Genomic DNA, 72,089 nt, shown 5'->3' with positions numbered 1-72,089 from the left:
ATCCCCCCCGCTTGGACAGGGTTCCTCCTCATTGATGAAACTAGGATCATTGCTTTGTTTCCCACAGTTGGGTCGTGTGGAGGGCGAATATCCATCGAGCACTTGTATAGGGCTAACGGGCAGATGAGAACATACCTCTTCTCGTGCCTCTCCGTGAAGAGAAAGATTTTTATTCCGTCTAGGTTTGAGAGTTCTAGGGTTGGACTTAAGTGAAGATTTAGGGGGACATCGTCCTCCTCCATCTTTGCCTTCATTGGCCCTAGTATGGGGTCTTCTTGTTGTTGCGGTGAGGGTATTGGTGGTGGAGGAAGGGTACTATCCCTTGGTTCCCTAGATTGACATCCCAAGGGAGAAATATGGGGTTTAGGTCGGTGTACATCTCCGTGGGAAAGAATCGGAGGTCCAGTGGTGCATTTAGAGGGTGCATGGGGTTGAATTGAGTAGGCATATTCCATTGTTCTCTCATTGTTTGGGACATTTAAGGGTTCAATGATGGAGCTATGGGATGAATGACATTGTTGAGCCATACTTGGTTGAGATAATTGTTCATTGCCAATCTCATTCCCTCCGTGATAAGTTGAGCTAGATATTGAGTATTGTGCAAGATCAAAATGGCTTCTTGGCCGTTGATCGGCACTGTGAACGAGAGTGCATGGCCCATGAGCCCTAACTCCATCCAAATCGTGGGGTGATAATCTTGTGCTTGGGGAGGTTGAGCGTAAATAATTTGGGGTTGTTCGTGGGGATGGAGGGGGAATGTTTTCCATTTGAAGAGGGTGTCGTTGTCTCAGGATTTCGATTAGTCTCGTTCTTCTCCTTAGGGTTGAAGGAACTCTTGGCATTTTGGTTAAAACAAGTTGAATTTATTGCAATGAAAGTTGGCATGGGATTTTGGGTAGGAGGAGAAGTTAGCCGATTGGGTGGGGAGGTGATGATTGCTTCGTTTTTGTCTATGGATTTTGATTGCCCTAGGTCATGTTTTATAGAATACTTAAAGGTTTTGTTTGGATTACCAATGGGAATGTCCATTTGGCTACTTTCTTCTATGGTCTTTGCCATTTGACCAACATGCATGGAGGGGGAGATCTTGTCATATCTTAAGAAGGGATTTTGGGTAGATTCTTTAGATAATGAAAGATTTTGAAGAGATTTCGGTTTAAGGAGGGGTTTGGGGCAGTAGGGGTAGGATTAGTGGTAGGGGTAGATTCGTTCATACTAGAGTCATTTTGCATGGCATTGGTTTTCACTAAGGAGTTGGCAATATAAGGTGTCACGGTGGAGTCTTGCATACAAGTATCTTGTGTGTCAAGATCCAATTTATTATTTAATTGATTAAAACTATTTTTACTAATAAAATTGACATTATCCATAGTGGTTTGTGTCAAAACCATTTGTCTCTCTTCTAAAAGGTGGTTTTTCATGTGAGAGGTAGTTTGATCAATAGTCGATTCTGGATGGGTAATGACAGGAGGAATTTGATTATTAGAAGGATTATTTTTTGTTTTATATTGGAGTGTTTGAGTAAACAAGAACTTACCTGTTTTTGCATTGAATAAATTAACCGGAATACCTGGACCTTGGTTGCCTTTTGCATGGATGGTGGGCATTTGGTTTGGAGTTTTTTTGCCTTGTTCTTCTTCTTATTGAAGGAGACAGTTTTCCATTCAGAGTCACAAGCATCTTTTGTAGCTACTTGTTGATGTTCTTGTCCTGCATGGTGAGGATCCAAGCTTTGCATTTTGATATAGGTGCATTGTCTTAGTGTGTGACCAAAACGGCCACAATTTTTGCAAAGAAAATCCTCCCTTTCATAGAGTATATCGTGTTTGTGGTTTCCAACAAATAGGAAGGATTGAACTGGAATTTCCAAAGGGATTTCGACACAAATCCTTGCATAACAACCTCTTAGGGTTGTTGAGGTGCATGAGTAAATTTCAGTAGGCGTCGTATTGCATTATCAAATTTTGCTAGGATATTACCATCGTAGAATTCAGTTGGTAATTGGGGCAGCCTTACCCAAACTGCTGAGGTAGTTAGTTTTTCATTTCTAGCCACAAAATTTGGTTTCCATTTGGAGATAGATAGGAAATGACCATTGATGAACCATGGCCCTAGGTGAATAGCTTTATCCATGTTTTCTTTCTTTGTGAATTTGATAATGTAATAGTCCTCACCAATATCAATTAAAGAGAAGTCCTCCGTTGGTTTCCATAGATCTTGGATCTTCCTCTTTAGGTAACGGTGTAGCATACGTTTCCCTACTAACTTGATTATAATAGAGTATTTCCATGGCTCATAGATACGTTGTCTATCTTCCAATTAAAGAGAGATTTGTATAGCTTCACCTAGAGTAGTCCCTGGATCATGCACTACTTTTGTGTCTTCCACTGCCTTTGTTGGTTCAAGCATATTATCATGATCTATGGAAGGAGTGAAAATTGTTAGGTTAGATTTCAATAGTTTATCCTTAAAAGATATTGGTCTTTCCAGATTGTTTGGTAAGGGAGGGTGTTGGATTAAATCTGGTGATTTTGGGGGAATAGTATCTTGTTTCTCAAGGGGCTGGGAATGCATTCTAGAGAGAAGTTGGAGTTTCTCACTCTATTCAGCTTATGGAAATTTCACCCATACCGGTTAGCTGTTGAAACTGAAGTTAAGAATTTGGACATACTCTTAGATATTTTGAGTGACAAAAGTTTATGGAAATACAATTGTGACAAATATTTTTACATCTTTTTTAAAGGGAAGAGTATCACGAAATTGTGATTAGGAAAATATAATCTTTTTTTATTAGTTGTAAATTCAAATGAAAATAACACTTTTATCCCCAGCAGAGTCGCCAGAGCTGTCGCACGTCCTTTTTACCGCGCCCGCGGGGGCGCGTGGGGAGTTTTCTCCAATTAAAGGACAGTCGAAACGGGATTTGTTTATTTGTTTCAGAGTCGCCACCTGGGAATTTTAAGGCGTCCCAAGTCACCAATTTTAATCCCTGAATCGAGGAGAATATGACTCTGTTTATTATTCTGCGAACCAGAAATCCTGAGTAAGGAATTCTGTTAATCCGGAAGAAGGTGTTAGGCATTTCCGAATTCCGTGGTTCTAGCACGGTCGCTTAACTGTTTTTATTATTGGCTTAATTATCTTGATTTTATTAAATACTTTTTGTTACATGATTTTACTACCGCTTATACTTATTGTGATTGAGGACCCTTCTTTGAATCGAATTACGCGTACGTATATTCGTGTTATAAATTTAAAAATGCGGAATTGTGTCACGCGTACGTGTACACGATAACTTTTGGTAATATATTTATTAAACAATCATTTTTCGAAATTGTGTCGAATCAAGAATATTTGTTTTTCTTAAATAATGAACCATACATCTCGGGTTTTTATGAAATTGATTTAACGCCTTTGGAAAAATTCTTTTATTAAATATTCACTCGAAATTGCGCGTACACATAATCCGAATTTTTTTAAAAAAAAATATAATCAGGGTACGCGAACGTATCCCTAATTGCGCAAAATATTTGTAATGATATTAGGGATTTTTCCACAAATTGTTTATTATATTATGAGAAATCTTCATTTAAGATACCCTTTAATTCTTGAAAAAGAATTCACAATTTATTGAATGTTGCCCGTTGATTATAATTTCCGCATATAACATGTTCATCCAAGACTATTCAAATTCAAAATAAAGAATAAGAACATGATTAATACTATTCTTCACAAATACAACATATATATCTACATGCCCAATAATGAATTGTATATGAAACTAAAAATGATTTATAAAGGGAAGAATATTTTTTTTTAAGAACTTTTATTATTTCTATTTAGTGCAAGTCCTATTTCTAATTGTCGTTGATAAAAAGTGTTGCAATTTGTATATCTCATCTTATTCTCATATACTTGCTTTTAATCTAATAGGCCTAATTATTTATTTAGGATGGTAAATAGGCATCAAATTGATAATAAAGGGAATTATTGTACAAATTAATTAACAACATTGCTTTACATGCCACCTATTTGTATGTCTTGAAACATTCGTAGCACTTTAACATCGTAATGAGCCATAACAACTCAACTCACTATCCACTAATGGTTCTATAAATACCTGTTATCATACCACATAAGAACGTACAACTTATATCATTCCATCCATAACTAAATCAAGTATAAGAATAAACTAGCAATATGGTTATGATATTTTCACTCTATTCTAAAAACGCCATAAGGCCTAATAAATAGTCAATCTTTATGTCATGTTTCTTGCCTTGACAGTTTAAATATGATTAAACTAATGAGATGAAGGACTAACATTATTACAAAGCTTTATACGAACTTTCAAAGTAAGACAATTAGCTCATAGCTATCAAATTGAATTCACTACTAATTAACTAACATGAAACGAAAAATGAAATTTAAACTGATGAACTTGGACAAATGGAAAAACAGAATTTCAATTCAAGCTTCATTGATGAGTCATGTTGAATCTCTTTCCAACTAAAAATTTAAAAGACATGTACCTGAAAATGAAGGTAGAGGGAGTATATTTCAGCAGTAGCAGCAGTAACAAAATCAGTAGAATATACCAATAACACAGCAAGTCTGAACAAGACCCGTTAACCCAGATGAACAGTGACAGAGACTTGAGAAAAATTTCAGATTTGGACTGAACAATATTCACAAGCAAACAACGGACAGATTTTAGAAAGATAACATTTCAGATTTCAGTTTCTTTCCTCTTCCTGTTTCAGATTCCTATTTCACATTTTCTTTCTTTATGTTTTTCACAAATGTATATGTATTTCTGTGTATATTTCCTAATGTTTTGGAAATCAGCCTCTCTTAAACAGATAACCTGAAGAAAAACAAAACTGCCTTTTCTAAATCAGATTGTTCCTCCTCTTAAAATCTACCCAAAATCTCAGTTTTCCTTGTTCTAATCTCTCTGAAAACTGAACTTTAAAATTTCTGTCTGAAAACTGATTTCTCTCTCTCTGAAAACTCTTAAAGTCTGTCTAAATTCTGTTATGAAATCTCTCCAAAAAAACTCTTAAACTCTTTTCAAGTTTTCTGAAAAAACTCCCCCTAAATCAGTCCCAATTCTTTACCTCTTATACAGGTCAGTCCCCCCTTTTTTAAGTGCTGCCTGGACCCTTTCTTTTTTTTAAAAAAAATCAGAAAAGTTCCATTAAGACTACTTTTGAATACTTTAAATCCTATTGAGTGCTTTTTATCCTGTTTTTCAGCAGCCCATTATCCCTTGTTCCCCATTAATATCATTAACTAATAGCCATTAACACTCCATTATCATCAAACTATCACATTATTTCAATCCCAATAGTACCCCCTTGAAATCCTGATGTTATTACTGAAAAATCAGAACCTATTACAAAACAGATTTACAACAGCTACAAACCAATCCTAAAGTTTGGACTGAATCCTGACTAAGAATGTAACCCCCTAACACAATTATATCCAATCAACATTTGTAAACTTGAATTCAAACTTGACATTACAACAATATTACACTGAGTTCAGCATAATAATTCAAACTGATCTTCAAATTGAACTAAGATCAAACATACACAGGAGCATTGTCAATATACTGACAATGCCCTGTTCAGAAAACAACATATACAGCATACATTTGAATTCACTGATTCACAAACAAACATGATTTAATTGACGAGTATTAATCAGTTGACTATTTACAACATTTGTCCATAATCAGTCTAAAACAATAGAAGCAGACTGTTTCAGTCAGCATTTTCAGAAATGAAAATTCGTAATATAACTAATCGACGAACTTAATCGAGTCGATTACACACATTGTAAACAATCACAACCAACAGAAATAATTCATGTTTGGATTAAGTAGACGGGTAGGAGACAAGGATGACAGAATTAATCAAAATAAAAACATGAAAAAATTAACAGGTTATTAAACAAACAAGAATATATGTAGAATACTCATAAGAAACAGAAAAAATACCTTTGAATCCTTCAATTTTATTCCGACTTGGATTCAACTCGGCTTCGGATTTTGTTTGAAATCAAACAGACTTTAGTCGAAGTATTTTCCACTGAAAATACTTCGACTAAGGTCGATTAAACCTCAATCTTTATTTAATCTGAACGGAATCCAAAAGTTTTGGTATTTTTAGGGTTCTTGAAAGTTCGATTTGGGATTTAACCATTTCTGGTCATATTCGAGGAGAACCAAACATGATACAAGGGTGAGGGTAGCCTAGGGGTCATTTGGTGTCAGATTAAAATAAATCTGAGTTTGTTCTTGTTTGGTCCGAATCTTCAAAAGAAAATTCGAGAAGCTCGGAACTGATTCGAGCCAAACAAACAATAGATCCATACTTAGGGTGGCTAAGGGAAACTATGGTGTCGATTTGGGACTGTTAGGTTTAGATCTAAACTCAACTTGAATCTTCAAATGAAGATTCGAGAACCCTCAGGAAGATTCGAGCCAAACGGCTAACATATTTGGATAGAGGAGGTTCAGGGGGTTCTAGGGTGTTATTTTGGTGACCGGCGGCATTGATGCCGCCGGGTTTCAGGCGGTGGGATCTTAGGGCGGCTAGGGTTAGGGGGAGGGTCTGAGGAAGATGATGAACAGTGAGAGGAGGGGGGGGGTATTCAGTTAGGGGCCGGGGTAGGGCTTGGGACTTATATAGGGGTGGGGTGGATTGATACTATCCGTCCGATCAAGTAAGATGAAGGGCCAGGATCAATCCACTTATCAAAACGACATCGTTTGATTTAAGTTGGGGAAAAGGTCAACCCGGGGTTGAAATGGATCGGGTTTGAGTGAGTATTTTAAGACCGTGGGATCAAAATGGATGAACGGTTCAGATCTAGTTGCCCTAAACGTCGTCGTTTTATTTATGCACGGGCTGAACTGGACCGTTTGATTGCAATGAATCAACAGCTCAGATTTGAAGTACCTCATGCGACGTCGTTTAGTCTGGTTCGAATTGGACCGGATAGGGGGATGTTGGATTGGGCTGGGGGGGGATTAATTCATTTGGGCCTGGATTTTAATCCAGGTCCGATTTTGCATATATATACATTTTTTTTTATTTTTTTTTAATTTAAATTTCTAATTTTAATTATAAAACAATTTTAACTTCACAAAAATATATTAATTACTCTATAACAATTATTTAACACATAGACAAGACATCAATCACACAGTGGAATATTTAAAATAGAACTATTGCATATTTTTTGTGATTTTATTTAAATTATCTTTTAAATGCATAATTAAATCCTATATGCATGCAACATGTATTTTATTTTATTTTTTCATTTTATTATGACAAAGTAAACACTTACGGACATAACACAAGTATTTAACACCACGCAAATTCAAAAAATTACACAGTAAAAGAAATTTATTTTATTTTTGATTTATTTTGGAGTAGTTTTCGTAAGGCAAAAATCACGTGCTCACAGCTGCCCCTCTTTGTGCGGAAACTCGAAGAGTTTTCGTGCAAAGATAAAGTGAGCGGATACGAGCGATTTTTGCCCGTTCAAATACTCCGTGGGAAGCATTTTTTGAAAGATTTGACCGAACCTCTGCTTCAAAGGTTTCCTACATATCCTTGGCTATAAAGGAATCAGGTCAATGTAGTTCGGGAAGTTTTTGGTAGCTGGGACTACCGTGGGACTGTGATGTTACTGCTGCTTCGTGCTGTTTTTACTGCTTGCTGAACTCCTTATTATACCTTACTTTAAAGGAAATACAAAAAGCTAAACTAGACTATGGTACATGAATTATAAAAATCTTATCTAGATCATGCCCTTGCGTTTCTTGTTGTCTTGATATCTTGGTGACTCTAGGGCATTTGGCTTATTCCGTATTCCTTTTGGAATTCTTGTTGTTTCTTGCTGGGGATTCTGTTGGACTCCTCTGCTTTATTGATTCTAAGTGTGCTCCTTTTTCATATGAGCGGGCTTTTGATTTCAATACTTCAATTTCATTCCCTCGTTCTTCAGGTGGGCGCCTTGACTGCTTCTTTTCTTTCTTCATCCTCATTCTCCAGGTGGACGCCTGACTCCTTTAATTCTCATCCTCATTCTCTACGTGGACGCCTGACTTCTTTAATTCTTCATCCTCGTTCTCCAGGTGGACGCCTGACTTCTTTTTTTTCTTATCCTCATTCTCCAGGTGGACGCCTGACTTCTTCTTTCTCATCCTCATTCTTCAGGTGGACGCCTGACTTCTTTTTAAATTCTCATCCTCATTCTCTAGGTGGACGCCTGACTTCTTTAATTCTCATCCTCATTCTCCAGGTGGACGCCTGACTTCTTTAATTCTCCATCATCATTCTCCAGGTGGACGCCTGACTTCTTTAATTCTCATCCTCATTCTCCAGGTGGACGCCTGACTTCTTTTTAAATTCTCATCCTCATTCTCCAGGTGGACGCCTGACTTCTTTAATTCTCATCCTCATTCTCCAGGTGGACGCCTGACTTCTTTTTAAATTCTCATCCTCATTCTCCAGGTGGACGCCTGACTTCTTTAATTCTTCATCCTCATTCTCCAGGTGGACGCCTGACTTCTTTAATTCTCATCCTCATTCTCCAGGTGGACGCCTGACTTCTTCAATTCTTCATCCTCATTCTCCAGGTGGACGCCTGACTTCTTTAATTCTCATCCTCATTCTCCAGGTGGACGCCTGACTTCTTCAATTCTCATCCTCATTCTCCAGGTGGACGCCTGACTTCTTCAATTCTCATCCTAATTCTCCAGGTGGACGCCTGACTTCTTCAATTCTTCATCCTCATTCTCCAGGTGGACGCCTGACTTCTTTAATTCTCATCCTCATTCTCCAGGTGGACGCCTGACTTCTTTAATTCTTCATCCTCATTCTCCAGGTGGACGCCTGACTTCTTCAATTCTCATCCTCATTCTCCAGGTGGACGCCTGACTTCTTTAATTCTCATCCTCATTCTCCAGGTGGACGCCTGACTTCTTTAATTCTTCATCCTCATTCTCCAGGTGGACGCCTAACTTCTTCAATTCTCATCCTCATTTTCCAGGTGGACGCCTGACTTCTTTAATTCTTCATCCTCATTCTCCAGGTGGACGCCTGACTTGTTAAATTCTCATCCTCATTTTCCAGGTGGACGCCTGACTTCTTCTTTTCTCATCCTCATTCTCCAGGTGGACGCCTGACTTCTTCAATTCTCATCCTCATTCTCCAGGTGGAAGCCTGACTTCTTTAATTCTTCATCCTCATTCTCCAGGTGGACGCCTGACTTCTTCTTTTCTCATCCTCATTCTCCAGGTGGACGCCTGACTTCTTTTATTCTTCATCCTTATTCTCCAGGTGGACGCCTGACTTCTTCAATTCTCATCCTCATTTTCCAGGTGGACGCCTGACTTCTTCTTTTCTCATCCTCATTCTCTAGGTGGACGCCTAACTTCTTTAATTCTCATCCTCATTCTCTAGGTGGATGCCTGACTTCTTCAATCCTCATCCTCATTCTCCAGGTGGATGCCTGACTTCTTCTTTTCTTCATCCTCATTCTCCAGGTGGACGCCTGACTTCTTCTATTCTCTACCGGGTATTTCCTGACACAAATATTATACTTGCCCCTATTTTAAATCAAAGAAAACTTCGTTAGTTTAAAGCAGGGTGGTTGGCTGTGGTATTCTTGCCGATGGTGATGCTTCTCTTCGTTTCTCTTTGTTGCCTTGGAATGGTTGAAAAGACTGTTTTGTCCTTGTAATTGATCCTTGACTATAGGATTCCCCTCTGTATGTTTTCCTTCAAAACCTTTTAACTGTAATCATATGTCCCTTATGACTTTGCTGATCCACTTTTGATTTTACCTTTCTTACACCCATATTTTATCTCCCACCTTTCGTGGCTGTATTTTGCATCCTTGAATCTTGGTAGTATACCTTGACATTCCTTCTTATTTGTTTTGAATAAAACTTATCTCAAAGCTTTTAGAAAGTAAGATTATTAGTAGCAAAATACGCTGATTTCGACAATTATAGAATGGAAAGAAAAATCCAATTTTTGGATGACTGTTGGAAAAGGAATAAAGGACCTATCTGATTGGAATTACTGGCACCAATGATCAGGGTATGCATTTCAGATTAATCAACCCAGTCTTTTAATCAATCTCCTTTCAATTGTCTCAAAGAGTTTTCATCGATAAATTTTCCTCATTTTTCACTTCTTCACTTCCTTTTCGCCTTATGGTGCCTACGAAGGTTTTCACCAATAAGACTCTCTCATTTTACTTTTCTCTCAACTTCCGTCGCCTTATGGTGCCCGTGTGGGTTTTCACCTATAAGACTCTCTTATTTTTACTTTCTTTTCTTGTTTGTACCAGAGTATTATGAACCATCTTCATTTGTTTGTCTCAGCATTCAACTAAGATTGATCGAAAGGTCTTTTGGTATGGGGTTAGAAATGGAAAAGGTATTAAAAGCTAAACAGTTTTTGGTATGGGTTAAAAATTACAACTCTTGGAATCTTTCTCTTATTTGCAATACAGTTTCTCTGCCCCAGTTTTTTGATTGGGGTCTCTTAATGTTTCTTTTCATGCACATTATGTATATTGTGCACCCTATGACCGAGCCGTGAGGCGCCTACGTATCCTTCTTTGAGGAATCAGGTCAAACGTAGTTCACTAAATAATAGTGATGTTTTTTTTATTGATTCCAAGAGAGGGTAGGAAAGAAACAAGTATGGCTCAAAGGGAAAGCAAATGGTATAGTGTTTGGACAGCAGAATAAATTGCCTTGTCGATATGCATTGTTTCTTCATCAGGAAAATAAGTTTTCAATGGCTCATATTCCTCATCGACCGGGTTTTCGGCTAAATGATCGGCCAGTGCTTGAGCCTTCATTGCAGTTCGAGTCACATAGATGATGTCGAATTCTGTGAGTAATATCTGCCACTTTGCCAGTCTTCCCGTTGGCATGGGCTTTTGAAAAATGTATTTCAATGGATCCAACCGAGAAATGAGGTAAGTAGTGTAGGATGACAAATAGTGTTTCAATTTTTGAGCTACCCATGTTAGGGCGCAACATGTCTTTTCCAGATGAGTATACTTAACCTCATAAGCTGTGAACTTCTTGCTAAGGTAGTAGATGGCCTGTTCTTTTCTGCCAGTGAGGTCATGCTGCCCCAATACACAACCAAATGAATTTTCCAAAACCGTCAAGTAAAGAATCAAAGGTCTTCCTGGCTCTGGCGGGACCAACACGGGTGGGTTTGATAAGTACCCTTTTATTTTATCGAACGCTTCCTGACACTCATCGGTCCATTTGACCGTAGCATCCTTTTTTAACAATTTGAAAATTGGCTCACAGGTTGTTGTGAGCTGAGCAATAAACCTGTTGATGTAATTTAACCTCCCCAACAAACTCATTACTTCAGTTTTGTTTCTTGGAGGTGGCAGTTCTTGGATGGCTTTATTCTTTGACGGATCTAGCTCGAGGCCTCGTCGACTGACTATGAATCCCAGCAACTTTCCAGATGGAACTCCAAATGCGCATTTGGCAGGGTTAAGCTTGAGGTTGTACCTGCGAAGTCTTAAGAAGAACTTCCTCAAATCCCCAACGTGGTTGGCCTGATGCTTTGATTTTATGATCACATCATCCACGTATACCTCAATTTCCTTGTGTATCATATCATGAAACACTGTGGTCATTGCTCTCATATAGGTTGCTCCGGCGTTCTTTAGACCGAATGGCATTACCCGGTAGCAATAAGTTCCCCATGGTGTGATGAATGCCGTCTTTTCTGCATCTTCTTCATCCATTAGAATTTGATGATACCCGGCATAACAATCCACGAAAGACCCTATATCATGCTTGGCACAATTGTCGATCAAAATATGGATATTGGGTAATGGGAAATTATCCTTTGGACTTGCTTTGTTGAGATTGCGATAGTCGACGCATACTCTAATTTTGCCATCTTTCTTTGGCACAGGAACGACATTAGCTAACCAAACAGGATATCGAGTGACTCGAATGACCTTTGCTTCCAATTGTTTGGTGATTTCTTCCTTAATTCTCACACTCATATCAGGCTTGAATTTTCTCAGCCTCTGCTTGACAGGAGGCACCGTTGGATCGGTGGGCAATTTGTGGACCACTAAATCAGTGCTCAAGCCCGGCATATCGTCATACGACCATGCAAAAACATCTTTGAATTCTATGAGTGCTTTAATTAACTCCTCTCGGATCTTTGGTTCGAGATGGACACTTATTTTAGTTTCCCGGACATTACTCGTGTCCCCTATATTGACGTCCTCGGTATCACTCAAGTTAGGTTTGATTTTTTCCTCAAAGTGAATTAACTCTTTACTAATCTCTTCAAAAACCTCATCTTCATCATATTCTGATTCATAATCACAATATATTTCTTGAATTAATATTTCGGAACCAGATTGATTTTTAAGACTGGGCTGAGGATTCCTCATGCATGCCATATCACTAGAGCCAGCGTAAAAGGAACTGTACAGGAAAGAAGAAAAAGAAAAGAAAACTATCAGGAATGATAATAAAAAGGAAACTGCTTTTTATTGGATGATGAAAGATAACAAGGTTTGCACACTTCAAACAAACTGTAAGATAAGCTTTGGGATTACAACCCTGAAGTAACCCAAACAAACTGAAAGAAAATCAAAATAAACTACCAAGACTCCTTTCGAATTGGGAGAGGAGTGGCTTTCCAATTATTGAGCTTTGTTTCTGGCCCAACGAATTGAACTTCTGCGTTGCTACACCCTTCTCCGCCTTCCAACATATTCACAACACTAAATAATTTCTCGAACCTTTCGATTAATTCCTCCTCAGGATTGACCCGGGATTTAGGAATTGTTGTTATCGGGCGATTTTTAGCACCGGTCTTGACAAAAGACTTTGACAGATGTGGTACTGGTTTTGGAAGAACCCATGCTTGGTGTTTCAACTTCCTGGCCCTTATCACGTCATTGGCGGTAGGTATGAACCCTAAACCGAATGTTCCCCAGTTCTCGGGGAGAGATACTGGTTGTACAAGTCCTTGCAAAGATAAGCCCAGACCTTTGCCGAGTATAAAGCCATTCTTTAGCATTTCATAAGCTACCATGATTGATGCAGAAGATATCTTTGGATTCGTAAGGTATTTCCCTTCTGTAATTTTCTCTACTGACACCGTGTCGGACACTTGGTATACCCATGGTCCTTGGTCAATTTCTGTTCCCTCGACCGGTACAATGGTACTGTTGTGAGCATTTAAACTTTCTTCTCCATGCACGACTATTTCTTGATGATCCCATTCAAACTTGACAGCCTGATGTAGTGTTGACGGGACTGCTTTAGCAGCATGGATCCATGGTCGACCCAACAACAAGTTGTAAGAAACAGTCATGTCCAACACTTGGAATTCCATTGTGAATTCAACTGGCCCTATAGTTAGTTCCAACACTATGTCGCCAAATGAATCTCTGCTTCCACCGTCAAATCCTCGTACGCAGATACTATTCTTCTGGATCCTCTCCTCTTTAATTTTTAATTTGTTTAAAGTGGAGAGAGGGCATATGTTTGCACTGGACCCATTGTCAACCAATACCGGGTTACTACGGAGTTTTCACATTTCACGGTAAGGTAAAGAGCTCTGTTATGCTCGGTACCTTCCACAGGTAATTCATCATCAGCAAACGTAATTCTGTTTGTCTCAAAGATTCTGTTGGCTATTTTTCCCAAATGATTTACAGAGATCTTTTCAGGAACATGAGCTTCATTCAGGATTTTCATCAACGCCAGACGGTGTTCCTCTGAATGGATCAGTAATGACAACAATGAAATTTGAGCGGGGGTCTTCTTTAATTGATCCACAACAGAATAATCATGGAGTTTCATTTTTCTTAAAAACTCCTCCGCCTCTTCTTCCGTCACAGCTCTCTTTGTTGGCATTGGATTGTTTTTAGTTTTTCTCAGCTCTTCGGGAGTAAAACATCTTCCCGAACGAGTCAAGCCTTGCACCTCACACACTTCTTCCTTGATTTCTTTGCCCTTGTACATTACGGTCATCCGTTCATAGTTCCATGGGATGGTTTTGTTGTTGATGATCGGCAGCTGGATTACAGGTGCAATAATAACCCGATCTGTACGTGCTCCTTCCACGAATACAACGGGTTTGTTAGCAACCCCTGGTACTATCACTTTTGGCCTTTCTTGTTTTGCGGAAACTTTGCTCGATGATCCCTCATCGACTATCATAGACGGTTCATCACCATTTTTGTTCTGCTTAGACACCGGCTTCTCCTCCATTAACTGCTTATCTGGCTTGGTTTCATGAGACTTGATCATCATGACAGTTTGTGACGGCTTCTTTGTCTCCCCATCAGCTTGTATGATTTCTATCATATTAGCCTCTTGATGGGCTGGCATTGGATTTCTATTGATATTTGGGGCTTCGGGGGTTTGAACCTCGATTTTATTAGTATCAATCAGCTCTTGTATTGCATTTTTCAAATGCCAGCATTTCTCCGTATCATGGCCTGGTGCACCGGAGCAATATTCACAGCTAATGGTGTAATCCAGATTCTTTGGAGGAGGATTGGGTAGTTTGGATTGTATTGGTCTCAGCATGTCTAGCTGTCTCAGCCTGTGGAACAGACTAGTGTAAGACTCTCCCAATGGAGTGTAAGTTTTCTTTTTCTGTTCCCTTTCTCCCCTGAATGCTGGCCTAGGCCTGAAACCTGGTCCGGGATAGGCTCGTGGGTAAGTATTTGGTGTGACAGGAGCACGCCAATTGGTGTGAACAGGTGGCTGATTGTATGCTTGAGCATGGTTAATGGAAAAATGAGGCTCTGAAGGGTGATAGTAGTGTTGGGATGAATCATGGTGGTAAGCTGATTGGCGAGGTCGTTGCTGATTATAGTAAAGCGGTGAACCTCTGGGTCCCGACCAAATTCCTGAATCAACTACTGTTGCTTCCTCCCTCTTCTTTCTTCCGATTCCTCCTACCCCGCCTTGAATAGCTTGAGTAGTTGCCTTAATTGCTGAATAGCTCATGATTTTATTTGTCTTGAGGCCTTCTTCCACCATACCTCCCATCTTCACTACTTCGTTGAATGATTTCCCAACCGCTGAAACCAAGTGGGCATAGTAAGTTGGTTCCAAGGCTTGGAGGAAGTAGTCTACCATTTCGCTCTCCTTCATAGGAGGATCCACTCTTGCTGCCTGTTCTCTCCACCGAAAACCATACTCTCTGAAACTTTCATTGTGTTTCTTCTCAAATTTTGTCAAAGATAATCGATCTGGGATGATTTCCAGATTGTATTGGAAATGGTATGCGAATGCCTGTGCCAGGTCATCCCAGGTGTACCATCTCCCATGGTCCTGGCGTGTATACCACTCCAAAGCTGATCCGCTTAAACTTTGACTGAAGTAAGCCATCAATAATTCATCCTTTCCCCCAGCTCCTCGCATCTTGCTACAGAAACCCCTTAAGTGGGCTACTGGGTCACCGTGCCCGTTGTATAAGTCAAATTTGGGCATCTTGAAGCCAACTGGTAATTGTACGTTTGGGAACAAGCACAAATCTTTGTAGGCTACACTGACTTGCCCACCTAATCCTCGCATGTCTCTGAACGATTGTTCTAGACTCTTGACCTTCCTGAACATCTCTTCTTTCTCAGCATTTTTGGCTGGCTTGTCAACTTCGGTTGGGAGATTAAAACGAGGAGTGGTTGAATGAATTTCGAAGGCTTTGAGGGTGGGCTTCGGGGGGTAATATTGGTTGTCCTGGGCCTGGAATGTAGGCTCACTAGGAGATTTGTGGAATGTAGCAGGGGGAGGTGCTACGAAAATAGGAGTCATAGGTGGAGGAAAATATGGAACAGGTTTCGGAGGTGGAGACTGTGGTGTCTGAGAGGTGGTGCCTCGGTAGTGCTGATAAATGGGGAAACTTGGGGATAATTCAGTGGTGATATTATCCTGAGTTTGGGTCATTGATGGAGCAGGGTTATTTGGGTAAGATGGGGGTAACTGTCCTGTAGACCAAGCTTGGTACATCTCAGCCATTTGCTGCTTGAGCTTAAACATCTCTTCTTTCATTTTCCCGACATCCATCTCTTCTATCTCCATACCTGTGTCAACATCTGGGATAGACATACTTTCGGGTATTGGTCCTTTTGATCTTGTGTGATAGTGATAATATGCCAGTATACTCTTTAGAGAAACTAACTGCTTGAATTCTGAAAATGAACAAACTTGTTAGTTTTGAGAGTTTAACACATATATAATCACACGTTGAGATGCAATGCTCCTAGACAAATAATCCCTTTCTATTATGCATTTGCTCGGCTGCTTGTGTCGTCCCAGCTTTCTTGAAATTGAAAATTGTCATTCACTTTTATTTACTATATATATCTTTTATCGTGGTGGTCGAATCTTAGAGATTGCCTACGTATCATGCCTTACATGAAATCAGACCTTGCGTAGTTCGGACTAAAGGCAATCACTTTTATTCATTACACAAAGATGGAATTACATTTGAAAACTTTAAGAAAATGGCTTGAAACACACACACTTAAGTCAAAACAAAAGATACAATTCTTAACATCTCACAACGTGCCCCACTTTCCACTTTTGTTGTCAAATATTGGATTATCTGCTCAATGTGGGGCTTGACCTGGATGGCCTCCCAGCGTACGATACATCCTTTCCAACTCCATTGCTAGATGACGAGCAAAAGTGGGCGCATGCTCAGTAAATCTTTCATAATCCATTCCTTGGCAGTTTACATAACTTTGAGATGTGAAGACTGCCAGGTCGTGGATTTGTGCCCTGAAACCTTGGAGACGTTGGTCTTGGTCTTGCAATTGCTGCTGACGAGTGGTGGCTATATCTCTGACACGGTTTTCACGATCTAGAGCTGATTCTAATAGAGCTCGGAGTCTGGCCTGCTCTAATCTTGCTTGCGATCTTTCCCTGTCGAGGTCTGCTTGTTGATATTCTCTGTTGCATCTTCTTGCCTCTTCTAGTTGTGCACGAAGCTGGTCTTCTGATCGCATCCAATAGTCCTTTTCCTTCTTGAATTGTGCCTTGTCTTTTTCGGATTGCCTATCCTGGCGTTCCTTGTTAGATCTGGCTTCTTCGTTTAATTGTTGGATCCTTTCTTTTGCCTTTCTCAATTCCCTTTCGTTTTCCGCAAGAATGGAATCATAATCTTGCATTCTTTCAAAGAGATTGGCGATGGTTTTTTGATCCTTCCAGCTCCTTTTTGGCGTTTCAGAAACTCTTTTCATTTTTTGGAATCGAGCATGAAGATTTTCATTCTCACAAGCTAGACTCTTCTTCTCGCCTTCGGCTTCTTGTGCTTGTAAATCTTTTTCCAAACTGAGGCTTCTCAGATTTTCTTTTAGGGCATGGATAGTTGCTTTGTACCCTTTTTCCTTTTCTCCCCAGATCAACCGTTCTTGGATTTTATCATTGAAGTTTTGAACATGGGGTCTTTTTGTTGGCCTTCTTAGCTCAGGCTCTGGTACATCATCCACGCGAGACCGTTTTTCAAACCACCTTGCATATCCAGGATTTATCTCACCCTTTGTAGCGTCTGGGACTTGAGTATCACTTTTCAAGTATCGGCACCCATTCCACATCTGCTGAAGTAGAGCCTCGGGAATAGTGGCTTCTGGGTGTAATTCGATTACTTGCACACTCAAATCTTCATCATCAGGAACTATTTGATATCTCCCTAATTGCCTTAGGACTCTCAGTGGTGCATACGGCTGAATGCTTCTCAATCCCAATAGTAGTAGATAACTATTTGAGGCTGACATGTGTATTACTTCCCTCATCGGGAGCCATCCCAGAGTCCATTCAATTTGATTTGCCGTTAAAGCCTTTAGATGAGATACCCATGCTTCTATCCCTTCTGGAGCCTGATAATTTTTTGTTCTTTCCTCATAGCTCTCGATGCAATTATCATTGTTTGACCCATACTGTATGATCTTGGGCTGTTGTTGGAGATGCTCCATCACCCACATTTGCAACAAAATTTTGCATCCTTCGAAGACTTTTGCTCCTGATTTGCATAAAGTCAAAGCCCGATAAATGTCTGATAGAATGATGGGGACAAAGGTGTGATTTTCTTTGGTGGTGAGGATTTGCACAATTTTTGCGGTGCGAATATCAATTGTTCGCTCTTTATTTGGGAAGACCATGACTCCTAGAAAAGCCACCATGAAAGCAAATCGACGGTGCATCTGCCAAGTGTCTTTGTTTTGCTTATTAGTAAGGCCTTTCTCATGAATTTCGAACCCATCTGACTTTCCGAACCTTGAATACAAAAAGTTGAAGGAACAACATCCATTGATGACATTGCTTTTCCTGATTTGACTGCTGATGTTCAGAAGACCGAAGAATCGATGTACCGAAGGAGCCTTTGTGAATATCAAGCTTTGATTTCTTAAACTTCCGTCAAAACCAACATAGCCAGCTATCTCCTCTAATGTAGGAGTAAGCTCGAAGTCAGAGAAACGAAAAACATTGTGAACAGGATCCCAGAAAGTTACTAACGCCGCAATCAGATCATCACGGGGTTTAACTTTCATAATGTCCGTGAGATTTCCCAAATGCTTGACGACCCATTTTTGACCGTCTTCGCCTAAATCATACCACCACATTTGAAGCTGACATAGAAATTCTTCCGTACTTGTGGATGAGGGGCTTTGTGTGGTGCTCATTTTGTATCTGAAATTTAATTTTGATAAAGTCAAAATTCATTTTGAAAATTTATACTAAAAAAAAAATCATTTTCGAAAAAAGAAAAAAAAATTTGTTTATTAAATACCTTTATTTCCAAATTTAAAACTATTTTTTTTTTCGAAATTTTTAAAACAACCCATTTTAATCCTTTCTTCTCACCATGATTTCATTTAAGCTGGTCAACAAGCATGTTCGAGGCAAATGAATGCACAAGTACCAAGTAGGATGCATCATGATGGTCTTTTTATTTTGGGTTCACCTGTCCTAGACAGACCCAACCCCTGTGTTGAGTCTCCAAGGCCAAATGCATATGATGCAAATATTCGTTCCTACTAGGGATCCGGTACATGGCTGAGTTATTCTAAGTGTAAAACCTTAGGTTGAATTGTTCTAAACCTGGCTTACCCAAACGGACAGTTTGAGCCGAAGCGGGGGCAACGTACCGGGAGCACGAAAGTCTGCCCGGCCTAGTTACTTGTCCCAACTCCGTCTTATTTGGTATGACTCTAACAGAAAGGTGGGTCACGCGCACGTGTACACCATAAACTCAGAAGACTCAGAAAGAAGGGGGTTTCGTAGCAGTTGTATATATTCACAATTCAAATAATATTAAAGCGGTAAAAAAAAAATATTTAGCATATTAGCATATAAACAGTTGAAAATCATATAGTAAATAAAGCCAATTAACACAGATATTTTAAGCTCGAATTCTTTAAACCCTGAACCAATGGTTCTGGGTTACAATAACATTGGTTTGATCCCCAGCAGAGTCGCCAGAGCTGTCGCACCTCCTTTTTACCGCGCCCGCGGGGCGCGTGGGGAGTTTTCTCCAATTAAAGGACAGTCGAAACGGGATTTGTTTATTTGTTTCAGAGTCGCCACCTGGGAATTTTAAGGCGTCCCAAGTCACCAATTTTAATCCCTGAATCGAGGAGAATATGACTCTGTTTATTATTCTGCGAACCAGAAATCCTGAGTAAGGAATTCTGTTAATCCGGAAGAAGGTGTTAGGCATTTCCGAATTCCGTGGTTCTAGCACGGTCGCTTAACTGTTTTTATTATTGGCTTAATTATCTTGATTTTATTAAATACTTTTTGTTACATGATTTTACTACCGCTTATACTTATTGTGATTGAGGACCCTTCTTTGAATCGAATTACGCGTACGTATATTCGTGTTATAAATTTAAAAATGCGGAATTGTGTCACGCGTACGTGTACACGATAACTTTTGGTAATATATTTATTAAACAATCATTTTTCGAAATTGTGTCGAATCAAGAATATTTGTTTTTCTTAAATAATGAACCATACATCTCGCGTTTTTATGAAATTGATTTAACGCCTTTGGAAAAATCCTTTTATTAAATATTCGCTCGAAATTGCGCGTACGCATAATCCGAATTTTAAAAAAAAAATATATAATCAGGGTACGCGAACGTATCCCTAATTGCGCAAAATATTTGTAATGATATTAGGGATTTTTCCACAAATTGTTTATTATATTATGAGAAATCTTCATTTAAGATACCCTTTAATTCTTGAAAAAGAATTCACAATTTATTGAATGTTGCCCGTTGATTATAATTTCCGCATATAACATGTTCATCCAAGACTATTCAAATTCAAAATAAAGAATAAGAACATGATTAATACTATTCTTCACAAATACAACATATATATCTACATGCCCAATAATGAATTGTATATGAAATTAAAAATCATTTATAAAGGGAAGAATAATTTTTTTTATTTCTATTTAGTGCAAGTCCTATTTCTAATTGTCGTTGATAAAAAGTGTTGCAATTTGTATATCTCATCTTATTCTCATATACTTGCTTTTAATCTAATAGGCCTAATTAATTATTTAGGATGGTAAATAGGCATCAAATTGATAATAAAGGGAATTATTGTACAAATTAATTAACAACATTGCTTTACATGCCACCTATTTGTATGTCTTGAAACCTTCGTAGCATTTTAACATCGTAATGAGCCATAACAACTCAACTCACTATCCACTAATGGTTCTATAAATACCTGTTATCATACCACATAAGAACGTACAACTTATATCATTCCATCCATAACTAAATCAAGTATAAGAATAAACTAGCAATATGGTTTTGATATTTTCACTCTATTCTAACAACGCCATAAGGCCTAATAAATAGTCAATCTTTATGTCATGTTTCTTGCCTTGACAGTTCAAATATGATTAAACCAATGAGATGAAGGACTAACATTATTACAAAGCTTTATACGAACTTTCAAAGTAAGACAATTAGCTCATAGCTATCAAATTGAATTCACTACTAATTAACTAACATGAAACGAAAAATGAAATTTAAACTGATGAACTTGCACAAATGGAAAAACAGAATTTCAATTCAAGCTTCATTGATGAGTCATGTTGAATCTCTTTCCAACTTAAAATTTAAAAGACATGTACCTGAAAATGAAGGTAGAAGGAGTAAATTTCAGCAGTAGCAGCAGTAACAAAATCAACAGAATATACCAATAACACAGCAAGTCTGAACAAGACCCGTTAACCCAGATGAACAGTGACAGAGACTTGAGAAAAATTTTAGATTTGGACTGAACAATATTCACAAGCAAACAACGGACAGATTTTAGGAAGATAACATTTCAGATTTCAGTTTCTTTCCTCTTCCTGCTTCAGATTCCTATTTCACATTTTCTTTCTTTCTGTTTTTCACAAATGTATATGTATTTCTGTGTATATTTCCTAATGTTTTGGAAATCAGCCTCTCTTAAACAGATAACCTGAAGAAAAACAAAACTGCCTTTTCTAAATCAGATTGTTCCTCCTCTTAAAATCTACCCAAAATCTCAGTTTTCCTTGTTCTAATCTCTCTGAAAACTGAACTTTAAAATTTCTGTCTGAAAACTGATTTCTCTCTCTTTGAAAACTCTTAAAGTCTGTCTAAATTCTGTTCTGAAATCTCTCCAAAAAAACTCTTAAACTCTTTTCAAGTTTTCTGAAAAAACTCCCCCTAAATCAGTCCCAATTCTTTACCTCTTATACAGGTCTGTCCCCCCTTTTTAAGTGCTGCCTGGACCCTTTTTTTTAAAAAAAAAAATCAGAAAAGTTCCATTAAGACTACTTTTAAATACTTTAAATCCTATTGAGTGCTTTTTATCCTGTTTTTCAGCAGCCCATTATCCCTTGTTCCCCAATAATATCATTAACTAATAGCCATTAACACTCCATTATCAGCACACTATCACATTATTTCAATCCCAATAGTACCCCCTGAAATCCTGATGTTATTACTGAAAAATCAGAACCTATTGCAAAACAGATTCTATAATCTGTATAAACTTAATTATCCTTTTGATTTACAGCTATAACCAATCCTATTAACCTCCTAACACAATTGTATTTGACCATCTTTTGTAAACTTGAATTCAAACTTGTCATTACAACAATATTACACTGAGTTCAGCATGATAATTCAAACTGAACTTCAAATTTGAACCAAAATCAAACAAACACAGGAGCATTGTCAATATACTGACAATGCCCTGAAACTCACTGATTTCAGAAATCAACATATACACAGCATTCATTTTGCTTCACTGATTTGCAAACAAACATGCTTTAATTGACGAGTATTAATCAGTTGACTATTTACAATATTTGTCCATAATCAGTCTAAAACAATAGAAGTAGACTGTTTCAGTCAGCATTTTCAGAAATGAAAATTCATAATATAACTAATCGACGAACTTAATCGAGTCGATTACACACATTGTAAACAATCACAACCAACAGAAATAATTCATGTTTGGATTAAGTAGACGGGTAGGAGACAAGGATGACAGAATTAATCAAAATAAAAACATGAAAAATTAACAGGTTATTAAACAAACAAGAATACATGTAGAATACTCATAAGAAACAGAAAAAATACCTTTGAATCCTTCAATTTTATTCCGACTTGGATTCAACTCGGCTTCGGATTTTGTTTGAAATCAAACAGACTTTAGTCGAAGTATTTTCCACTGAAAATACTTCGACTAAGGTCGATTAAACCTCAATCTTTATTCAATCTGAACGGAATCCAAAAGTTTTGGTATTTTTAGGGTTCTTGAAAGTTCGATTTGGGATTTAACCATTTCTGGTCAGATTCGAGGAGAACCAAACATGATACAAGGGTGAGGGTAGCCTAGGGGTCATTTGGTGTCAGCTTAAAATAAATCTGAGTTTGTTCTTGTTTGGTCCGAATCTTCAAAAGAAGATTCGAGAAGCTCGGAAATGATTCGAGCCAAACAAACAATAGATCCATACTCAGGGTGGCTAGGGGAAACTATGGTGTCGATTTGGGACTGTTAGGTTTAGATCTAAACTCAACTCGAATCTTCAAATGAAGATTCGAGAACCCTCAGGAAGATTCGAGCCAAACGGCTAACATATTTGGATAGAGGAGGTTTAGGGGGTTCTAGGGTGTTATTTTGGTGACCGGCGGCGTTGATGCCGCCGGGTTTAAGGCGGTGGGATCTTAGGGCGGCTAGGGTTAGGGGGAGGGTCTGAGGAAGATGATGAACAGTGAGAGGAGGGGGGGTGTTCAGTTAGGGGCCGTGGTAGGGCTTGGGACTTATATAGGGGTGGGGTGGATTGATACTATCCGTCCGATCAAGTAAGATGAAGGGCCAGGATCAATCCACTTATCAAAACGACATCGTTTGATTTAAGTTGGGGAAAAGGTCAACCCGGGGTTGAAATGGATCGGGTTTGAGTGAGTATTTTAAGACCGTGGGATCAAAATGGATGAACTGTTCAGATCTAGTTGCCCTAAACGTCATCGTTTTATTTATGCACGGGCTGAACTGGACCGTTTGATTGCAATGAATCAACGGCTCGGATTTGAAGTACCTCATGCGACGTCGTTTAGTCTGGTTCGAATTGGACCGGACAGGGGGATGTTGGATTGGGCTGGGGGGGAATTAATTCATTTGGGCCTGGATTTTAATCCAGGTCCGATTTTGCATATATATACATTTTTTTATTATTTTTTTTAATTTAAATTTCTAATTTTAATTATAAAACAATTTTAACTTCACAAAAATATATTAATTACTCTATAACAATTATTTAACACATAGACAAGACATCAATCACACAGTGGAATATTTAAAATAGAACTATTGCATATTTTTTGTGATTTTATTTAAATTATCTTTTAAATGCATAATTAAATCCTATATGCATGCAACATGTATTTTATTTTATTTTTTCATTTTATTATGACAAAGTAAACACTTACGGACATAACACAAGTATTTAACACCACGCAAATTCAAAAAATTACACATTAAAAGAAATTTATTTTATTTTTGATTTATTTTGGAGTAGTTTTCGTAAGGCAAAAATCACGTGCTCACAGCTGCCCCTCTTTGTGCGGAAACTCGAAAAATTTTCGTGCAAAGATAAAGTGAGAGGATACGAGCGATTTTTTTGCCCGTTCGAATACTCCGTGGGAAGCATTTTTAGAAAGATTTGACCGAACCTCTGCTTCAAAGGTTTCCTACATATCCTTGGCTATAAAGGAATCAGGTCAATGTAGTTCGGGAAGTTTTGGGTAGCTGGGACTACCGTGGGACTGTGATGTTACTGCTGCTTCGTGCTGTTTTTACTGCTTGCTGACCTCCTTATTACACCTTACTTTAAAGGAAATACAAAAAGCTAAACTAGACTATGGTACATGAATTATAAAAATCTTATCTAGATCATGCCCTTGCGTTTCTTGTTGTCTTGATATCTTGGTGACTTTAGGGCATTTGGCTTATTCCGTATTCCTTTTGGAATTCTTGTTGTTTCTTGCTGGGGATTCTGTTGGACTCCTCTGCTTTATTGATTCTAAGTGTGCTCCTTTTTCATATGAGCGGGCTTTTGATTTCAATACTTCAATTTCATTCCCTCGTTCTTCAGGTGGGCGCCTTGACTGCTTCTTTTCTTTCTTCATCCTCATTCTCCAGGTGGACGCCTGACTCCTTTAATTCTTCATCCTCATTCTCCAGGTGGACGCCTGACTTCTTTAATTCTTCATCCTCGTTCTCCAGGTGGACGCCTGACTTCTTTTTTTTCTTATCCTCATTCTCCAGGTGGACGCCTGACTTCTTCTTTCTCATCCTCATTCTTCAGGTGGACGCCTGACTTCTTTTTAAATTCTCATCCTCATTCTCTAGGTGGACGCCCGACTTCTTTAATTCTCATCCTCATTCTCCAGGTGGACGTCTGACTTCTTTAATTCTCCATCCTCATTCTCCAGGTGGACGCCTGACTTCTTTAATTCTCATCCTCATTCTCCAGGTGGACGCCTGACTTCTTTTTAAATTCTCATCCTCATTCTCCAGGTGGACGCCTGACTTCTTTAATTCTCATCCTCATTCTCCAGGTGGACGCCTGACTTCTTTAATTCTCATCCTCATTCTCCAGGTGGACGCCTGACTTCTTTAATTCTTCATCCTCATTCTCCAGGTGGACGCCTGACTTCTTTAATTCTCATCCTCATTCTCCAGGTGGATGCCTGACTTCTTCAATTCTTCATCCTCATTCTCCAGGTGGACGCCTGACTTCTTTAATTCTCATCCTCATTCTCCAGGTGGACGCCTGACTTCTTCAATTATCATCCTCATTCTCCAGGTGGACGCCTAACTTCTTCAATTCTCATCCTAATTCTGCAGGTGGACGCCTGACTTCTTCAATTCTTCATCCTCATTCTCCATGTGGACGCCTGACTTCTTTAATTCTCATCCTCATTCTCCAGGTGGACGCCTGACTTCTTTAATTCTTCATCCTCATTCTCCAGGTGGACGCCTGATTTCTTCAATTCTCATCCTCATTCTCCAGGTGGACGCCTGACTTCTTTAATTCTCATCCTCATTCTCCAGGTGGACGCCTGACTTCTTTAATTCTTCATCCTCATTCTCCAGGTGGACGCCTGACTTCTTCAATTCTCATCCTCATTTTCCAGGTGGACGCCTGACTTCTTTAATTCTTCATCCTCATTCTCCAGGTGGACGCCTGACTTCTTCAATTCTCATCCTCATTTTCCAGGTGGACGCCTGACTTCTTCTTTTCTCATCCTCATTCTCCAGGTGGACGCCTGACTTCTTCAATTATCATCCTAATTCTCCAGGTGGACGCCTGACTTCTTCAATTCTTCATCCTCATTCTCCAGGTGGACGCCTGACTTCTTTAATTCTCATCCTCATTCTCCAGGTGGACGCCTGACTTCTTTAATTCTTCATCCTCATTCTCCAGGTGGACGCCTGACTTCTTCTTTTCTCATCCTCATTCTCCAGGTGGACGCCTGACTTCTTTAATTCTCATCCTCATTCTCCAGGTGGACGCCTGACTTCTTTAATTCTTCATCCTCGTTCTCCAGGTGGACGCCTGACTTCTTTTTTTTTTCTTATCCTCATTCTCCAGGTGGACGCCTGACTTATTCTTTCTCATCCTCATTCTTCAGGTGGACGCCTGACTTCTTTTTAAATTCTCATCCTCATTCTCTAGGTGGACGCCCGACTTCTTTAATTCTCATCCTCATTCTCCAGGTGGACGCCTGACTTCTTTAATTCTCCATCCTCATTCTCCAGGTGGACGCCTGACTTCTTTAATTCTCATCCTCATTCTCCAGGTGGACGCCTGACTTCTTTTTAAATTCTCATCCTCATTCCCCAGGTGGACGCCTGACTTCTTTAATTCTCATCCTCATTCTCCAGGTAGACGCCTGACTTCTTTTTAAATTCTCATCCTCATTCTCCAGGTGGACGCCTGACTTCTTTAATTCTTCATCCTCATTCTCCAGGTAGACGCCTGACTTCTTTAATTCTCATCCTCATTCTCCAGGTGGATGCCTGACTTCTTCAATTCTTCATCCTCATTCTCCAGGTGGACGCCTGACTTCTTTAATTCTCATCCTCATTCTCCAGGTGGACGCCTGACTTCTTCAATTCTCATCCTCATTCTCCAGGTGGACGCCTGACTTCTTCAATTCTCATCCTAATTCTGCAGGTGGACGCCTGACTTCTTCAATTCTTCATCCTCATTCTCCATGTGGACGCCTGACTTCTTTAATTCTCATCCTCATTCTCCAGGTGGACGCCTGACTTCTTTAATTCTTCATCCTCATTCTCCAGGTGGACGCCTGATTTCTTCAATTCTCATCCTCATTCTCCAGGTGGACGCCTGACTTCTTTAATTCTCATCCTCATTCTCCAGGTGGACGCCTGACTTCTTTAATTCTTCATCCTCATTCTCCAGGTGGACGCCTGACTTCTTCAATTCTCATCCTCATTTTCCAGGTGGACGCCTGACTTCTTTAATTCTTCATCCTCATTCTCCAGGTGGACGCCTGACTTCTTCAATTCTCATCCTCATTTTCCAGGTGGACGCCTGACTTCTTCTTTTCTCATCCTCATTCTCCAGGTGGACGCCTGACTTCTTCAATTATCATCCTAATTCTCCAGGTGGACGCCTGACTTCTTCAATTCTTCATCCTCATTCTCCAGGTGGACGCCTGACTTCTTTAATTCTCATCCTCATTCTCCAGGTGGACGCCTGACTTCTTTAATTCTTCATCCTCATTCTCCAGGTGGACGCCTGACTTCTTCTTTTCTCATCCTCATTCTCCAGGTGGACGCCTGACTTCTTTAATTCTCATCCTCATTCTCCAGGTGGACGCCTGACTTCTTTAATTCTTCATCCTCGTTCTCCAGGTGGACGCCTGACTTCTTTTTTTCTTATCCTCATTCTCCAGGTGGACGCCTGACTTCTTCTTTCTCATCCTCATTCTTCAGGTGGACGCCTGACTTCTTTTTAAATTCTCATCCTCATTCTCTAGGTGGACGCCCGACTTCTTTAATTCTCATCCTCATTCTCCAGGTGGACGCCTGACTTCTTTAATTCTCCATCCTCATTCTCCAGGTGGACGCCTGACTTCTTTAATTCTCATCCTCATTCTCCAGGTGGACGTCTGACTTCTTTTTAAATTCTCATCCTCATTCCCCAGGTGGACGCCTGACTTCTTTAATTCTCATCCTCATTCTCCAGGTAGACGCCTGACTTCTTTTTAAATTCTCATCCTCATTCTCCAGGTGGACGCCTGACTTCTTTAATTCTTCATCCTCATTCTCCAGGTAGACGCCTGACTTCTTTAATTCTCATCCTCATTCTCCAGGTGGATGCCTGACTTCTTCAATTCTTCATCCTCATTCTCCAGGTGGACGCCTGACTTCTTTAATTCTCATCCTCATTCTCCAGGTGGACGCCTGACTTCTTCAATTCTCATCCTCATTCTCCAGGTGGACGCCTGACTTCTTCAATTCTCATCCTCATTCTCCAGGTGGATGCCTGACTTCTTCAATTCTTCATCCTCATTCTCCAGGTGGACGCCTGACTTCTTTAATTCTCATCCTCATTCTCCAGGTGGACGCCTGACTTCTTTAATTCTTCATCCTCATTCTCCAGGTGGACGCCTGATTTCTTCAATTCTCATCCTCATTCTCCAGGTGGACGCCTGACTTCTTTAATTCTCATCCTCATTCTCCACGTGGACGCCTGACTTCTTTAATTCTTCATCCTCATTCTCCAGGTGGACGCCTGACTTCTTCAATTCTCATCCTCATTTTCCAGGTGGACGCCTGACTTCTTTAATTCTTCATCCTCATTCTCCAGGTGGACGCCTGACTTCTTCAATTCTCATCCTCATTTTCCAGGTGGACGCCTGACTTCTTCTTTTCTCATCCTCATTCTCCAGGTGGACGCCTGACTTCTTCAATTCTCATCATAATTCTCCAGGTGGACGCCTGACTTCTTCAATTCTTCATCCTCATTCTTCAGGTGGACGCCTGACTTCTTTAATTCTCATCCTCATTCTCCAGGTGGACGCCTGACTTCTTTAATTCTTCATCCTCATTCTCCAGGTGGACGCCTGATTTCTTCAATTTTCATCCTCATTCTCCAGGTGGACGCCTGACTTCTTTAATTCTCATCCTCATTCTCCAGGTGGACGCCTGACTTCTTTAATTCTTCATCCTCATTCTCCAGGTGGACGCCTGACTTCTTCAATTCTCATCCTCATTCTCTAGGTAGACGCCTGACTTCTTTAATTCTCATCCTCATTCTCCAGGTGGACGCTTGACTTCTTCAATTTTCATCCTCATTCTCCAGGTGGACGCCTGACTTCTTTAATTCTTCATCCTCATTCTCCAGGTGGATGCTTGACTTCTTCAATTCTCATCCTCATTTTCCAGGTGGACGCCTGACTTCTTCTTTTCTCATCCTCATTCTCCAAGTGGACGCCTGACTTCTTTAATTCTCATCCTCATTCTCCAGGTGGACGCCTGACTTCTTCAATCCTCATCCTCATTCTCCAGGTGGACGTCTGACTTCTTCTTTTCTTCATCCTCATTCTCCAAGTGGACGCCTGACTTCTTCTATTCTCATCTTAATTCTGCAGGTGGATGCCTGACTTCTTCAATTCTTCATCCTCATTCTCCAGGTGGACGCCTGACTTCTTTAATTCTCATCCTCATTCTCCAAGTGGACGCCTGACTTCTTTAATTCTTCATCCTCATTCTCCAGGTGGACGCCTGATTTCTTCAATTCTCATCCTCATTCTCCAGGTGGACGCCTGACTTCTTTAATTCTCATCCTCATTCTCCAGGTGGACGCCTGACTTCTTTAATTCTCATCCTCATTCTCCACGTGGACGCCTGACTTCTTTAATTCTTCATCCTCATTCTCCAGGTGGACGCCTGACTTCTTCAATTCTCATCCTCATTTTCCAGGTGGACGCCTGACTTCTTTAATTCTTCATCCTCATTCTCCAGGTGGACGCCTGACTTCTTCAATTCTCATCCTCATTTTCCAGGTGGACGCCTGACTTCTTCTTTTCTCATCCTCATTCTCCAGGTGGACGCCTGACTTCTTCAATTCTCATCATAATTCTCCAGGTGGACGCCTGACTTCTTCAATTCTTCATCCTCATTCTTCAGGTGGACGCCTGACTTCTTTAATTCTCATCCTCATTCTCCAGGTGGACGCCTGACTTCTTTAATTCTTCATCCTCATTCTCCAGGTGGACGCCTGATTTCTTCAATTTTCATCCTCATTCTCCAGGTGGACGCCTGACTTCTTTAATTCTCATCCTCATTCTCCAGGTGGACGCCTGACTTCTTTAATTCTTCATCCTCATTCTCCAGGTGGACGCCTGACTTCTTCAATTCTCATCCTCATTCTCTAGGTAGACGCCTGACTTCTTTAATTCTCATCCTCATTCTCCAGGTGGACGCTTGACTTCTTCAATTTTCATCCTCATTCTCCAGGTGGACGCCTGACTTCTTTAATTCTTCATCCTCATTCTCCAGGTGGATGCTTGACTTCTTCAATTCTCATCCTCATTTTCCAGGTGGACGCCTGACTTCTTCTTTTCTCATCCTCATTCTCCAAGTGGACGCCTGACTTCTTTAATTCTCATCCTCATTCTCCAGGTGGACGCCTGACTTCTTCAATCCTCATCCTCATTCTCCAGGTGGACGTCTGACTTCTTCTTTTCTTCATCCTCATTCTCCAAGTGGACGCCTGACTTCTTCTATTCTCATCTTAATTCTGCAGGTGGATGCCTGACTTCTTCAATTCTTCATCCTCATTCTCCAGGTGGACGCCTGACTTCTTTAATTCTCATCCTCATTCTCCAAGTGGACGCCTGACTTCTTTAATTCTTCATCCTCATTCTCCAGGTGGACGCCTGATTTCTTCAATTCTCATCCTCATTCTCCAGGTGGACGCCTGACTTCTTTAATTCTCATCCTCATTCTCCAGGTGGACGCCTGACTTCTTTAATTCTTCATCCTCATTCTCCAGGTGGACGCCTGACTTCTTCAATTCTCATCCTCATTTTCCAGGTGGACGCCTGACTTCTTTAATTCTTCATCCTCATTCTCCAGGTGGACGCTTGACTTCTTCAATTCTCATCCTCATTTTCTAGGTGGACGCCTGACTTCTTCTTTTCTCATCCTCATTCTCCAGGTGGACGCCTGACTTCTTCAATTCTCATCATAATTCTCCAGGTGGACGCCTGACTTCTTCAATTCTTCATCCTCATTCTCCAGGTGGACGCCTGACTTCCTTAATTCTCATCCTCATTCTCCAGGTGGACGCCTGACTTCTTTAATTCTTCATCCTCATTCTCTAGGTGGACGCCTGATTTCTTCAATTTTCATCCTCATTCTCCAGGTGGACGCCTGCCTTCTTTAATTCTCATCCTCATTCTCCAGGTGGACGCCTGACTTCTTTAATTCTTCATCCTCATTCTCCAGGTGGACGCCTGACTTCTTCAATTCTCATCCTCATTCTCCAGGTAGACGCCTGACTTCTTTAATTCTCATCCTCATTCTCCAGGTGGACGCCTGACTTCTTCAATTTTCATCCTCATTCTCCAGGTGGACGCCTAACATCTTTAATTCTTCATCCTCATTCTCCAGGTGGACGCTTGACTTCTTCAATTCTCATCCTCATTTTCCAGGTGGACGCCTGACTTCTTCTTTTCTCATCCTCATTCTCCAGGTGGACGCCTGACTTCTTTAATTCTCATCCTCATTCTCCAGGTGGACGCCTGACTTCTTCAATCCTCATCCCCATTCTCCAGGTGGACGTCTGACTTCTTCTTTTCTTCATCCTCATTCTCCAAGTGGACGCCTGACTTCTTCTATTCTTTACCGGGTATTTCCTGACACAAATATTATACTTGTCCCTGTTTTAAATCAAAGAAAACTTCGTTAGTTTAAAGCAGGGTGGTTGGCTGTGGTATTCTTGACAATGGTGATGCTTCTCTTCGTTTCTCTTTGTTGCCTTTGAATGGTTGAAAAGACTGTTTTGTCCTTGTAATTGATCCTTGACTATAGGATTCCCCTCTGTATGTTTTCCTTCAAAACCTTTTAACTGTAATCATATGTCCCTTCTGACTTTGCTGATCCACTTTTGATTTTACCTTTCTTACACCCATATTTTATCTACCACCTTTCGTGGCTGTATTTTGCATCCTTGAATCTTGATAGTATACCTTGACATTCCTTCTTATTTGTTTGGAATAAAACTTATCTCAAAGCTTTTAGAAAGTAAGATTATTAGTAGCAAAATACGCTGATTTAGACAATTATAGAATGAAAAGAAAAATCCAATTTTTGGATGACTGTTGGAAAAGGAATAAAGGACTTATCTGATTGGAATTACTGGCACAAATGATCAGGGTATGCATTTCGGATTAATCAACCCAGTCTTTTAATCAATCTTCTTTCAATTGTCTCAAGGAGTTTTCATCGATAAATTTTCCTCATTTTTCACTTCTTCACTTCCTTTTCGCCTTATGGTGCCTACGAAGGTTTTCACCAATAAGACTCTCTCATTTTACTTTTCTCTCAACTTTCGTCGCCTTATGGTGCCCGTGTGGGTTTTCACCTATAAGACTCTCTTATTTTTACTTTCTTTTCTTGTTTGTACCAGAGTATTACGAACCATCTTCATTTGCTTGTCTCAGCATTCAACTAAGATTGATCGAAAGGTCTTTTGGTATGGGGTTAGAAATGGAAAAGGTATTAAAATCTAAACAGTTTTTGGTATGGGTTAAAAATTACAACTCTTGGAATCTTTCTCTTATTTGCAATACAGTTTCCCTGCCCCAGTTTTTTGATTGGGGTCTCTTAATGTTTCTTTTCATGCACATTGTGTATGTTGTGCACCCTATGACCGAGCCGTGAGGCGCCTACGTATCCTTCTTTGAGGAATCAGGTCAAACGTAGTTCACTAAATAATAGTGATGTTTTTTTTATTGATTCCAAGAGAGGGTAGGAAAGAAACAAGTATGGCTCAAAGGGAAAGCAAATGGTATAGTGTTTGGATAGCAGAATAAATTGCCTTTGTCATTTCAATCTTCGAAATAGTGCTAAATACAAACATTCAAAAAGTTATGCATAATATCTCTTTACCGCGTCAGAATTGATCGCCATATCTATGCATTTGCCTTCAATATCTGTTAAACATAGTGCACCATTCGATAATACTCTGGTCACAATGAATGGTCCTTGCCAATTCGGGGCAAATTTGCCTTTTGCCTCGACCTGATGTGGAAGAATACGTTTCAGCACATGCTGACCTACTTCAAACTTCCGGGGACGCACCTTTTTGTTGTATGCTCTTTCTATTCTTCTTTGATATAATTGACCATGACATACTGCGGCCAATCATTTTTCATCAATCAAGTTTAACTGTTCCAGACGGGTTTTGACCCATTCATCATCATCAATCTTTGCTTCGGCGATGATCCGAAGGGAAGGAATCTCAACTTCTGCAGGAATTACTGCTTCAGTGCCATATACCAACAAATAAGGAGTTGCTCCTACTGAAGTGCGAACAGTAGTGCGGTATCCCAATAATGCAAATGGTAATTTTTCATGCCATTGTTTTGAACCTTCTACCATTTTCCGAAGTATCTTCTTTATGTTTTTGTTGGCTGCTTCTACTGCTCCATTCGCCTTGGGCCGATATGGGGTAGAGTTACGATGTGTAATCTTAAACTGTTGACATACTTCCTTCATTAAGTTGCTGTTAAGATTAGCACCGTTATCTGTGATGATCACCTTCGGGATTCCGAATCGACATATGATATTTGAGTGGACAAAATCGACCACAGCTTTCTTGGTCACTGATTTGAATGTCTTGGCCTCAACCCATTTGGTAAAATAATCAATAGCTACCAGAATGAACCTGTGCCCATTGGATGCTGCCGGCTCAATTGGTCCAATCACATCCATGCCCCAGGCAACGAAGGGCCATGGTGCCGACATTGTGTGCAACTCGGATGGTGGAGAATGAATCAAATCTCCGTGTATTTGGCATTGATGACACTTGCGCACAAAACTGATACAATCTCGCTCCATGGTAAGCCAATAGTAACCGGCTCGGAGGATTTTCTTTGCCAACACATATCCACTCATGTGGGGTCCGCAAACTCCTGAATGTACTTCAGACATGACAGTTGTAGCTTGTCTGGCATCTATGCATCTTAATAATCCAAGATCTGGTGTTCTTTTATACAAAACTCCTCCGCTTAAGAAGAATCCATTTGCCAATCGCCTAATGGTCCTCTTTTGATCTCCTGTGGCTTGTGCGGGATATATCCCCATCCTGATATACTCCTTGATGTCGTGGAACCATGGTTCACCATCAAATTCTTCTTCAACCATATTGCAATAAGCGTGCTGATCGTGGACTTGAATATGTATTGGATCTACATAAGCTTTGTCCGGATGGTGCAACATTGATGCCAGGGTAGCCAATGCATTAGCAACCTCATTATGGATTCTTGGAATATGTAGGAATTCCACTGATTGAAACCGCTGACAAAGATCATATAGACATTGTCGGTATGGTATGAGCTTCAAGTCGCGGGTTTCCCATTCTCCTTGAATTTGATGTACCAAAAGATCCGAATCTCCCATAACTAAGATTTCTCGGATACCCATGTCTGCAGCTAGCCTTAACCCCAAAATGCAAGCTTCATATTCAGCCATATTATTGGTGCAATAAAATCGCAATTGAGCCGTAACAGGATAGTGATGCCCTGTTTCAGAAATGATTACAGCTCCTATTCCGACTCCTTTCATGTTGGCGGCTCCATCAAAGAAAAGTTTCCAGCCAGGCTTTTCAATTTGCTTCACCTCGTCGATATGCATTGTTTCTTCATCAGGAAAATAAGTTTTCAATGGCTCATATTCCTCATCGACCGGGTTTTCGGCTAAATGATCGGCTAGTGCTTGAGCCTTCATTGCAGTTCGAGTCACATAGATGATGTCGAATTCTGTGAGTAATATCTGCCACTTTGCCAGTCTTCCCGTTGGCATGGGCTTTTGAAAAATGTATTTCAATGGATCCAACCGAGAAATGAGGTAAGTAGTGTAGGATGACAAATAGTGTTTCAATTTTTGAGCTACCCATGTTAGGGCGCAACATGTCTTTTCCAGATGAGTATACTTAACCTCATAAGCTGTGAACTTCTTGCTAAGGTAGTAGATGGCCTGTTCTTTTCTGCCAGTGAGGTCATGTTGCCCCAATACACAACCAAATGAATTTTCCAAAACCGTCAAGTAAAGAATCAAAGGTCTTCCTGGCTCTGGCGGGACCAACACGGGTGGGTTTGACAAGTACCCTTTTATCTTATCGAACGCTTCTTGACACTCATCGGTCCATTTGACCGCAGCATCCTTTTTTAACAATTTGAAAATTGGCTCACAGGTTGTTGTGAGCTGAGCAATAAACCTGCTGATGTAATTTAACCTCCCCAACAAACTCATTACTTCAGTTTTGTTTCTTGGAGGTGGCAGTTCTTGGATGGCTTTAATCTTTGACGGATCTAGCTCAATGCCTCGTCGACTGACTATGAATCCCAGCAACTTTCCAGATGGAACTCCAAATGCGCATTTGGCAGGGTTAAGCTTGAGGTTGTACCTGCGAAGTCTTAAGAAGAACTTCCTCAAATCCCCAACGTGGTTGGCCTGATGCTTTGATTTTATGATCACATCATCCACGTATACCTCAATTTCCTTGTGTATCATATCATGAAACACTGTGGTCATTGCTCTCATATAGGTTGCTCCGGCGTTCTTTAGACCGAATGGCATTACCCGGTAGCAATAAGTTCCCCATGGTGTGATGAATGCCGTCTTTTCTGCATCTTCTTCATCCATTAGAATTTGATGATACCCGGCATAACAATCCACGAAAGACCCTATATCATGCTTGGCACAATTGTCGATCAAAATATGGATATTGGGTAATGGGAAATTATCCTTTGGACTTGCTTTGTTGAGATTGCGATAGTCGACGCATACTCTAATTTTGCCATCTTTCTTTGGCACAGGAACGACATTAGCTAACCAAACAGGATATCGAGTGACTCGAATGACCTTTGCTTCCAATTGTTTGGTGATTTCTTCCTTAATTCTCACACTCATATCAGGCTTGAATTTTCTCAGCCTCTGCTTGACAGGAGGCACCGTTGGATCGGTGGGCAATTTGTGGACCACTAAATCAGTGCTCAAGCCCGGCATGTCGTCATACGACCATGCAAAAACATCTTTGAATTCTATGAGTGCTTTAATTAACTCCTCTCGGATCTTTGGTTCGAGATGGACACTTATTTTAGTTTCCCGGACATTACTCGTGTCCCCTATATTGACGTCCTCGGTATCACTCAAGTTAGGTTTGATTTTTTCCTCAAAGTGAATTAACTCTTTACTAATCTCTTCAAAAACCTCATCTTCATCATATTCTGATTCATAATCACAATATATTTCTTGAATTAATATTTCGGAACCAGATTGATTTTTAAGACTGGGCTGAGGATTCCTCATGCATGCCATATCACTAGAGCCAGCGTAAAAGGAACTGTACAGGAAAGAAGAAAAAGAAAAGAAAACTATCAGGAATGATAATAAAAAGGAAACTGCTTTTTATTGGATGATGAAAGATAACAAGGTTTGCACACTTCAAACAAACTGTAAGATAAGCTTTGGGATTACAACCCTGAAGTAACCCAAACAAACTGAAAGAAAATCAAAATAAACTACCAAGACTCCTTTCGAATTGGGAGAGGAGTGGCTTTCCAATTATTGAGCTTTGTTTCTGGCCCAACGAATTGAACTTCTGCGTTGCTACACCCTTCTCCGCCTTCCAACATATTCACATCACTAAACAATTTCTCGAACCTTTCGATTAATTCCTCCTCAGGATTGACCCGGGATTTAGGAATTGTTGTTATCGGGCGATTTTTAGCACCGGTCTTGACAAAAGACTTTGACAGATGTGGTACTGGTTTTGGAAGAACCCATGCTTGGTGTTTCAACTTCCTGGCCCTTATCACGTCATTGGCGGTGGGTATGAACCCTAAACCGAATGTTCCCCAGTTCTCGGGGAGAGATACTGGTTGTACAATTCCTTGCAAAGATAAGCCCAGACCTTTGCCGAGTATAAAGCCATTCTTTAACATTTCATAAGCTACCATGACTGATGCAGAGGATATCTTTGGATTCGGAAGGTATTTCCCTTCTGGAATTTTCTCTACTGACACCGTGTCGGACACTTGGTATACCCATGGTCCTTGGTCAATTTCTGTTCCCTCGACCGGTACAATGGTACTGTTGTGAGCATTTAAACTTTCTTCTCCATGCACGACTATTTCTTGATGATCCCATTCAAACTTGACAGCCTGATGTAGTGTTGACGGGACTGCTTTAGCAGCATGGATCCATGGTCGACCCAACAACAAGTTGTAAGAAACAGTCATGTCCAACACTTGGAATTCCATTGTGAATTCAACTGGCCCTATAGTTAGTTCCAACACTATGTCGCCAAATGAATCTCTGCTTCCACCGTCAAATCCTCGTACGCAGATACTATTCTTCTGGATCCTCTCCTCTTTAATTTTTAATTTGTTTAAAGTGGAGAGAGGGCATATGTTTGCACTGGACCCATTGTCAACCAATACCCGGGTTACTACGGAGTTTTCACATTTCACGGTGAGGTAAAGAGCTCTGTTGTGCTCGGTACCTTCCACAGGTAATTCATCATCAGCAAATGTAATTCTGTTTGTCTCAAAGATTCTGTTGGCTATTTTTCCCAAATGATTTACAGAGATCTTTTCAGGAACATGAGCTTCATTCAGGATTTTCATCAACGCCAGACGGTGTTCCTCTGAATGGATCAGTAATGACAACAATGAAATTTGAGCGGGGGTCTTCTTTAATTGATCCACAACAGAATAATCATGGAGTTTCATTTTTCTTAAAAACTCCTCCGCCTCTTCTTCCGTCACAGCTCTCTTTGTTGGCATTGGATTGTTTTTAGTTTTTCTCAGCTCTTCGGGAGTAAAACATCTTCCCGAACGAGTCAAGCCTTGCACCTCACACACTTCTTCCTTGATTTCTTTGCCCTTGTACATTACAGTCACTCGTTCGTAGTTCCATGGGATGGCTTTGTTGTTGATGACCGGCAGCTGGATTACAGGTGCAATAATAACCCGATCTGTACGGGCTCCTTCCACGAATACAATGGGTTTGTTAGCAACCCCTGGTACTATCACTTTCGGCCTTTCTTGTTTTGCGGCAACTTTGCTCGATGATCCCTCATCGACTATCATAGACGGTTCATCACCATTTTTGTTCTGCTTAGACACCGGCTTCTCCTCCATTAACTGCTTATCTGGCTTGGTTTCATGAGACTTGATCATCATGACAGTTTGTGACGGCTTCTTTGTCTCCCCATCAGCTTGTATGATTTCTATCATATTAGCCTCTTGATGGGCTGGCATTGGATTTCTATTGATATTTGGGGCTTCGGGGGTTTGAACCTCGATTTTATTAGTATCAATCAGCTCTTGTATTGCATTTTTCAAATGCCAGCATTTCTCCGTATCATGGCCTGGTGCACCGGAGCAATATTCACAGCTAATGGTGTAATCCAGATTCTTTGGAGGAGGATTGGGTAGTTTGGATTGTATTGGTCTCAGCATGTCTAGCTGTCTCAGCCTGTGGAACAGACTAGTGTAAGACTCTCCCAATGGAGTGTAAGTTTTCTTTTTCTGTTCCCTTTCTCCCCTGAATGCTGGCCTAGGCCTGAAACCTGGTCCGGGATAGGCTCGTGGGTAAGTATTTGGTGTGACAGGAGCACGCCAATTGGTGTGAACAGGTGGCTGATTTTATGCTTGAGCATGGTTAATGGAAAAATGAGGCTCTGAAGGGTGATAGTAAATCAGAAGGATAATTAAGTTTATACAGATTATAGAATCTGTTTTGCAATAGGTTCTGATTTTTCAGTAATAACATCAGGATTTCAGGGGGGTACTATTGGGATTGAAATAATGTGATAGTGTGCTGATAATGGAGTGTTAATGGCTATTAGTTAATGATATTAATGGGGAACAAGGGATAATGGGCTGCTGAAAAACAGGATAAAAAGCACTCAATAGGATTTAAAGTATTCAAAAGTAGTCTTAATGGAACTTTTCTGATTTTTTTAAAAAAAAGAAAGGGTCCAGGCACCACTTAAAAAAGGGGGGACAGACCTGTATAAGAGGTAAAGAATTGGGACTGATTTAGGGGGAGTTTTTTCAGAAAACTTGAAAAGCGTTTAAGAGTTTTTTTGGAGAGATTTCAGAACAGAATTTAGACAGACTTTAAGAGTTTTCAGAGAGAGAGAAATCAGTTTTCAGACAGAAATTTTAAAGTTCAGTTTTCAGAGAGATTAGAACAAGGAAAACTGAGATTTTGGGTAGATTTTAAGAGGAGGAACAATCTGATTTAGAAAAGGCAGTTTTGTTTTTCTTCAGGTTATCTGTTTAAGAGAGGCTGATTTCCAAAACATTAGGAAATATACACAGAAATACATATACATTTGTGAAAAACAGAAAGAAAGAAAATGTGAAATAGGAATCTGAAACAGGAAGAGGAAAGAAACTGAAATCTGAAATGTTATCTTTCTAAAATCTGTCCGTTGTTTGCTTGTGAATATTGTTCAGTCCAAATCTGAAATTTTTCTCAAGTCTCTGTCACTGTTCATCTGGGTTAACGGGTCTTTTTCAGACTTGCTGTGTTATTGGTATATTCTGTTGATTTTGTTACTGCTGCTACTGCTGAAATTTACTCCTTCTACCTTCATTTTCAGGTACATGTCTTTTAAATTTTAAGTTGGAAAGAGATTCAACATGACTCATCAATGAAGCTTGAATTGAAATTCTGTTTTTCCATTTGTGCAAGTTCATCAGTTTAAATTTCATTTTTCGTTTCATGTTAGTTAATTAGTAGTGAATTCAATTTGATAGCTATGAGCTAATTGTCTTACTTTGAAAGTTCGTATCAAGCTTTGTAATAATGTTAGTCCTTCATCTCATTGGTTTAATCATATTTGAACTGTCAAGGCAAGAAACATGACATAAAGATTGACTATTTATTAGGCCTTATGGCGTTGTTAGAATAGAGTGAAAATATCAAAACCATATTGCTAGTTTATTCTTATACTTGATTTAGTTATGGATGGAATGATATAAGTTGTACGTTCTTATGTGGTATGATAACAGGTATTTATAGAACCATTAGTGGATAGTGAGTTGAGTTGTTATGGCTCATTACGATGTTAAAGTGCTACGAATGTTTCAAGACATACAAATAGGTGGCATGTAAAGCAATGTTGTTAATTAATTTGTACAATAATTCCCTTTATTATCAATTTGATGCCTATTTACCATCCTAAATAAATAATTAGGCCTATTAGATTAAAAGCAAGTATATGAGAATAAGATGAGATATACAAATTGCAACACTTTTTATCAACGACAATTAGAAATAGGACTTGCACTAAATAGAAATAATAAAAGTTCTTGAAAAATTATAAATCATTTTTAGTTTCATATACAATTCATTATTGGGCATGTAGATATATATGTTGTATTTGTGAAGAATAGTATTAATCATGTTCTTATTCTTTATTTTGAATTTGAATAGTCTTGGATGAACATGTTATATGCGGAAATTATAATCAACGGGCAACATTCAATAAATTGTGAATTCTTTTTCAAGAATTAAAGGGTATCTTAAATGAAGATTTCTCATAATATAATAAACAATTTGTGGAAAAATCCCTAATATCATTACAAATATTTTGCGCAATTAGGGATACGTTCGCGTACCCTGATTATATTTTTTTTTTAAAAAAATTCGGATTATGCGTACGCGCAATTTCGAGCGAATATTTAATAAAAGGATTTTTCCAAAGGCGTTAAATCAATTTCATAAAAACGCGAGATGTATGGTTCATTATTTAAGAAAAACAAATATTCTTGATTCGACACAATTTCGAAAAATGATTGTTTAATAAATATATTACCAAAAGTTATCGTGTACACGTACGCGTAATTCGATTCAAAGAAGGGTCCTCAATCACAGTAAGTATAAGCGGTAGAAAAATCACGTAACAAAAAGTATTTAATAAAATCAAGATAATTAAGCCAATAATAAAAACAGTTAAGCGACCGTGCTAGAACCACGGAATTCGAAAATGCCTAACACCTTCTTCCGGATTAACAGAATTCCTTACTCAGGATTTCTGGTTCGCAGAATAATAAACAGAGTCATATTCTCCTCGATTCAGGGATTAAAATTGGTGACTTGGGACGCCTTAAAATTCCCAGGTGGCGACTCTGAAACAAATAAACAAATCCCGTTTCGACTGTCCTTTAATTGGAGAAAACTCCCCACGCGCCCCCGCGGGCGCGGTAAAAAGGAGGTGCGACAGCTCTGGCGACTCTCGGGGCAAGGGTTGTAATGATATTAGGGATTTTTCCACAAATTGTTTATTATATTATGAGAAATCTTCATTTAAGATACCCTTTAATTCTTGAAAAAGAATTCACAATTTATTGAATGTTGCCCGTTGATTATAATTTCCGCATATAACATGTTCATCCAAGACTATTCAAATTCAAAATAAAGAATAAGAACATGATTAATACTATTCTTCACAAATACAACATATATATCTACATGCCCAATAATGAATTGTATATGAAACTAAAAATGATTTATAAAGGGAAGAATATTTTTTTTTAAGAACTTTTATTATTTCTATTTAGTGCAAGTCCTATTTCTAATTGTCGTTGATAAAAAGTGTTGCAATTTGTATATCTCATCTTATTCTCATATACTTGCTTTTAATCTAATAGGCCTAATTATTTATTTAGGATGGTAAATAGGCATCAAATTGATAATAAAGGGAATTATTGTACAAATTAATTAACAACATTGCTTTACATGCCACCTATTTGTATGTCTTGAAACATTCGTAGCACTTTAACATCGTAATGAGCCATAACAACTCAACTCACTATCCACTAATGGTTCTATAAATACCTGTTATCATACCACATAAGAACGTACAACTTATATCATTCCATCCATAACTAAATCAAGTATAAGAATAAACTAGCAATATGGTTTTGATATTTTCACTCTATTCTAACAACGCCATAAGGCCTAATAAATAGTCAATCTTTATGTCATGTTTCTTGCCTTGACAGTTCAAATATGATTAAACCAATGAGATGAAGGACTAACATTATTACAAAGCTTGATACGAACTTTCAAAGTAAGACAATTAGCTCATAGCTATCAAATTGAATTCACTACTAATTAACTAACATGAAACGAAAAATGAAATTTAAACTGATGAACTTGCACAAATGGAAAAACAGAATTTCAATTCAAGCTTCATTGATGAGTCATGTTGAATCTCTTTCCAACTTAAAATTTAAAAGACATGTACCTGAAAATGAAGGTAGAAGGAGTAAATTTCAGCAGTAGCAGCAGTAACAAAATCAACAGAATATACCAATAACATAGCAAGACTGAACAAGACCCGTTAACCCAGATGAACAGTGACAGAGACTTGAGAAAAATTTCAGATTTGGACTGAACAATATTCACAAGCAAACAACGGACAGATTTTAGAAAGATAACATTTCAGATTTCCGTTTCTTTCCTCTTCCTGTTTCAGATTCCTATTTCACATTTTCTTTCTTTATGTTTTTCACAAATGTATATGTATTTCTGTGTATATTTCCTAATGTTTTGGAAATCAGCCTCTCTTAAACAGATAACCTGAAGAAAAACAAAACTGCCTTTTCTAAATCAGATTGTTCCTCCTCTTAAAATCTACCCAAAATCTCAGTTTTCCTTGTTCTAATCTCTCTGAAAACTGAACTTTAAAATTTCTGTCTGAAAACTGATTTCTCTCTCTCTGAAAACTCTTAAAGTCTATCTAAATTCTGTTCTGAAATCTCTCCAAAAAAACTCTTAAACTCTTTTCAAGTTTTCTGAAAAAACTCCCCCTAAATCAGTCCCAATTCTTTACCTCTTATACAGGTCTGTCCCCCCTTTTTTAAGTGCTGCCTGGACCCTTTATTTTTTTAAAAAAATCAGAAAAGTTCCATTAAGACTACTTTTGAATACTTTAAATCCTATTGAGTGCTTTTTATCCTGTTTTTCAGCAGCCCATTATCCCTTGTTCCCCATTAATACTGGTATTACTGCCTTAAATTCAGCATCTTAACAATACAGATTTTAAAATCTGTATAAGCCTGATTATTAATCTGATTTACAACAGCTACAAACCAATCCTAAAGTTTGGACTGAATCCTGACTAAGAATGTAACCCCCTAACACAATTATATCCAATCAACATTTGTAAACTTGAATTCAAACTTGACATTACAACAATATTACACTGAGTTCAGCATAATAATTCAAACTGATCTTCAAATTGAACTAAGATCAAACATACACAGGAGCATTGTCAATATACTGACAATGCCCTGTTCAGAAAACAACATATACAGCATACATTTGAATTCACTGATTCACAAACAAACATGATTTAATTGACGAGTATTAATCAGTTGACTATTTACAACATTTGTCCATAATCAGTCTAAAACAATAGAAGCAGACTGTTTCAGTCAGCATTTTCAGAAATGAAAATTCGTAATATAACTAATCGACGAACTTAATCGAGTCGATTACACACATTGTAAACAATCACAACCAACAGAAATAATTCATGTTTGGATTAAGTAGACGGGTAGGAGACAAGGATGACAGAATTAATCAAAATAAAAACATGAAAAATTAACAGGTTATTAAACAAACAAGAATACATGTAGAATACTCATAAGAAACAGAAAAAATACCTTTGAATCCTTCAATTTTATTCCGACTTGGATTCAACTCGGCTTCGGATTTTGTTTGAAATCAAACAGACTTTAGTCGAAGTATTTTCCACTAAAAATACTTCGACTAAGGTCGATTAAACCTCAATCTTTATTCAATCTGAACGGAATCCAAAAGTTTTGGTATTTTAGGGTTCTTGAAAGTTCGATTTGGGATTTAACCATTTCTGGTCAGATTCGAGGAGAACCAAACATGATACAAGGGTGAGGGTAGCCTAGGGGTCATTTGGTGTCATCTTAAAATAAATCTGAGTTTGTTCTTGTTTGGTCCGAATCTTCAAAAGAAGATTCGAGAAGCGCGGAACTGATTCGAGCCAAACCAACAATAGATCCATACTCAGGGTGGCTAGGGGAAACTATGGTGTCGATTTGGGACTGTTAGGTTTAGATCTAAACTCAACTCGAATCTTCAAATGAAGATTCGAGAACCCTCAGGAAGATTCGAGCCAAACGGCTAACATATTTGGATAGAGGAGGTTCAGGGGGTTCTAGGGTGTTATTTTGGTGACCGGCGGCGTTGATGCCTCCGGGTTTCAGGCGGTGGGATCTTAGCGCGGCTAGGGTTAGGGGGAGGGTCTGAGGAAGATGATGAACAGTGAGAGGAGGGGGGTGTTCAGTTAGGGGCCGGGGTAGGGCTTGGGACTTATATAGGGGTGGGGTGGATTGATACTATCCGTCCGATCAAGTAAGATGAAGGGTCAGGATCAATCCACTTATCAAAACGACATCGTTTGATTTAAGTTGGGGAAAGGGTCAACCCGGGGTTGAAATGGATCGGGTTTGAGTGAGTATTTTAAGACCGTGGGATCAAAATGGATGAACGGTTCAGATCTAGTTGCCCTAAACGTCGTCGTTTTATTTATGCACGGGCTGAACTGGACCGTTTGATTGCAATGAATCAACGGCTCAGATTTGAAGTACCTCATGCGACGTCATTTAGTCTGGTTCGAATTGGACCGGACAGGGGGATGTTGGATTGGGCTGGGGGGGGGGAATTAATTCATTTGGGCCTGGATTTTAATCCAGGTCCGATTTTGCATATATATACATTTTTTTTATTTGTTTTTAATTTAAATTTCTAATTTTAATTATAAAACAATTTTAACTTCACAAAAATATATTAATTACTCTATAACAATTATTTAATACATAGACAAGACATCAATCACACAGTGGAATATTTAAAATAGAACTATTGCATATTTTTTGTGATTTTATTTAAATTATCTTTTAAATGCATAATTAAATCCTATATGCATGCAACATGTATTTTATTTTATTTTTTCATTTTATTATGACAAAGTAAACACTTACGGACATAACACAAGTATTTAACACCACGCAAATTCAAAAAATTACACAGTAAAAGAAATTTATTTTATTTTTGATTTATTTTGGAGTAGTTTTCGTAAGGCAAAAATCACGTGCTCACAGCTGCCCCTCTTTGTGCGGAAACTCGAAGAGTTTTCGTGCAAAGATAAAGTGAGCGGATACGAGCGATTTTTGCCCGTTCAAATACTCCGTGGGAAGCATTTTTTGAAAGATTTGACCGAACCTCTGCTTCAAAGGTTTCCTACATATCCTTGGCTATAAAGGAATCAGGTCAATGTAGTTCGGGAAGTTTTTGGTAGCTGGGACTACCGTGGGACTGTGATGTTACTGCTGCTTCGTGCTGTTTTTACTGCTTGCTGACCTCCTTATTACACCTTACTTTAAAGGAAATACAAAAACCTAAACTAGACTATGGTACATGAATTATAAAAATCTTATCTAGATCATGCCCTTGCGTTTCTTGTTGTCTTGATATCTTGGTGACTCTAGGGCATTTGGCTTATTCCGTATTCCTTTTGGAATTCTTGTTGTTTCTTGCTGGGGATTCTGTTGGACTCCTCTGCTTTATTGATTCTAAGTGTGCTCCTTTTCCATATGAGCGGGCTTTTGATTTCAATACTTCAATTTCATTCCCTCGTTCTTCAGGTGGGCGCCTTGACTGCTTCTTTTCTTTCTTCATCCTCATTCTCCAGGTGGATGCCTGACTCCTTTAATTCTCATCCTCATTCTCCAGGTGGACGCCTGACTTCTTTAATTCTTCATCCTCGTTCTCCAGGTGGACGCCTGACTTCTTTTTTTTCTTATCCTCATTCTCCAGGTGGACGCCTGACTTCTTCTTTCTCATCCTCATTCTTCAGGTGGACGCCTGACTTCTTTTTAAATTCTCATCCTCATTCTCTAGGTGGACGCCTGACTTCTTTAATTCTCATCATCATTCTCCAGGTGGACGCCTGACTTCTTTAATTCTCCATCCTCATTCTCCAGGTGGACGCCTGACTTCTTTTTAAATTCTCATCCTCATTCTCCAGGTGGACGCCTGACTTCTTTAATTCTCATCCTCATTCTCCAGGTGGACGCCTGACTTCTTTTTAAATTCTCATCCTCATTCTCCAGGTGGACGCCTGACTTCTTTAATTCTTCATCCTCATTCTCCAGGTGGACGCCTGACTTCTTTAATTCTCATCCTCATTCTCCAGGTGGATGCCTGACTTCTTCAATTCTTCATCCTCATTCTCCAGGTGGACGCCTGACTTCTTTAATTCTCATCCTCATTCTCCAGGTGGACGCCTGACTTCTTTTCAATTCTCATCCTCATTCTCCAGGTGGACGCCTGACTTCTTCAATTCTCATCCTAATTCTCCAGGTGGACGCCTGACTTCTTCAATTCTTCATCCTCATTCTCCAGGTGGACGCCTGACTTCTTTAATTATCATCCTCATTCTCCAAGTGGACGCCTGACTTCTTTAATTCTTCATCCTCATTCTCCAGGTGGACGCCTGACTTCTTCAATTCTCATCCTCATTCTCCAGGTGGACGCCTGACTTCTTTAATTCTCATCCTCATTCTCCAGGTGGACGCCTGACTTCTTTAATTCTTCATCCTCATTCTCCAGGTGGACGCCTGACTTCTTCAATTCTCATCCTCATTTTCCAGGTGGACGCCTAACTTCTTTAATTCTTCATCCTCATTCTCCAGGTGGACGCCTGACTTCTTCAATTCTCATCCTCATTCTCCAGGTGGACGCCTGACTTCTTCTTTTCTCATCCTCATTCTCCAGGTGGACGCCTGACTTCTTCAATTCTCATCCTCATTCTCCAGGTGGACGCCTGACTTCTTTAATTCTTCATCCTCATTCTCCAGGTGGACGCCTGACTTCTTCTTTTCTCATCCTCATTCTCCAGGTGGACGCCTGACTTCTTTAATTCTTCATCCTCATTCTCCAGGTGGACGCCTGACTTCTTCTTTTCTCATCCTCATTCTCCAGGTGGACGCCTGACTTCTTTAATTCTCATCCTCATTCTCCAGGTGGACGCCTGACTTCTTTAATTCTTCATCCTCATTCTCCAGGTGGACGCCTGACTTCTTCTTTTCTCATCCTCATTCTCCAGGTGGACGCCTGACTTCTTTAATTCTCATCCTCATTCTCCAGGTGGACGCCTGACTTCTTTAATTCTTCATCCTCATTCTCCAGGTGGACGCCTGACTTCTTCTTTTCTCATCCTCATTCTCCAGGTGGACGCAGGGTGGTTGGCTGTGGTATTCTTGCCGATGGTGATGCTTCTCTTCGTTTCTCTTTGTTGCCTTGGAATGGTTGAAAAGACTGTTTTGTCCTTGTAATTGATCCTTGACTATAGGATTCCTCTCTGTATGTTTTCCTTCAAAACCTTTTAACTGTAATCATATGTCCCTTCTGACTTTGCTGATCCACTTTTGATTTTACCTTTCTTACACCCATATTTTATCTCCTACCTTTCGTGGCTGTATTTTGCATCCTTGAATCTTGGTAGTATACCTTGACATTCATATTTATTTGTTTGGAATAAAACTTATCTCAAAGCTTTTAGAAAGTAAGATTATTAGTAGCAAAATACGCTGATTTCGACAATTATAGAATGAAAAGAAAAATCCAATTTTTGGATGACTGTTGGAAAAGGAATAAAGGACTTATCTGATTGGAATTACTGGCACCAATGATCAGGGTATGCATTTCGGATTAATCAACCCAGTCTTTTAATCAATCTCCTTTCAATTGTCTCAAGGAGTTTTCATCGATAAATTTTCCTCATTTTTCACTTCTTCACTTCCTTTTCGCCTTATGGTGCCTACGAAGGTTTTCACCAATAAGACTCTCTCATTTTACTTTTCTCTCAACTTCCGTCGCCTTATGGTGCCCGTGTGGGTTTTCACCTATAAGACTCTCTCATTTTTACTTTCTTTTCTTGTTTGTACCAGAGTATTATGAACCATCTTCATTTGCTTGTCTCAGCATTCAACTAAGATTGATCGAAAGGTCTTTTGGTATGGGGTTAGAAATGGAAAAGGTATTAAAAGCTAAACAGTTTTTGGTATGGGTTAAAAATTACAACTCTTGGAATCTTTCTCTTATTTGCAATACAGTTTCTCTGCCCCAGTTTTTTGATTGGGGTCTCTTAATGTTTCTTTTCATGCACATTGTGTATGTTGTGCACCCTATGACCGAGCCGTGAGGCACCTACGTATCCTTCTTTGAGGAATCAGGTCAAACGTAGTTCACTAAATAATAGTGATGTTCTTTTTATTGATTCCAAGAAAGGGTAGGAAAGAAACAAATATGGCTCAAAGGGAAAGCAAATGGTATAGTGTTTGGATAGCAGAATAAATTGCCTTTGTCATTTCAATCTTCGAAATAGTGCTAAATACAAACATTCAAAAAGTTATGCATAATATCTCTTTACCGCGTCAGAATTGATCGCCATATCTATGCATTTGCCTTCAATATCTGTTAAACATAGTGCACCATTCGATAATACTCTGGTCACAATGAATGGTCCTTGCCAATTCGGGGCAAATTTGCCTTTTGCCTCGACCTGATGTGGAAGAATACGTTTCAGCACATGCTGACCTACTTCAAACTTCCGGGGACGCACCTTTTTGTTGTATGCTCTTTCTATTCTTCTTTGATATAATTGACCATGACATACTGCAGCCAATCGTTTTTCATCAATCAAGTTTAACTGTTCCAGACGGGTCTTGACCCATTCATCATCATCAACCTTTGCTTCGGCGATGATCCGAAGGGAAGGAATCTCAACTTCTGCAGGAATTACTGCTTCAGTGCCGTATACCAACAAATAAGGAGTTGCTCCTACTGAAGTGCGAACAGTAGTGCGGTATCCCAATAATGCAAATGGTAATTTTTCATGCCATTGTTTTGATCCTTCTATCATTTTCCGAAGTATCTTCTTTATGTTTTTGTTGGCTGCTTCTACTGCTCCATTCGCCTTGGGTCGATATGGGGTAGAGTTACGATGTGTAATCTTAAACTGTTGACATACTTCCTTCATTAAGTTGCTGTTAAGATTAGCACCGTTATCTGTGATGATCACCTTCGGGATTCCGAATCGACATATGATATTTGAGTGGACAAAATCGACCACAGCTTTCTTGGTCACTGATTTGAATGTCTTGGCCTCAACCCATTTGGTAAAATAATCAATAGCTACCAGAATGAACCTGTGCCCATTGGATGCTGCCGGCTCAATTGGTCCAATCACATCCATGCCCCAGGCAACGAAGGGCCATGGTGCCGACATTGTGTGCAACTCGGATGGTGGAGAATGAATCAAATCTCCGTGTATTTGGCATTGATGACACTTGCGCACAAAACTGATACAATCTCGCTCCATGGTAAGCCAATAGTAACCGGCTCGGAGGATTTTCTTTGCCAACACATATCCACTCATGTGGGGTCCGCAAACTCCTGAATGTACTTCAGACATGACAGTTGTAGCTTGTCTGGCATCTATGCATCTTAATAATCCAAGATCTGGTGTTCTTTTATACAAAACTCCTCCGCTTAAGAAGAATCCATTTGCCAATCGCCTAATGGTCCTCTTTTGATCTCCTATGGCTTGTGCGGGATATATACTCATCCTGATATACTCCTTGATGTCATGGAACCATGGTTCACCATCAAATTCTTCTTCAACCATATTTCAATAAGCGTGCTGATCGTGGACTTGAATATGTATTGGATCTACATAAACTTTGTCCGGATGGTGCAACATTGATGCCAGGGTAGCCAATGCATCAGCAACCTCATTATGGATTCTTGGAATATGTAGGAATTCCACTGATTGAAACCACTGACAAAGATCATGTAGACATTGTCGGTATGGTATGAGCTTCAAGTCTCGGGTTTCCCATTCTCCTTGAATTTGATGTACCAAAAGATCCGAATCTCCCATGACTAAGATTTCTCGGATACCCATGTCTGCGGCTAGCCTTAACCCCAAAATGCAAGCTTCATATTCAGCCATATTATTGGTGCAATAAAATCGTAATTGAGCCGTAACAGGATAGTGATGCCCTGTTTCAGAAATGATTACAGCTCCTATTCCGACTCCTTTCATGTTGGCGGCTCCATCAAAGAAAAGTTTCCAGCCAGGCTTTTCAATTTGCTTCACCTCGTCGATATGCATTGTTTCTTCATCAGGAAAATAAGTTTTCAATGGCTCATATTCCTCACCGACCGGGTTTTCGGCTAAATGATCGGCCAGTGCTTGAGCCTTCATTGCAGTTCGAGTCACATAGATGATGTCGAATTCTGTGAGTAATATCTTCCACTTTGCCAGTCTTCCCGTTGGCATGGGCTTTTGAAAAATGTATTTCAATGGATCCAACCGAGAAATGAGGTAAGTAGTGTAGGATGACAAATAGTGTTTCAATTTTTGAGCTACCCATGTTAGGGCGCAACATGTCTTTTCCAGATGAGTATACTTAACCTCATAAGCTGTGAACTTCTTGCTAAGGTAGTAGATGGCCTGTTCTTTTCTGCCAGTGAGGTCATGTTGCCCCAATACACAACCAAATGAATTTTCCAAAACCGTCAAGTAAAGAATTAAAGGCCTTCCTAGCTTTGGCGGGACCAACACGGGTGGGTTTGACAAGTATCCTTTTATCTTATCGAACGCTTCTTGACACTCATCGGTCCATTTGACCGCAGCATCCTTTTTTAACAATTTGAAAATTGGCTCACAGGTTGTTGTGAGCTGAGCAATAAACCTGCTTATGTAATTTAACCTCCCCAACAAACTCATTACTTCAGTTTTGTTTCTTGGAGGTGGCAGTTCTTGGATGGCTTTAATCTTTGACGGATCTAGCTCGATGCCTCGTCGACTGACTATGAATCCCAGCAACTTTCCAGATGGAACTCCAAATGCGCATTTGGCAGGGTTAAGCTTGAGGTTGTACCTGCGAAGTCTTAAGAAGAACTTCCTCAAATCCCCAACGTGGTTGGCCTGATGCTTTGATTTTATGATCACATCATCCACGTATACCTCAATTTCCTTGTGTATCATATCATGAAACACTGTGGTCATTGCTCTCATATAGGTTGCTCCGGCGTTCTTTAGACCGAATGGCATTACCCGGTAGCAATAAGTTCCCCATGGTGTGATGAATGCCGTCTTTTCTGCATCTTCTTCATCCATTAGAATTTGATGATACCCGGCATAACAATCCACGAAAGACCCTATATCATGCTTGGCACAATTGTCGATCAAAATATGGATATTGGGTAATGGGAAATTATCCTTTGGACTTGCTTTGTTGAGATTGCGATAGTCGACGCATACTCTAATTTTGCCATCTTTCTTTGGCACAGGAACGACATTAGCTAACCAAACAGGATATCGAGTGACTCGAATGACCTTTGCTTCCAATTGTTTGGTGATTTCTTCCTTAATTCTCACACTCATATCAGGCTTGAATTTTCTCAGCCTCTGCTTGACAGGAGGCACCGTTGGATCGGTGGGCAATTTGTGGACCACTAAATCAGTGCTCAAGCCCGGCATATCGTCATACGACCATGCAAAAACATCTTTGAATTCTATGAGTGCTTTAATTAACTCCTCTCGGATCTTTGGTTCGAGATGGACACTTATTTTAGTTTCCCGGACATTACTCGTGTCCCCTATATTGACGTCCTCGGTATCACTCAAGTTAGGTTTGATTTTTTCCTCAAAGTGAATTAACTCTTTACTAATCTCTTCAAAAACCTCATCTTCATCATATTCTGATTCATAATCACAATATATTTCTTGAATTAATATTTCGGAACCAGATTGATTTTTAAGACTGGGCTGAGGATTCCTCATGCATGCCATATCACTAGAGCCAGCGTAAAAGGAACTGTACAGGAAAGAAGAAAAAGAAAAGAAAACTATCAGGAATGATAATAAAAAGGAAACTGCTTTTTATTGGATGATGAAAGATAACAAGGTTTGCACACTTCAAACAAACTGTAAGATAAGCTTTGGGATTACAACCCTGAAGTAACCCAAACAAACTGAAAGAAAATCAAAATAAACTACCAAGACTCCTTTCGAATTGGGAGAGGAGTGGCTTTCCAATTATTGAGCTTTGTTTCTGGCCCAACGAATTGAACTTCTGCGTTGCTACACCCTTCTCCGCCTTCCAACATATTCACATCACTAAACAATTTCTTGAACCTTTCGATTAATTCCTCCTCAGGATTGACCCGGGATTTAGGAATTGTTGTTATCGGGCGATTTTTAGCACCGGTCTTGACAAAAGACTTTGACAGATGTGGTACTGGTTTTGGAAGAACCCATGCTTGGTGTTTCAACTTCCTGGCCCTTATCACGTCATTGGCGGTGGGTATGAACCCTAAACCGAATGTTCCCCAGTTCTCGGGGAGAGATACTGGTTGTACAATTCCTTGCAAAGATAAGCCCAGACCTTTGCCGAGTATAAAGCCATTCTTTAACATTTCATAAGCTACCATGACTGATGCAGAGGATATCTTTGGATTCGGAAGGTATTTCCCTTCTGGAATTTTCTCTACTGACACCGTGTCGGACACTTGGTATACCCATGGTCCTTGGTCAATTTCTGTTCCCTCGACCGGTACAATGGTACTGTTGTGAGCATTTAAACTTTCTTCTCCATGCACGACTATTTCTTGATGATCCCATTCAAACTTGACAGCCTGATGTAGTGTTGACGGGACTGCTTTAGCAGCATGGATCCATGGTCGACCCAACAACAAGTTGTAAGAAACAGTCATGTCCAACACTTGGAATTCCATTGTGAATTCAACTGGCCCTATAGTTAGTTCCAACACTATGTCGCCAAATGAATCTCTGCTTCCACCGTCAAATCCTCGTACGCAGATACTATTCTTCTGGATCCTCTCCTCTTTAATTTTTAATTTGTTTAAAGTGGAGAGAGGGCATATGTTTGCACTGGACCCATTGTCAACCAATACCCGGGTTACTACGGAGTTTTCACATTTCACGGTGAGGTAAAGAGCTCTGTTGTGCTCGGTACCTTCCACAGGTAATTCATCATCAGCAAACGTAATTCTGTTTGTCTCAAAGATTCTGTTGGCTATTTTTCCCAAATGATTTACAGAGATCTTTTCAGGAACATGAGCTTCATTCAGGATTTTCATCAACGCCAGACGGTGTTCCTCTGAATGGATCAGTAATGACAACAATGAAATTTGAGCGGGGGTCTTCTTTAATTGATCCACAACAGAATAATCATGGAGTTTCATTTTTCTTAAAAACTCCTCCGCCTCTTCTTCCGTCACAGCTCTCTTTGTTGGCATTGGATTGTTTTTAGTTTTTCTCAACTCTTCGGGAGTAAAACATCTTCCCGAACGTGTCAAGCCTTGCACCTCACACACTTCTTCCTTGATTTCTTTGCCCTTGTACATTACAGTCACCCGTTCATAGTTCCATGGGATGGCTTTGTTGTTGATGACCGGCAGCTGGATTACAGGTGCAATAATAACCCGATCTGTACGGGCTCCTTCCACGAATACAATGGGTTTGTTAGCAACCCCTGGTACTATCACTTTCGGCCTTTCTTGTTTTGCGGCAACTTTGCTCGATGATCCCTCATCGACTATCATAGACGGTTCATCACCATTTTTGTTCTGCTTAGACACCGGCTTCTCCTCCATTAACTGCTTATCTGGCTTGGTTTCATGAGACTTGATCATCATGACAGTTTGTGACGGCTTCTTTGTCTCCCCATCAGCTTGTATGATTTCTATCATATTAGCCTCTTGATGGGCTGGCATTGGATTTCTATTGATATTTGGGGCTTCGGGGGTTTGAACCTCGATTTTATTAGTATCAATCAGCTCTTGTATTGCATTTTTCAAATGCCAGCATTTCTCCGTATCATGGCCTGGTGCACCGGAGCAATATTCACAGCTAATGGTGTAATCCAGATTCTTTGGAGGAGGATTGGGTAGTTTGGATTGTATTGGTCTTAGCATGTATAGCTGTCTCAGCCTGTGGAACAGACTAGTGTAAGACTCTCCCAATGGAGTGTAAGTTTTCTTTTTCTGTTCCCTTTCTCCCCTGAATGCTGGCCTAGGCCTGAAACCTGGTCCTGGATAGGCTCGTGGGTAAGTATTTGGTGTGACAGGAGCACGCCAATTGGTGTGAACAGGTGGCTGATTTTATGCTTGAGCATGGTTAATGGAAAAATGAGGCTCTGAAGGGTGATAGTAAATCAGAAGGATAATTAAGTTTATACAGATTATAGAATCTGTTTTGCAATAGGTTCTGATTTTTCAGTAATAACATCAGGATTTCAGGGGGGTACTATTGGGATTGAAATAATGTGATAGTGTGCTGATAATGGAGTGTTAATGGCTATTAGTTAATGATATTAATGGGGAACAAGGGATAATGGGCTGCTGAAAAACAGGATAAAAAGCACTCAATAGGATTTAAAGTATTCAAAAGTAGTCTTAATGGAACTTTTCTGATTTTTTAAAAAAAAAGAAAGGGTCCAGGCAGCACTTAAAAAAGGGGGGACAGACCTGTATAAGAGGTAAAGAATTGGGACTGATTTAGGGGGAGTTTTTTCAGAAAACTTGAAAAGTGTTTAAGAGTTTTTTTGGAGAGATTTCAGAACAGAATTTAGACAGACTTTAAGAGTTTTCAGAGAGAGAGAAATCAGTTTTAACACAGAAATTTTAAAGTTCAGTTTTCAGAGAGATTAGAACAAGGAAAACTGAGATTTTAGGTAGATTTTAAGAGGAGGAACAATCTGATTTAGAAAAGGCAGTTTTGTTTTTCTTCAGGTTATCTGTTTAAGAGAGGCTGATTTCCAAAACATTAGGAAATATACACAGAAATACATATACATTTGTGAAAAACAGAAAGAAAGAAAATGTGAAATAGGAATCTGAAACAGGAAGAGGAAAGAAACTGAAATCTGAAATGTTATCTTTCTAAAATCTGTCCGTTGTTTGCTTGTGAATATTGTTCAGTCCAAATCTAAAAAATTTCTCAAGTCTCTGTCACTGTTCATCTGGGTTAACGGGTCTTGTTCAGACTTGCTGTGTTATTGGTATATTATGCTGATTTTGTTACTACTGCTACTGCTGAAATTTACTCCTTCTACCTTCATTTTCAGGTACATGTCTTTTAAATTTTAAGTTGGAAAGAGATTCAACATGACTCATCAATGAAGCTTGAATTGAAATTCTGTTTTTCCATTTGTCCAAGTTCATCAGTTTAAATTTCATTTTTCGTTTCATGTTAGTTAATTAGTAGTGAATTCAATTTGATAGCCATGAGCTAATTGTCTTACTTTGAAAGTTCGTATAAAGCTTTGTAATAATGTTAGTCCTTCATCTCATTGGTTTAATCATATTTGAACTGTCAAGGCAAGAAACATAACATAAAGATTGACTATTTATTAGGCCTTATGGCGTTGTTAGAATAGAGTGAAAATATCAAAACCATATTGCTAGTTTATTCTTATACTTGATTTAGTTATGGATGGAATGATATAAGTTGTACGTTCTTATGTGGTATGATAACAGGTATTTATAGAACCATTAGTGGATAGTGAGTTGAGTTGTTATGGCTCATTACGATGTTAAAGTGCTACGAATGTTTCAAGACATACAAATAGGTGGCATGTAAAGCAATGTTGTTAATTAATTTGTACAATAATTCCCTTTATTATCAATTTGATGCCTATTTACCATCCTAAATAAATAATTAGGCCTATTAGATTAAAAGCAAGTATATGAGAATAAGATGAGATATACAAATTGCAACACTTTTTATCAACGACAATTAGAAATAGGACTTGCACTAAATAGAAATAATAAAAGTTCTTAAAAAAAAATATTCTTCCCTTTATAAATCATTTTTAGTTTCATATACAATTCATTATTGGGCATGTAGATATATATGTTGTATTTGTGAAGAATAGTATTAATCATGTTCTTATTCTTTATTTTGAATTTGAATAGTCTTGGATGAACATGTTATATGCGGAAATTATAATCAACGGGCAACATTCAATAAATTGTGAATTCTTTTTCAAGAATTAAAGGGTATCTTAAATGAAGATTTCTCATAATATAATAAACAATTTGTGGAAAAATCCCTAATATCATTACAACCCTTGCCCCGGGAGTCGCCAGAGCTGTCGCACCTCCTTTTTACCGCGCCCGCGGGGCGCGTGGGGAGTTTTCTCCAATTAAAGGACAGTCGAAACGGGATTTGTTTATTTGTTTCAGAGTCGCCACCTGGGAATTTTAAGGCGTCCCAAGTCACCAATTTTAATCCCTGAATCGAGGAGAATATGACTCTGTTTATTATTCTACGAACCAGAAATCCTGAGTAAGGAATTCTGTTAATCCGGAAGAAGGTGTTAGGCATTTCCGAATTCCGTGGTTCTAGACGGTCGCTTAACTGTTTTTATTATTGGCTTAATTATCTTGATTTTATTAAATACTTTTTGTTACGTGATTTTTCTACCGCTTATACTTACTGTGATTGAGGACCCTTCTTTGAATCGAATTATGCGTACGTATATTCGTGTTATAAATTTAAAAATGCGGAATTGTGTCACGCGTACGTGTACACGATAACTTTTGGTAATATATTTATTAAACAATCATTTTTCGAAATTGTGTCGAATCGAGAATATTTGTTTTTCTTAAATAATGAACCATACATCTCGGGTTTTTATGAAATTGATTTAACGCCTTTGGAAAAATCCTTTTATTAAATATTCGCTCGAAATTGCGCGTACGCATAATCCGAATTTTTTTAAAAAAAAAATATAATCAGGGTACGCGAACGTATCCCTAATTGCGCAAAATATTTGTAATGATATTAGGGATTTTTCCACAAATTGTTTATTATGTTATGAGAAATCTTCATTTAAGATACCCTTTAATTCTTGAAAAAGAATTCACAATTTATTGAATGTTTCCCGTTAATTATAATTTCCGCATATAACATATTCATCCAAGACTATTCAAATTCAAAATAAAGAATAAGAACATGATTAATACTATTCTTCACAAATACAACATATATATCTACATGCCCAATAATGAATTGTATATGAAACTAAAAATGATTTATAAAGGGAAGAATATTTTTTTTTAAGAACTTTTATTATTTCTATTTAGTGCAAGTCCTATTTCTAATTGTCGTTGATAAAAAGTGTTGCAATTTGTATATCTCATCTTATTCTCATATACTTGCTTTTAATCTAATAGGCCTAATTATTTATTTAGGATGGTAAATAGGCATCAAATTGATAATAAAGGGAATTATTGTACAAATTAATTAACAACATTGCTTTACATGCCACCTATTTGTATGTCTTGAAACATTCGTAGCATTTTAACATCGTAATGAGCCATAACAACTCAACTCACCATCCACTAATGGTTCTATAAATACCTGTTATCATACCACATAAGAACGTACAACTTATATCATTCCATCCATAACTAAATCAAGTATAAGAATAAACTAGCAATATGGTTTTGATATTTTCACTCTATTCTAACAACGCCATAAGGCCTAATAAATAGTCAATCTTTATGTCATGTTTCTTGCCTTGACAGTTCAAATATGATTAAACCAATGAGATGAAGGACTAACATTATTACAAAGCTTTATACGAACTTTCAAAGTAAGACAATTAGCTCATAGCTATCAAATTGAATTCACTACTAATTAACGAAAAATGAAATTTAAACTGATGAACTTGGACAAATGGAAAAACAGAATTTCAATTCAAGCTTCATTGATGAGTCATGTTGAATCTCTTTCCAACTTAAAATTTAAAAGACATGTACCTGAAAATGAAGGTAGAAGGAGTAAATTTCAGCAGTAGCAGCAGTAACAAAATCAGCAGAATATACCAATAACACAACAAGTCTGAACAAGACCCGTTAACCTAGATGAACAGTGACAGAGACTTGAGAAAAATTTCAGATTTGGACTGAACAATATTCACAAGCAAACAACGGACAGATTTTAGAAAGATAACATTTCAGATTTCAGTTTCTTTCCTCTTCCTGTTTCAGATTCCTATTTCACATTTTCTTTCTTTCTGTTTTTCACAAATGTATATGTATTTCTGTGTATATTTCCTAATGTTTTGGAAATCAGCCTCTCTTAAACAGATAACCTGAAGAAAAACAAAACTGCCTTTTCTAAATCAGATTGTTCCTCCTCTTAAAATCTACCCAAAATCTCAGTTTTCCTTGTTCTAATCTCTCTGAAAACTGAACTTTAAAATTTTTGTCTGAAAACTGATTTCTCTCTCTCTGAAAACTCTTAAAGTCTGTCTAAATTCTGTTCTGAAATCTCTCCAAAAAAACTCTTAAACTCTTTTCAAGTTTTCTGAAAAAACTCCCCCTAAATCAGTCCCAATTCTTTACCTCTTATACAGGTCTGTCCCCCCTTTTTATGTGCTGCCTGGACCCTTTCTTTTTTTAAAAAAAAAATCAGAAAAGTTCCATTAAGACTACTTTTGAATACTTTAAATCCTATTGAGTGCTTTTTATCCTGTTTTTCAGCAGCCCATTATCCCTTGTTCCCCATTAATATCATTAACTAATAGCCATTAACACTCCATTATCAGCACACTATCACATTATTTCAATCCCAATAGTACCCCCCTGAAATCCTGATGTTATTACTGAAAAATCAAAACCTACTGCAAAACAGATTCTATAATCTGTATAAACTTAATTATCCTTCTGATTTACAGCTATAACCAATCCTATTAACCTCCTAACACAATTGTATTTGACCAACTTTTGTAAACTTGAATTCAAACTTGACATTACAACAATATTACACTGAAGTTCAGCATGATAATTCAAACTGAACTTCAAATTTGAACCAAAATCAAACAAACACAGGAGCATTGTCAATATACTGACAATGCCCTGAAACTCACTGATTTCAGAAATCAACATATACACAGCATTCATTTTGCTTCACTGATTTGCAAACAAACATGATTTAATTGACGAGTATTAATCAGTTGATTATTTACAATATTTGTCCATAATCAGTCTAAAACAATAGAAATAGACTGTTTCAGTCAGCATTTTCAGAAATGAAAATTCGTAATATAACTAATCGACGAACTTAATCGAGTCGATTACACACATTGTAAACAATCACAACGAACAGAAATAATTCATGTTTGGATTAAGTAGACGGGTAGGAGACAAGGATGACAGAATTAATCAAAATAAAAACATGAAAAATTAACAGGTTATTAAACAAACAAGAATACATGTAGAATACTCATAAGAAACAGAAAAAATACCTTTGAACCCTTCAATTTTATTCCGACTTGGATTCAACTCGGCTTCGGATTTTGTTTGAAATCAAACAGACTTTAGTCGAAGTATTTGTCGATTAAACCTCAATCTTTATTCAATCTGAACGGAATCCAAAAGTTTTGGTATTTTTAGGGTTCTTGAAAGTTCGATTTGGGATTTAACCATTTCTGGTCAGATTCGAGGAGAACCAAACATGATACAAGGGTGAGGGTAGCCTAGGGGTCATTTGGTGTCAGCTTAAAATAAATCTGAGTTTGTTCTTGTTTGGTCCGAATCTTCAAAAGAAGATTCGAGAAGCTCGGAACTGATTCGAGCCAAACAAACAATAGATCCATACTCAGGGTGGCTAGGGGAAACTATGGTGTCGATTTGGGACTGTTAGGTTTAGATCTAAACTCAACTCGAATCTTCAAATGAAGATTCGAGAACCCTCAGGAAGATTCGAGCCAAACGGCTAACATATTTGGATAGAGGAGGTTCAGGGGGTTCTAGGGTGTTATTTTGGTGACCGGCGGCGTTGATGCCTCCGGGTTTCAGGCGGTGGGATCTTAGCGCGGCTAGGGTTAGGGGGAGGGTCTGAGGAAGATGATGAACAGTGAGAGGAGGGGGGTGTTCAGTTAGGGGCCAGGGTAGGGCTTGGGACTTATATAGGGGTGGGGTGGATTGATACTATCCGTCCGATCAAGTAAGATGAAGGGCCAGGATCAATCCACTTATCAAAACGACATCGTTTGATTTAAGTTGGGGAAAGGGTCAACCCGGGGTTGAAATGGATCGGGTTTGAGTGAGTATTTTAAGACCGTGGGATCAAAATGGATGAACGGTTCAGATCTAGTTGCCCTAAACGTCGTCGTTTTATTTATGCACAGGCTGAACTGGACCGTTTGATTGCAATGAATCAACGGCTCAGATTTGAAGTACCTCATGCGACGTCGTTTAGTCTGGTTCGAATTGGACCGGACAGGGGGATGTTGGATTGGGCTGGGGGGGAATTAATTCATTTGGGCCTGGATTTTAATCCAGGTCCGATTTTGCATATATATATATACATTTTTTTTATTTTTTGTTTAATTTAAATTTCTAATTTTAATTATAAAACAATTTTAACTTCACAAAAATATATTAATTACTCTATAACAATTATTTAACACATAGACAAGACATCAATCACACAGTGTAATATTTAAAATAGAACTATTGCATATTTTTTGTGATTTTATTTAAATTATCTTTTAAATTTATAATTAAATCTTATATGCATGCAACATGTATTTTATTTTATTTTTTTATTTTATAATGACAAAGTAAACACTTACGGACATAACACACGTATTTAACACCACGCAAATTCAAAAAATTACACAGTAAAAGAAATTTATTTTATTTTTGATTTATTTTGAAGTAGTTTTCGTAAGGCAAAAATCACGTGCTCAAAGCTGCCCCTCTTTGTGCAGAAACTCGAAGAGTTTTCGTGCAAAGATAAAGTGAGCGGATACGAGCGATTTTTTGCCCGTTCGAATACTCCGTGGGAAGCATTTTTAGAAAGATTTGACCGAACCTCTGCTTCAAAGGTTTCCTACATATCCTTGGCTATAAAGGAATCAGGTCAATGTAGTTCGGGAAGTTTTTGGTAGCTGGGACTACCGTGGGACTGTGATGTTACTGCTGCTTCGTGCTGTTTTTACTGCTTGCTTGACCTCCTTATTACACCTTACTTTAAAGGAAATACAAAAAGCTAAACTAGACTATGGTACATGAATTATAAAAATCTTATCTAGATCATGCCCTTGCGTTTCTTGTTGTCTTGATATCTTGGTGACTCTAGGGCATTTGGCTTATTCCGTATTCCTTTTGGAATTCTTGTTGTTTCTTGTTGGGGATTCTGTTGGACTCCTCTGCTTTATTAATTCTAAGTGTGCTCCTTTTTCATATGAGCGGGCTTTTGATTTCAATACTTCAATTTCATTCCCTCGTTCTTCAGGTGGGCGACTTGACTGCTTCTTTTCTTTCTTCATCCTCATTCTCCAGGTGGACGCCTGACTCCTTTAATTCTCATCCTCATTCTCCAGGTGGACGCCTGACTTCTTTAATTCTTCATCCTCGTTCTCCAGGTGGACGCCTGACTTCTTTTTTTTCTTATCCTCATTCTCCAGGTGGACGCCTGACTTCTTTTTCTCATCCTCATTCTTCAGGTGGACGCCTGACTTCTTTTTAAATTCTCATCCTCATTCTCTAGGTGGACGCCTGACTTCTTTAATTCTCATCCTCATTCTCCAGGTGGACGCCTGACTTCTTTAATTCTCCATCCTCATTCTCCAGGTGGACGCCTGAATTCTTTAATTCTCATCCTCATTCTCCAGGTGGACGCCTGACTTCTTTTTAAATTCTCATCCTCATTCTCCAGGTGGACGCCTAACTTCTTTAATTCTCATCCTCATTCTCCAGGTGGACGCCTAACTTCTTTTTAAATTCTCATCCTCATTCTCCAGGTGGACGCCTGACTTCTTTAATTCTTCATCCTCATTCTCCAGGTGGACGCCTGACTTCTTTAATTCTCATCCTCATTCTCCAGGTGGACGTCTGACTTCTTCAATTCTTCATCCTCATTCTCCAGGTGGACGCCTGACTTCTTTAATTCTCATCCTCATTCTCCAGGTGGACGCCTGACTTCTTCAATTCTCATCCTCATTCTCTAGGTGGACGCCTGACTTCTTCAATTCTCATCCTAATTCTCCAGGTGGACGCCTGACTTCTTCAATTCTTCATCCTCATTCTCCAGGTGGACGCCTGACTTCTTTAATTCTAATCCTCATTCTCCAGGTGGACGCCTGACTTCTTTTATTCTTCATCCTCATTCTCCAGGTGGACGCCTGATTTCTTCAATTCTCATCCTCATTCTCTAGGTGGACGCCTGACTTCTTTAATTCTCATCCTCATTCTCCAGGTGGACGCCTCACTTCTTTAATTCTTCATCCTCATTCTCCATGTGGACGCCTGACTTCTTCAATTCTCGTCCTCATTCTCCAGGTGGACGCCTGACTTCTTTAATTCTTCATCCTCATTCTCCAGGTGGACGCCTGACTTCTTCAATTCTCATCCTCATTTTCCAGGTGGACGCCTGACTTCTTCTTTTCTCATCCTCATTTTCCAGGTGGACGCCTGACTTCTTCAATTCTCATCCTCATTCTCCAGGTGGACGCTTGACTTCTTTAATTCTCATCCTCATTCTCCAGGTGGACGCCTGACTTCTTCAATTTTCATCCTCATTCTCCAGGTGGACGCCTGACTTCTTTAATTCTCATCCTCATTTTCCAGGTGGACGCCTGACTTCTTCTTTTCTCATCCTCATTCTCCAGGTGGACGCCTGACTTCTTTAATTCTCATCCTCATTCTCCAGGTGGACGCCTGACTTCTTCAATCCTCATCCTCATTCTCCAGGTGGACGCCTGACTTCTTCTTTTCTTCATCCTCATTCTCCAGGTGGACGCCTGACTTCTTCTATTCTCTACCAGGTATTTCCTGACACAAATATTATACTTGCCCCTGTTTTAAATCAAAGAAAACTTCGTTAGTTTAAAGCAGGGTGGTTGACTGGGGTATTCTTGCCGATGGTGATGCTTCTCTTCGTTTCTCTTTGTTGCCTTGGAATGGTTGAAAAGACTGTTTTGTCCTTGTAATTGATCCTTGACTATAGGATTCCCCTCTGTATGTTTTCCTTCAAACCCTTTTAACTGTAATCATATGTCCCTTCTGACTTTGCTGATCCACTTTTGATTTTACCTTTCTTACACCCATATTTTATCTCCCACCTTTCGTGGCTGTATTTTGCATCCTTGAATCTTGGTAGTATACCTTGACATTCCTTCTTATTTGTTTGGAATAAAACTTATCTCAAAGCTTTTAGAAAGTAAGATTATTAGTAGCAAAATACGCTGATTTCGACAATTATAGAATGAAAAGAAAAATCCAATTTTTGGATGACTGTTGGAAAAGGAATAAAGGACTTATCTGATTGGAATTACTGGCACCAATGATCAGGGTATGCATTTCGGATTAATCAACCCAGTCTTTTAATCAATCTCCTTTCAATTGTCTCAAGGAGTTTTCATCGATAAATTTTCCTCATTTTTCATTTCTTCACTTCCTTTTCGCCTTATGGTGCCTACGAAGGTTTTCACCAATAAGACTCTCTCATTTTACTTTTCTCTCAACTTCCGTCACCTTATGGTGCCCGTGTGGGTTTTCACCTATAAGACTCTCTTATTTTTACTTTCTTTTCTTGTTTGTACCAGAGTATTATGAACCATCTTCATTTGCTTGTCTCAGCATTCAACTAAGATTGATCGAAAGGTCTTTTGGTATGGGGTTAGAAATGGAAAAGGTATTAAAAGCTAAACAGTTTTTGGTATGGGTTAAAAATTACAACTCTTGGAATCTTTCTCTTATTTGCAATATAGTTTCTCTGCCCTAGTTTTTTGATTGGGGTCTCTTAATGTTCTTTTCATGCACATTGTGTATGTTGTGCACCCTATGACCGAGCCGTGAGGCGCCTACGTATCCTTCTTTGAGGAATCAGGTCAAACGTAGTTCACTAAATAATAATGATGTTTTTTTTTATTGATTCCAAGAGAGGGTAGGAAAGAAACAAGTATGGCTCAAAGGGAAAGCAAATGGTATAGTGTTTGGATAGAAGAATAAATTGCCTTGTCATTTCAATCTTCGAAATAGTGCTAAATACAAACATTTAAAAAGTTATGCATAATATCTCTTTACCGCGTCAGAATTGATCGGAATATCTATGCATTTGCCTTCAATATCTGTTAAACATAGTGCACCATTCGATAATACTCTGGTCACAATGAATGGTCCTTGCCAATTCGGGGCAAATTTGCCTTTTGCCTCGACCTGATGTGGAAGAATACGTTTCAGCACATGGCTGACCTACTTCAAACTTCCGGGGACGCACCTTTTTGTTGTATGCTCTTTCTATTATTCTTTGATATAATTGACCATGACATACTGCGGCCAATCGTTTTTCATCAATCAAGTTTAACTGTTCCAGACGGGTCTTGACCCATTCATCATCATCAATCTTTGCTTCGGCGATGATCCGAAGGGAAGGAATCTCAACTTCTGCGGGAATTACTGCTTCAGTGCCGTATACCAACAAATAAGGAGTTGCTCCTACTGAAGTGCGAACAGTAGTGCGGTATCCCAATAATGCAAATGGTAATTTTTCATGCCATTGTTTTGATCCTTCTATCATTTTCCGAAGTATCTTCTTTATGTTTTTGTTGGCTGCTTCTACTGCTCCATTCGCCTTGGGCCGATATGGGGTAGAATTACGATGTGTAATCTTAAACTGTTGACATACTTCCTTCATTAAATTGCTGTTAAGATTAGCACCGTTATCTGTGATGATCACCTTCGGGATTCCGAATCGACATATGATATTTGAGTGGACAAAATCGACCACAGCTTTCTTGGTCACTGATTTGAATGTCTTGGCCTCAACCCATTTGGTAAAATAATCAATAGCTACCAGAATGAACCTGTGCCCATTGGATGCTTGCCGGCTCAATTGGTCCAATCACATCCATGCCCCAGGCAACGAAGGGCCATGGTGCCGACATTGTGTGCAACTCGGATGGTGGAGAATGAATCAAATCTCCGTGTATTTGGCATTGATGACACTTGCGCACAAAACTGATACAATCTCGCTCCATGGTAAGCCAATAGTAACCGGCTCGGAGGATTTTCTTTGCCAACACATATCCACTCATGTGGGGTCCGCAAACTCCTGAATGTACTTCAGACATGACAGTTGTAGCTTGTCTGGCATCTATGCATCTTAATAATCCAAGATCTGGTGTTCTTTTATACAAAACTCCTCCGCTTAAGAAGAATCCATTTGCCAATCGCCTAATGGTCCTCTTTTGATCTCCTGTGGCTTGTGCGGGATATATCCCCATCCTGATATACTCCTTGATGTCGTGGAACCATGGTTCACCATCAAATTCTTCTTCAACCATATTGCAATAAGCGTGCTGATCGTGGACTTGAATATGTATTGGATCTACATAAGCTTTGTCCGGATGGTGCAACATTGATGCCAGGGTAGCCAATGCATCGGCAACCTCATTATGGATTCTTGGAATATGTTGGAATTCCACTGATTGAAACCGCTGACAAAGATCATGTAGACATTGTCGGTATGGTATGAGCTTCAAGTCTCGGGTTTCCCATTCTCCTTGAATTTGATGTACCAAAAGATCCGAATCTCCCATGACTAAGATTTCTCGGATACCCATGTCTGCGGCTAGCCTTAACCCCAAAATGCAAGCTTCATATTCAGCCATATTATTGGTGCAATAAAATCGCAATTGAGCCGTAACAGGATAGTGATGCCCTGTTTCAGAAATGATTACAGCTCCTATTCCGACTCCTTTCATGTTGGCGGCTCCATCAAAGAAAAGTTTCCAGCCAGGTTTTTCAATTTGTTCCACCTCGTCGATATGCATTGTTTCTTCATCAGGAAAATAAGTTTTCAGTGGCTCATATTCCTCATCGACCGGGTTTTCGTCTAAATGATCGGCCAGTGCTTGAGCCTTCATTGCAGTTCGAGTCACATAGATGATGTCGAATTCTGTGAGTAATATCTGCCACTTTGCCAGTCTTCCCGTTGGCATGGGCTTTTGAAAAATGTATTTCAATGGATCCAACCGAGAAATGAGGTAAGTAGTGTAGGATGACAAATAGTGTTTCAATTTTTGAGCTACCCATGTTAGGGCGCAACATGTCTTTTCCAGATGAGTATACTTAACCTCATAAGCTGTGAACTTCTTGCTAAGGTAGTAGATGGCCTGTTCTTTTCTGCCAGTGAGGTCATGTTGCCCCAATACACAACCAAATGAATTTTCCAAAACCGTCAAGTAAAGAATCAAAGGCCTTCCTGGCTCTGGCGGGACCAACACGGGTGGGTTTGACAAGTATCCTTTTATCTTATCGAACGCTTCTTGACACTCATCGGTCCATTTGACCGCAGCATCCTTTTTTAACAATTTGAAAATTGGCTCATAGGTTATTGTGAGCTGAGCAATAAACCTGCTGATGTAATTTAACCTCCCCAACAAACTCATTACTTCAGTTTTGTTTCTTGGAGGTGGCAGTTCTTGGATGGCTTTAATCTTTGACGGATCTAGCTCAATGCCTCGTCGACTGACTATGAATCCCAGCAACTTTCCAGATGGAACTCCAAATGCGCATTTGGCAGGGTTAAGCTTGAGGTTGTACCTGCGAAGTCTTAAGAAGAACTTCCTCAAATCCCCAACGTGGTTGGCCTGATGCTTTGATTTTATGATCACATCATCCACGTATACCTCAATTTCCTTGTGTATCATATCATGAAACACTGTGGTCATTGCTCTCATATAGGTTGCTCCGGCGTTCTTTAGACCGAATGGCATTACCCGGTAGCAATAAGTTCCCCATGGTGTGATGAATGCCGTCTTTTCTGCATCTTCTTCATCCATTAGAATTTGATGATACCCGGCATAACAATCCACGAAAGACCCTATATCATGCTTGGCACAATTGTCGATCAAAATATGGATATTGGGTAATGGGAAATTATCCTTTGGACTTGCTTTGTTGAGATTGCGATAGTCGACGCATACTCTAATTTTGCCATCTTTCTTTGGCACAGGAACGACATTAGCTAACCAAACAGGATATCGAGTGACTCGAATGACCTTTGCTTCCAATTGTTTGGTGATTTCTTCCTTAATTCTCACACTCATATCAGGCTTGAATTTTCTCAGCCTCTGCTTGACAGGAGGCACCGTTGGATCGGTGGGCAATTTGTGGACCACTAAATCAGTGCTCAAGCCCGGCATGTCGTCATACGACCATGCAAAAACATCTTTGAATTCTATGAGTGCTTTAATTAACTCCTCTCGGATCTTTGGTTCGAGATGGACACTTATTTTAGTTTCCCGGACATTACTCGTGTCCCCTATATTGACGTCCTCGGTATCACTCAAGTTAGGTTTGATTTTTTCCTCAAAGTGAATTAACTCTTTACTAATCTCTTCAAAAACCTCATCTTCATCATATTCTGATTCATAATCACAATATATTTCTTGAATTAATATTTCGGAACCAGATTGATTTTTAAGACTGGGCTGAGGATTCCTCATGCATGCCATATCACTAGAGCCAGCGTAAAAGGAACTGTACAGGAAAGAAGAAAAAGAAAAGAAAACTATCAGGAATGATAATAAAAAGGAAACTGCTTTTTATTGGATGATGAAAGATAACAAGGTTTGCACACTTCAAACAAACTGTAAGATAAGCTTTGGGATTACAACCCTGAAGTAACCCAAACAAACTGAAAGAAAATCAAAATAAACTACCAAGACTCCTTTCGAATTGGGAGAGGAGTGGCTTTCCAATTATTGAGCTTTGTTTCTGGCCCAACGAATTGAACTTCTGCGTTGCTACACCCTTCTCCGCTTTCCAACATATTCACATCACTAAACAATTTCTCGAACCTTTCAATTAATTCCTCTTCAGGATTGACCCGGGATTTAGGAATTGTTGTTATCGGGCGATTTTTAGCACTGGTCTTGACAAAAGACTTTGACAGATGTGGTACTGGTTTTGGAAGAACCCATGCTCGGTGTTTCAACTTCCTGGCCCTTATCACGTCATTGGCGGTGGGTATGAACCCTAAACCGAATGTTCCCCAGTTCTCGGGGAGAGATACTGGTTGTACAATTCCTTGCAGAGATAAGCCCAGACCTTTGCCGGGTATAAAGCCATTCTTTAACATTTCATAAGCTACCATGACTGATGCAGAGGATATCTTTGGATTCGGAAGGTATTTCCCTTCTGGAATTTTCTCTACTGACACCGTGTCGGACACTTGGTATACCCATGGTCCTTGGTCAATTTCTGTTCCCTCGACCGGTACAATGGTACTGTTGTGAGCATTTAAACTTTCTTCTCCATGCACGACTATTTCTTGATGATCCCATTCAAACTTGACAGCCTGATGTAGTGTTGACGGGACTGCTTTAGCAGCATGGATCCATGGTCGACCCAACAACAAGTTGTAAGAAACAGTCATGTCCAACACTTGGAATTCCATTGTGAATTCAACTGGCCCTATAGTTAGTTCCAACACTATGTCGCCAAATGAATCTCTGCTTCCACCGTCAAATCCTCGTACGCAGATACTATTCTTCTGGATCCTCTCCTCTTTAATTTTTAATTTGTTTAAAGTGGAGAGAGGGCATATGTTTGCACTGGACCCATTGTCAACCAATACCCGGGTTACTACGGAGTTTTCACATTTCACGGTGAGGTAAAGAGCTCTGTTGTGCTCGGTACCTTCCACAGGTAATTCATCATCAGCAAACGTAATTCTGTTTGTCTCAAAGATTCTGTTGGCTATTTTGCCCAAATGATTTACAGAGATCTTTTCAGGAACATGAGCTTCATTCAGGATTTTCATCAATGCCAGACGGTGTTCCTCTGAATGGATCAGTAATGACAACAATGAAATTTGAGCGGGGGTCTTCTTTAATTGATCCACAACAGAATAATCATGGAGTTTCATTTTTCTTAAAAACTCCTCCGCCTCTTCTTCCGTCACAGCTCTCTTTGTTGGCATTGGATTGTTTTTAGTTTTTCTCAGCTCTTCGAGAGTAAAACATCTTCCCGAACGAGTCAAGCCTTGCACCTCACACACTTCTTCCTTGATTTCTTTCCCCTTGTACATCATAGTCACTCGTTCGTAGTTCCATGGGATGGCTTTGTTATTGATGACCGGCAGCTGGATTACAGGTGCAATAATAACCCGATCTGTACGTGCTCCTTCCACAATTACGACGGGTTTGTTAGCAACCCCTGGTACTATCACCTTTGTCCTCTCTTGTTTTGCGGCAACTTTGTTCGATGATCCCTCATCGACTATCATAGACGGTTCACCACCATTCTTGTTATGCTTAGACACCGGCTTCTCCTCCATTAACTGCTTATCTGGCTTGGTTTCATGAGACTTGATCATCATGACAGTTTGTGACGGCTTCTTTGTCTCCCCATCAGCTTGTATGATTTCTATCATATTAGCCTCTTGATGGGCTGGCATTGGATTTCTATTGATATTTGGGGCTTCGGGGGTTTGAACCTCGATTTTATTAGTATCAATCAGCTCTTGTATTGCATTTTTCAAATGCCAGCATTTCTCCGTATCATGGCCTGGTGCACCGGAGCAATATTCACAGCTAATGGTGTAATCCAGATTCTTTGGAGGAGGATTGGGTAGTTTGGATTGTATTGGTCTCAGCATGTCTAGCTGTCTCAGCCTGTGGAACAGACTAGTGTAAGACTCTCCCAATGGAGTGTAAGTTTTCTTTTTCTGTTCCCTTTCTCCCCTGAATGCTGGCCTAGGCCTGAAACCTGGTCCGGGATAGGCTCGTGGGTAAGTATTTGGTGTGACAGGAGCACGCCAATTGGTGTGAACAGGTGGCTGATTGTATGCTTGAGCATGGTTAATGGAAAAATGAGGCTCTGAAGGGTGATAGTAGTGTTGGGATGAATCATGGTGGTAAGCTGATTGGCGAGGTCGTTGCTGATTATAGTAAAGCGGTGAACCTCTAGGTCCCGACCAAATTCCTGAATCAACTACTGTTGCTTCCTCCCTCTTCTTTCTTCCGATTCCTCCTACCCCGCCTTGAATAGCTTGAGTAGTTGCCTTAATTGCTGAATAGCTCATGATTTTATTTGTCTTGAGGCCTTCTTCCACCATACCTCCCATCTTCACTACTTCGTTGAATGATTTCCCAACCGCTGAAACCAAATGGGCATAGTAAGTCGGTTCCAAGGCTTGGAGGAAGTAGTCTACCATTTCGCTCTCCTTCATAGGAGGATCCACTCTTGCTGCCTGTTCTCTCCACCGAAAACCATACTCTCTGAAACTTTCATTGTGTTTCTTCTCGAATTTTGTCAAAGATAATCGATCTGGGATGATTTCCAGGTTGTATTGGAAATGGTATGCGAATGCCTGTGCTAGGTCATCCCAGGTGTACCATCTTCCATGGTCCTGGCGTGTATACCACTCCAAAGCTGATCCGCTTAGACTTTGACTGAAGTAAGCCATTAATAATTCATCTTTTCCCCCAGCTCCTCGCATCTTGCTACAGAAACCCCTTAAGTGGGCTACTGGGTCACCGTGCCCGTTGTATAAGTCAAATTTGGGCATCTTGAAGCCAACTGGTAATTGTACGTTTGGGAACAAGCACAAATCTTTGTAGGCTACACTGACTTGCCCACCTAATCCTCGCATGTCTCTGAACGATTGTTCTAGACTCTTGACCTTCCTGAACATCTCTTCTTGCTCAGCATTTTTGGCTGGCTTGTCAACTTCGGTTGGGAGATTAAAACGAGGAGTGGTTGAATGAATTTCGGAGGCTTTGAGGGTGGGCTCCGGGGGGTAATATTGGTTGTCCTGGGCCTGGAATGTAGGCTCACTAGGAGATTTGTGGAATGTAGCAGGGGGAGGTGCTACGAAAACAGGAGTCATAGGTGGAGGAAAATATGGAACGGGTTTCGGAGGTGGAGACTGTGGTGTCTGAGAGGTGGTGCCTCGGTAGTGCTGGTAAATGGGGAAGTTTGGGGATAATTCAGTGGTGATATTATCCTGAGTTTGAGTCATTGATGGAGCAGGGTTATTTGGGTAAGATGGGGGTAACTGTCCTGTAGACCAAGCTTGGTACATCTCAGCCATTTGCTGCTTGAGCTTAAACATCTCTTCTTTCATTTTCCCGACATCCATCTCCTCTATCTCCATACCTGTGTCAACATCTGGGATAGACATACTTTCGGGTATTGGTCCTTTTGATCTTGTGTGATAGTGATAATATGCCAGTATACTCTTTAGAGAAACTAACTGCTTGAATTCTGAAAATGAACAAACTTGTTAGTTTTGAGAGTTTAACACATATATAATCACACGTTGAGATGCAATGCTCCTAGACAAATAATCCCTTTCTATTATGCATTTGCTCGGCTGCTTGTGTCGTCCCAGCTTTCTTGAAATTGAAAATTGTCATTCACTTTTATTTACTATATATCTTTTATCGTGGTGGTCGAATCTTAGAGATTGCCTACGTATCATGCCTTACATGAATCAGAACTTGCGTAGTTGGGACTAAAGGCAATCACTTTTATTCATTACACAAAGATGGAATTACATTTGAAAACTTTAAGAAAATGGCTTGAAACACACACACTTAAATCAAAATAAAAGATACAATTCTTAACATCTCACAACGTGCCCCACTTTCCACTTTTGTTGTCAAATATTGGATTATCTGCTCAATGTGGGGCTTGACCTGGATGGCCTCCCAGCGTACGATACATCCTTTCCAACTCCATTGCTAGATGACGAGCAAAAGTGGGCGCATGCTCAGTAAATCTTTCATAATCCATTCCTTGGCAGTTTACATAACTTTGAGATGTGAAGACTGCCAGGTCGTGGATTTGTGCCCTGAAACCTTGGAGACGTTGGTCTTGGTCTTGCAATTGCTGCTGACGAGTGGTGGCTATATCTCTGACATGGTTTTCACGATCTAGAGCTGATTCTAACAGAGCTCGGAGTCTGGCCTGCTCTAATCTTGCTTGCGATCTTTCCCTGTCGAGGTCTGCTTGTTGATGTTCTTCTGTTGCATCTTCTTGCCTCTTCTAGTTGTGCACGAAGCTG

Source organism: Nicotiana sylvestris, chromosome 4 (genome assembly GCF_000393655.2).
Source record: "Nicotiana sylvestris chromosome 4, ASM39365v2, whole genome shotgun sequence".
Classification (NCBI taxonomy): Eukaryota; Viridiplantae; Streptophyta; class Magnoliopsida; order Solanales; family Solanaceae; genus Nicotiana; species Nicotiana sylvestris.
Note: the sequence above shows the minus strand (reverse complement) of the source record.